The sequence below is a fragment of the Channa argus genome, chromosome 1 (genome assembly GCF_033026475.1).
Source record: "Channa argus isolate prfri chromosome 1, Channa argus male v1.0, whole genome shotgun sequence".
Taxonomy (NCBI): Eukaryota; Metazoa; Chordata; class Actinopteri; order Anabantiformes; family Channidae; genus Channa; species Channa argus.
The window spans coordinates 40,331,641-40,402,357 of NC_090197.1; the positions used below are offsets into that span (position 1 = coordinate 40,331,641).

At 39.2% G+C, this 70,717-nt stretch overlaps 5 protein-coding genes across 9 annotated transcripts in view; 1 reads left to right on the forward strand and 4 right to left on the reverse strand.

The window, feature by feature from the left end:
• Positions 1 to 2,669: 2,669 nt before the first annotated feature.
• On the reverse strand, positions 2,670 to 28,949 carry loxl4 (lysyl oxidase-like 4). Its single transcript, XM_067520214.1, has 15 exons — positions 28,796 to 28,949; positions 27,426 to 27,764; positions 26,476 to 26,777; positions 25,714 to 25,928; positions 18,553 to 18,591; positions 17,430 to 17,643; positions 17,164 to 17,341; positions 11,696 to 11,850; positions 11,411 to 11,578; positions 10,907 to 11,069; positions 10,568 to 10,811; positions 9,526 to 9,641; positions 9,069 to 9,205; positions 5,273 to 5,384; positions 2,670 to 5,177 (listed from the first exon to the last, which is right to left on the reverse strand). Exons 2-15 carry the CDS (start codon positions 27,742 to 27,744, stop codon positions 5,107 to 5,109), a joined length of 2,433 nt encoding a protein of 810 aa, XP_067376315.1. The 5' UTR covers positions 27,745 to 27,764; positions 28,796 to 28,949; the 3' UTR covers positions 2,670 to 5,106.
• A 2,788-nt stretch (positions 28,950 to 31,737) lies between these two features.
• Positions 31,738 to 41,552, reverse strand: zgc:123010 (uncharacterized protein LOC641500 homolog). Of its 2 annotated transcripts, none has more exons than XM_067520243.1 (16): positions 41,351 to 41,552; positions 38,638 to 38,720; positions 38,469 to 38,549; positions 38,312 to 38,368; positions 38,056 to 38,229; positions 37,431 to 37,544; positions 36,226 to 36,271; positions 35,943 to 36,033; positions 35,697 to 35,838; positions 35,443 to 35,547; positions 35,163 to 35,256; positions 35,021 to 35,054; positions 34,726 to 34,803; positions 34,447 to 34,549; positions 34,243 to 34,364; positions 31,738 to 34,096 (listed from the first exon to the last, which is right to left on the reverse strand). In XM_067520243.1, exons 1-16 carry the CDS (start codon positions 41,412 to 41,414, stop codon positions 33,961 to 33,963), a joined length of 1,524 nt encoding a protein of 507 aa, XP_067376344.1. In that variant the 5' UTR covers positions 41,415 to 41,552; the 3' UTR covers positions 31,738 to 33,960. The 2 variants fall into 2 exon arrangements, with proteins under 2 accessions (XP_067376344.1, XP_067376354.1); XM_067520253.1 differs by having other exon boundaries at positions 41,292 to 41,518.
• A 106-nt stretch (positions 41,553 to 41,658) lies between these two features.
• On the reverse strand, positions 41,659 to 48,288 carry pyroxd2 (pyridine nucleotide-disulphide oxidoreductase domain 2). The gene is made up of 16 exons (XM_067520230.1): positions 48,135 to 48,288; positions 47,765 to 47,784; positions 47,565 to 47,658; positions 47,208 to 47,281; positions 46,922 to 47,077; positions 46,540 to 46,693; positions 46,372 to 46,433; positions 46,190 to 46,287; positions 45,924 to 46,065; positions 45,675 to 45,809; positions 45,489 to 45,561; positions 44,474 to 44,627; positions 43,288 to 43,439; positions 43,001 to 43,107; positions 42,552 to 42,672; positions 41,659 to 42,326 (listed from the first exon to the last, which is right to left on the reverse strand). The coding sequence occupies exons 1-16, from the start codon at positions 48,256 to 48,258 to the stop codon at positions 42,256 to 42,258; spliced, it is 1,737 nt and encodes a 578-aa protein (XP_067376331.1). The 5' UTR covers positions 48,259 to 48,288; the 3' UTR covers positions 41,659 to 42,255.
• A 4,403-nt stretch (positions 48,289 to 52,691) lies between these two features.
• On the forward strand, positions 52,692 to 59,460 carry slc25a28 (solute carrier family 25 member 28). Of its 4 annotated transcripts, none has more exons than XR_010915490.1 (5): positions 52,692 to 53,282; positions 55,727 to 55,955; positions 56,603 to 56,659; positions 57,122 to 57,863; positions 57,919 to 59,460. XR_010915490.1 is itself a non-coding variant. In XM_067520284.1 (5 exons), the coding sequence occupies exons 2-5, from the start codon at positions 54,624 to 54,626 to the stop codon at positions 57,676 to 57,678; spliced, it is 909 nt and encodes a 302-aa protein (XP_067376385.1). In that variant the 5' UTR covers positions 53,146 to 53,282; positions 54,617 to 54,623; the 3' UTR covers positions 57,679 to 59,460. The 4 variants fall into 4 exon arrangements, 2 of the variants coding, with proteins under 2 accessions (XP_067376368.1, XP_067376385.1); XR_010915489.1 differs by having other exon boundaries at positions 57,122 to 57,812; XM_067520284.1 differs by adding an exon at positions 54,617 to 54,689 and having other exon boundaries at positions 53,146 to 53,282; positions 57,122 to 59,460.
• A 6,158-nt stretch (positions 59,461 to 65,618) lies between these two features.
• The window catches only part of nkx3.3 (NK3 homeobox 3), a 6,087-nt gene continuing 988 nt past the window's right edge, over positions 65,619 to 70,717 (reverse strand). Inside the window, exon 2 of the mRNA XM_067520298.1 lies at positions 65,619 to 70,717. This exon is cut by the window's right edge and continues 16 nt beyond it. Coding sequence (XP_067376399.1) covers positions 70,252 to 70,717 — 466 coding nt within the window. The 3' untranslated portion in view covers positions 65,619 to 70,251.

Sequence of the window (70,717 nt, forward strand, 5' to 3'; positions counted from 1 at the left end):
TGTACTCTCTCATAGGGGTGTTTTGCAGTAAATCTCGTAGTGGTGAGGGGAGGATCGGGGTGAGGAGTGGAGAGAGTGGGGCTTATGTACGTGCGCAGGCACATGTACACATAAAGAAACATTTACTTATACACAGTGCTCAAAGAATACAATGTAAGCACATAGAGAAGAATAAAAAATACCTAACAAAAGGCTTTGTACTGATTTGCATTCTCTTTGCTGCCGTAAGTCATTATATCTCACTGCCTATTCATTTACTCTCACTATGGGCCTGACATTGGAATTGGATCTGTCTCATAATGTGTTTTTCTCTGAACAGGATTAGACAATTATGCAAATGCATTCATTAGTCACAAAAGCATCTCCTTATCATTAAATATTAAGAATCCCAGGTGATGGCTCATATGTCTGGTGGTCTGCTTATGATCCATGAGTAAATAAAGGACAGCAGCAACAACATATGTAGACATACAACACAGTGAAAACAGGTAAATGAATTATGAGCGGATGACAATGCTAATGAGCATTATCATCACCTTCTTAGATTACATAGCAGCAGCTCATCCCCAAGAACAAGATAAGAAGCAAGTCATCACAAAGGCAGCACTAAACCCAACAGTTCCAAGCGTTGTTATTGTCAAAGCTGCCACATGGGTTTTAATGATTTCCTGGTCAGTAATTTGAAGTTTGACCAGAAAAATCCATTGCAATGTCTGTCTGCTTTATTAACCCTGGAGCACTGAAAAAGTCAGAAAAATATTATAGCAAAACCTGTTATGCAGTCCAGTTGTATGACAGGGTGGGTTGCTTGTAGCTTGTATGGACAGATCTGACATTCAGTGAGTGCACACAGTCTCCATTGTGGAGCTGTCTGTGTTCCCCATCAGGCCGGGGTGGGGTGGCGAGGGGGCCTCTCGAATAAAAACATGTGCAGCAAACAGGAAGTGGGCCTGTGAAGGTAAAACAAGACTGTGTGGCTTTGTGTTTATGAATAAGGGTTTCTCATATTTATTTAAATCCCTTTCTTTTCCATAAATTTAGTTTTTTTTACTATTCTGATTTACATTGATAAAAGGGTTACACTTTGGATCTAGGTCCACACATGTCCACAGTGGACAAGAATGAGCATTCACAGAGATGTAATCAAGTTCTGCTTTACAAAATCATCTTTTCCTAAAACAAGTTCTAGACACTACAATCTAGTGTGTAGCAATTTGATAAGATCATTTTAATCTTTCCAAGGCAGTGACTTGTTTCCAGAGAATAAATGAAACTGCACAAGTAGCAAATGGATTTATCTCTAACTTGTAATTGCACAATGTAACTTGTTTTAACATAAAAACCCAGTCCAAGGGCTGGTCAGGTTCATTTCAATAATCTGTTGTGTAGAGATTAATGAGAGACAGGTGCACGAGTTAATTCTTATTCAAACTGAACAGGACCATGGTTTTGCAGCTAACATGATGGAGCTTATTATATAGAATCATTTAAAAACATCATGTTAAGCTGCTCCCAAATCACATTTTACAGTCGGAGAGACTGAATTCAACAAAACCTTTTTTCACAGTTGCAAAAATAAACAATCATGACCTTATTGAGCATATTTTAGAGACACAGCCACCTGACATTTTCATGCAGACTGGGAAGTCTACAAATATACTAGTTGTTTTTATCAACTTAATTCAATGAGTTGAGTGAACTGTCAGAAATGCATAGATTTAACTAATCATTTTAAGGTGAGAAGCTCAATTATACTAAAACTCTTAAGTTTCTAAGTTCTGAGAATACATAGCTTGAATTTGAAAACATAAAAATAGAAAAATATGTAAACTTTATTCTAAATACTTTACAATACCATATAGTTTATATTTTATAATTATTAGCTGATTCCACAGACTTAACGCTGGAAACTAAGATTATCTATGAAGCCCATAAAACTGTTTACAGTGTTTTTCACTTGCATGTGTGTTTATAGCAACACAGTTTGCTGAAAATGTATAAAAGGATGCTGAATGTGTGCAAAAACACATCATGTACTCAGGTGCTCTGCTTTCAAGAATTCCTTTCCTGTTTGCCCAGCAGCTGTTTCATCTCAGCCAGTGACCACTTCACATTTTCTCTGTTTTCTTTCTGGGTGGACCTTGTCTGGTTTGATCAGGTGTGATCTGGTTTGTGATCTGGTCTGGTTTGATCAGCTGTGATCAAATCAGACATTGTTAACAATAAATTTCCTTTCCAGACATAGCTGTTTACTCCACCCATTTCAACCAGATTTGATATGCTTGAATTTAGTCATTAATTCCAGGACACTTCTGTATATTTTTGTTACAGGAATGGCAAGACAGTTCCTGAGTTCACATGAGAGGGAGTATTTGTCAAAGATTAAGTCACAGAAAATCTAACAGTCTGAAAGGGTTGTCTGTGGGCAGCCTAAGTCATTTTAGGGGAGCCATGTAAAACAAAGTCCCAGTAGTCCACTGGCTGATATCTAAAAACTAAGAACTGCGAGTACTTGATCGGATCTTCCTATAAAATAACAAAAATCAGAGCAGGTATGAGTTCCTAATGGAGAGACATTAAACAATATGAACCATTTTCTCATCAACAAATTTTCTGCAGCATCATGCATTTACTGTAAGAAGAAGGCAGGAAACAGAGGACATATTAATATAAGATGGAGTTTTATTGATTCACAGTGATGATGAATGGATGCATTGTGATTCATTCTTCAACCGAAATTTGCTTTTGACTGAGCCGGTGTTATTCTAACTTTCCTCAAGAAAACACTTGACAAATCTTATGACTTCCATTCCTTAATTTTTTTACCTGGAAAATAAACATGGGGTCTAAATTACTTTTTGTAAGTGTGCTAAGAAAAAAAAAGCTTCAGATCATTTGATGTTATCACATATGTATAAACCTAAATAACACATGTCACATGAAATCGTTATTTTCACTCTTTAGTTGAGGTCAAACTCCCTGAGAGCACAGCTTTCTATGAATATGAATGTATAAGCACCATGTAGTTCACACTATAAGCTTTAAAGAAAAAATTTGAGCATAACTGGCCATGGAAAACAGTATCCCAACCTACAGCATGGGTACAAATACAGTAATATGACAAGAGCAGTGAATATGAACCAATTTAAGTTATATAATGTCATGTAAATTTAAATAACACACAATACAGACTATAACCATATGTCAATAGCAACTGCAAAGTAGCACAAAGGAAAAGAAAAGCAGGCCAGTTCAACAGTTTTTAGTAATAGGGCTGAACATTTTTGGCCAAATTTACTCTAAAACGGTACAATTTATTTCCAAGCCTTCTATTGCGACTTAAAACCACGAAAGGCTAATAAGAAGGACGACAATCTGCCAAAGAAATTAAGTATACTGTATATGCGTGTCCTTTTAACATCATGTCCTGAAACCTGTGCTTTAGAAAACCATCTTAACCTGTTTTACCACAGAGACAATAAGCACATCAAACACATGTTGGTGTAACACAACAATCTTAACACAAGTTCCATGTAGGACAAAAAAAGAGGTTGCATCATTGCTTGGTGTTAAACTAAGAGATCACTTATTCAGCACCCTATAGCACATTTTAACAGGCGCAGCTTTAGTGAAAATAAGCCCAGTGTTTACTGTGTTGAAGCGTGAATTGAGTTTATTTTTTCTCACAGAAAAACATGTTGTTCTCATTCGGAGCTGAAAATGTCAGCTTGTGGTCGCTGTATGGCTGCCTAGAAAAAGGCATTTGAAGCAAAATCTGTATATCTGCATAAGTCCAAACATCCTTTCTGTGTTACTTTCTCATTTCTTTTCTCACTACACGCTCTCAGAAACTCTGAATCTTTCTTGTAATTTGTATAAGGCAGAAATCCAGATTTTTGCTTTCCTTACTTCCATAATTAACAATTCCATAGTTTTTTCTTTATAAAGCTCATGCTATAGTCGTAACTGTAACCTTAAGTCTAACCCAAACAGACATAATTAAAAGCCTTTTTATATTCACTGAAAACCCAGCCTGCCTGCCCACCACTATACTGCGGTTTCATCAGGCCAGTTTTCCCTTCCCATGGAAATGAAAAACTGCACAGTTACACATATTTTAATAAGTAAAGTAAAATGAATCAACAATTATTCATCTGCATAATGCGAACCTTCTAATACTATGTCATGTAACTACTGCATTACTGTGTTAATTAAAGTCTAGGTAACAAATGTTTCACTGCTGTGTAATTGTGAATTCCATGAATAAATAAAGCTATAACTTAAATAGTACACTGAAAATGAAAACACAAACCTCATATTTCATTTTCTGAAATGAAAACACAATTAAGTATTTTTAGATAAACACCCCAAAAAGATAAGGTGGTTAAAGAAAAACATGTGGCGGCAAAACTACAACACTGATGTTTAAAATATAAAGTGCTTGTTTCATAAAGACCACTTTCTTACACATCTTAGATGAAAAGCAAAACTTGACTACACTTTTATAAAACAACGATTTTACCTAAAGCACCTTATAAGCTGTAAGAGAAACCTACCAAAAATGTACTTTACAACACTGTTCACCTGAAGTGAGGTTAATATAAGAACATACAGTATTGTTAAAGAGCGCCAACTAAGAAATAATCTGAGATCACAACACTTGAACCAATAAGTAAAAGTATTTGAGAAAAAAAACCTACTGTGGATAGAAGTGCTGGTTTCCTCACTGTCTTTGTGACAAATTAGAAACATTACGGTCTTTCATTTTCAAACTATATTAACTTACTAGTAGTCCACAAAAACCATTATAGTTTGTATCAATATCCAACACCCTTCTTCCTTAAACAGAGTAAAAGAACATCACCTGTTCCACTCTTGTTGTCAATGCCTGTTCAAATTAGAAATAGAGTCTCTGTCATGATTGCTGCTGTTATGGGATGCTTTTATAAATATTTTATCCATGTCTGTCAAGGAGATAAGCAGGCACCACGTTGTTTGTTCCCTGTTGGTCCTAAGGTCCCAAGAGCCTGAGGGAATCAACCTCAGACCACCCTGAGTAGTCACTTGGCCTTACTTGAAGGCCTTTATACTGGGCCCTAGGGTGGGCTAAACAAAGTTGTTGGTTATTTGCCTCTGGTGCTCAAACAGGTCTTCAATCTCGGCACTGTATGCATCACCTATATGGGGGAAAAAAGAGCACGTCTATACAGTTGCAGAGGAGGGGAGAAATTAAGATGATGTGATAACGAGGAAAACAACTTTCTGTCCTCACCTGCATGACATCCATACATGAAAATTCTGTTGCCGTCATATTTACACCGACATCTCATGACATTGTTCATAAAGTCAGACTCTGCCATGTCCATTGAGGGGTTGACTTCCACCTACAAAAAACACACAGTCATGCATGAGTTGAGTTGGAAAGCCTGATTTAATGTCACAATACAGATTTTTATGACTTTGTGAATTATGACTAGGTGTGTGACAAACATTCATTGGTGAAGAGTGAGGATTTATCACTTTGTTGTTTTTAGTTTGATCTGATAAGACAAAAGACAAATAAGTTTCATCTTTCTACACGTTGAGAAAGCCAATTAAAAAAGCAGAAGCTAGATATAAAATTTTTAGAGGGCCTCTAATTATAGGCAACATTCATGGCTAGTCTATCCTTTTCTCATCTATAAAAAGCTGGAGATAAAAACAAATGATGTACACTTGGTGTCTACAACTACAGTAAGTAATTTAGCATATGACACATATAGTGGCCAAATACTTGCGTTTTCCATCCAAATCACAAAACGTACTATTGTAAAAAATTTTATAACTTGATTAAAAGCCTGTAAAAACAACACTTCATCCCAGACAAAATATGATAACTGGCTGTATAAGAAGTTCTGCAACTTTTTAGCTCAGATCGGTGGAATGTAGTTATACAGACAGGGGAGACATCTGCTCCTCACATTAGCATAGATATGCAATAATAACAACTTATTTAGCCTGAATTTTATATTTCTTGCAAAAGAGTAGTTACGCATAGACATACGTTTATATGCTTGAAATCAGTCCTATTCTGAATGCTGTCATACAGTGTGTTAATAGTCTGTCATTTTCAGAGTAGTTCGATAGCTGCTGATACAAGCATTCTCTAATCTGGTCTGGTGGTAATACTCAGAACCCATTTACTCTAATAGCTGCTCTGTAAACTGCTACACCCATTTTAAGTGCAGGTTACTAACAATGAGAAAGAAAGCAAAGTGCACTAAAAAAGTTGCAAATGTACAAAAACTGTCACTTAATTCTTCAAGGTAAATTACAGTCTTGGACCTGAGTATATGGGGCTTTTGCAGGGAGCTGGTTCAGTGGCAGAAAGTGTTGCTCACTGAGAATGTGGCAATAAAAATAAAAACAGGGCAGGAGGAATTCCTTGACGGTAAATTAGCCGTTTCTAATGGAATGGAGACTAGGTGTAGTTTGACTGAAGGGAAGTAATAGTTAATTTGGATAATTAGTGTGTTTCATTAGCACTGGGTGGTTCAAGGCTAGACCTGCTGATCTGTGTGTAAAGTCCAGGATCAGAAAGTCAGGCCTCATCTGAACTTTATTATATAAATAAAACATATAACAGAGACAGGGAGAGCTGCACTTAAAGCTGTTTGCACGTTCCTAGTTTGTATAGCCTTGGTAAATTACAAACTCCCTGCTTGGCTTACTTTGTGCTTTCCCGATCTCTTTATTTTTATTCTGCTAAATTTGGTTATGTCCTTTCATTGCATTTTTCTATAAATTACTGACCTTTTCACCTTTTCTTCTTCCAGACTTCCAGTTTATTTCTCTCATTCATCTCAACTCTATTTCTGACTTTTTTTTTTACTTCTATAATGTCTTGTACCAATGTAGCTCTTTATAATCACACCCTGGTGAACATGCCTAAAATACCTCCCGTTGGCACATGTGTTTATATGCTGTATGTGTGTCGCGTCTATTATGAGTGAATTAAATAAATCCATCTTCAACAGAGAGAAGTGTAATTACAAAGTCTGAGTGTGACCTCTCAGACAAACTGGGAAACAGCAATTATCAGACAGTAAGTTACACTGTAACTAGTTTTTTGAACTGGAAGGTAATTGGCGGCATGCTAAAATCTGAGGACTGCTGCATATCACGGTGAGATTAGAAGCCTGAACTGGAAATGGTGGATAATGTGAGATCTGATCTGTGAAATGTTTTCGTCTAGTAGCCACAGTGACTGGACTGACTGACCCCTTCAAAGTAATGACAGACAGAAGAGGCGATCACTGTGATGAGGGAAGTCTGGGGATTTTACTAAAATACATCCGAAGATTGAATCGTGTCAACTGGACTTCTTTTTCTTGGTTAGAACATTTCACTACTTATCCAAGCAGCTTCTTCAGTCTGAAAAAATATCTAGGGATCAAGATGTAACGATTACGACACTAACTCCCTAAAACCCTAAGATGGGGGTTGTTAGCTGTGGCCCTCTTGGTGGATGTGTGAAGTAGTCTAAACCTTCCTGGGGATGGGTGAAAGGGCAGCATGAAAAATAGGAAATAGTTGTGCCTGGTCCCAAGGTGTTGCTTCTACTGTGCTCAGCCATTTCTCGTACGTAAAGCTGTGAACACTGTTTGGTGCACTTTTTGTGTTTAGTTGTTTGGTCTTTCGGGTGGACAAGTCTTTGTCTCAGTGTGTTGGTAGATTTGAAGTGAACAGGTATGTGGTGTTTTTCTGAAGATGCTTTTGAGCTTCTCTGACACTAAAGCCGTATAAGGAATCAACAGGTTTTTCCTTTGATTTTGAGGCTCCTCTCTGTCCGTCATCCTTCTGTTGGATCTGGCCGACATCTTGTTTAAGGCCCACTTAGGATAACCGCAGGACTTGAGAGCTGTCCTCAGATGTCTACCCTCCTTCTTTTTGGCTTCAGAGGAGCATTGTGATGCAGGGTCCTGATGACTCCTAGTTTGTGTTGCAGTGGCTGGTGGGAGTTAAACCCTGGGTACTGGTTTGTGTGTGTGGGTTTCCTGTAGATTGCTATTTTTAGGATGCCACAAGTCCCAACGTTCACTGTGCAGTCCAGGAAGGCCCGTCTGTTGTCATTGGTGTCCTCCCTGGTGAACTTGATGTTGATATCTATGGCATTTATGTGGTCTGTGAAAACCTGTACCTCCTGGATCTTGATTTTTACCCAGGTGGCATCGAGATATTCGAACCGGTGGGTTGGTGCTGTCCCTGGGAAGGAGTAGAGTGCTTTCTCCTCCACTTCCTCCAGGTATAGGTTGTCAACAATAGGTGACAGTGGAGAACCCATTGCACAACTATGTTTCTGTCTGGAGAAGTCACGCTCTGGGGGAATGTGGTGTTCAACACAAGTCAAGGAGGGAGCAGATCTGATCTGTTACATCTTGGAGCCTCCGCCCGGTTCCAACCTACCATCTTAATAAGCATATTCAGGCCAAGGTGGAACAAAGGCCTACTCTGGAGGATATAACTGTGTTCCCTAGCCACTTTATTCAGACTGAAGAGTGAAACGTTTCCAACGAAGAAAAATAAGTCCAGCTGACACGTTCAATCTTCAGATAACCAAACCTGGATGACGGAGTATCTTCACCTACACACTAAAATAGATGGAAACTCCAAGCAGCAATGAGGAAGTGCATCTTGGGAACCTGGGATCCTCTCTGTTATTAACCAAATCTTGGGCCTTAAAGGAAGTTTAAAGTTTTATGAGCTGGTATTTAATTAAACGTGAATGCTGATACCAGTCCCATATAATAGATGTACTCTATTTAGGAATTTGCACCCAAAGCCTTTTAGTATTTGTTTTGGAACAGAGAGGATCAACTACCCTCGTTCTGTCCAAAGATTACAAGATCTACCTACCAGTATCTCTAAAGCTTACAAATGAGCATATTATATCCTGTTTATTTGTATCTTCTTTCTTTAACCTATAGTAAAGCATAAGTGTAAAAATATCACATTGTGGCTTTACATGGGTTTTGCATGTGTGCCTCCTTTTGTGAGATAAAACGGATATGCAAGAAAAGAATGCTGACCTGGAAGACGTAGTCTCCTGGCCGTACATCTGTCATGTCAATCCACTGGCAATCAATATCGTGGCGATAGGTATCCCAGCAGCCCACAGAAATTCCCTGATCGCCCATGTTGTAGCAGGAGAACCGCTTCTGGAGTCCTAACACAGATTCACACACCAACATTATCAATCACAACATCAAAGCTCATTAAATACTTGACACTCCCTGTTATTTTTAAGAGCCTTTTAGTTCTTGAATTGTGTTAGGCCACATATGAACGCTGATTTTTTTCATATGAGCTATTTCATCCATGATGTGACAAGTAAATGGGGAGTGAACAAACAACTACAGCAGCGATCTAATACATTAACCACAAAGTAAAAATCTAAATAGCTGTAGCTGAAATACTGATATTAATTTCCTGTCACTAATGGCAAAGAGTATTTTACTGGGACTCATAAATAGTAGTGAACATTACCATCGGGGCAGTACGTGTCCTCAAGACAGAAACTGGCCTTGTGTCCCTCTGCAACCTTTGTCCCATTCAGAGTCAGCAGGTCGTAATGGGTGAACACCTCGATACTGTGGTAGTGCCTTTGGGCGACAGAAGGGAAATTCCATATAAGAGTAGTCATGTGTATGTACTTTTATGAGTGTGTGTATTTATGCTAACTGAACACTGACTCCCTAGGGCTTGTAGCCCAATGACCTCACTCCTTGAACATGAGTGTGGGTGTTACCCTAACACCTCTCAAAGAAGCTTGTTATAGTGCCAGCTTGGTCGAGCTGTTTACTCAATCTGAGTGAATGGATTGCTTTGAAAAACACATTCATAGCTCTGAAGTGTTGTTGTAGCAAACTGAGGTGGACCTTGACTGTGCGTGGGCTACCGTGTCCTCTGTATTTCACCCGACCTGTGGTAAATGAATTGGTGCGACAGTTACTCAACAGATATGCTGCAGCTCCACTAATAAATCTGGAGAAATGACAAAACAGTTTTAGGCCACCCATAACTCACTGTGACACATCTCACATTAGCCAGAAAGTGCTCATCACGTAAAAACAAACTAAATTAGTGTGTAATGTGTTAAGAGTAGACCTAAAGACAATATGTCATCTATTTACACCTGAGGCAAAATGCTGCTGTGGCCCAGTGACAGACAAAGGCTCTTGTGCCTAAAACCTATGCTGAATGCAACCTGCAAACCCCTCTTCCAACCACGTACTGACACAGCATTTTTTTTTCAATACATTTTTTTTTTTTTGTCCTTTCGGCTTAGGATGGAGAAACTATGTCATTAATGCACATTCAAACAATTTTGACCTAGGCTCAGGCGTGCATCAGACAATTTATGACAGCCTCTAAAGCCAAAACACACCTGTATTCACAACATACCAAAACAAAGTTTTCACAAAAAACCCTTGCAGCCATATGGTAAGAATTTGTTGTTTTTTTTCCATTGCAGCAACATACACCTAAGCAATCTAACACCTCCATAAACAGTTCAAAAATGCTCTACCTGTGACACTGGTGCCATGTCCAGCTCTCTTTTGAAGCTTTTGGCCGGAAATCAGACCGACCCAGGTTCATAATGCGGGAAGAAAATCGCAAAAGCCGTCTTTGGCCATAAGGCCAGTTCATCCTGGCTGCAGATGAGGACAGACAATTCTCCTCATGGGCACAGGTCAAGAGATGGAGGGGTCGGTCTTCCAAGTAAGCTGTCTCCTGGACCAGCTGGGCATCCACAACAAGGTCAGGTGCCGCTAAAGCAGGTTAGATGTGAAAGGATATGTTGGATTTCAACAGGTTTAGAACAAGTGGAGACAATGTGGAGCTACACAAATCTGGTTTGACTTACTCTCTGAACAGGTGACCCCAGCGGCCTTATTTCCCCCTCCACGAGGACAGTGCACATGGTTGTTGCGTCGACACTTTTGAATTGAAAGCTCTGTGCCCACACAGTGTGTTCCACTTAGAATTACATCAGCTGCATTTGGGTCACTGGTCCAATACCAGGTCTCCTGTCAAAGAAAGTCAGTGTGACAGGACAGAAAGATCTTGTTATTATCATAGCTCATTGCCCACTACAAAGGCTGTAGGAGCTGTAATGATGGATTTGGCTTCATGTGTTCCTTTTTTTTTTCTTTGATCAATAATAACTCAAACACTGTTAGTATGATTTTGAGAAATTATGTTTATGACCACTTTAGTCTGACATTACACACTGATAATCAGGGCTTCAGGAGAGGTTGTGGCAATTTCAAAATTACCCATCTTTCTGGCACCACTGCAGTCAGAGTCCAAAATGACCCGTTTGCTTTCAACGTCTATATGTTGTGTTGGTCTGTGTCGGGGTCATTACCTGATGAGCATTGGCAGCAAAACCCAGGCCGAGTTGTCTGCATACCACCATGGCCTCATTGATGCCCCAGTTCTCACTACAAACAGAGCCCCAGCGTTTCCGTCCCCCAACCTCCATCAACACCTCCACGCGTCCTTCTGATGGAACTCTTCCACCAGAAAGCCTCACCTAAAAAAAGCAATATATTAAAGGGATTAAAGTGATGTTGTACCATGATTATTATCATTATTATTTATCATATTATTATGTTTATTAGTATGTATTGTTATGATATACTTTTCATACCGTCTCCTCTATGCCAGTCTTAGGGATGTTACAGCGCACTGAGGCATCCTGGCTGTGCTTAAATGTCCACGGTTGGACTTCCTCAAAGTAGCAGTCCAGGATTGAACGCTCTGTCCCCACACACCGGACATTGTTCATGTGAATAGGTCCTGTTCCTGAAGAGGTAGGGGGAGATGTAACATATTTAAAGACTATTCGGATAAGTTAAAAAAAAGCAGCAATACAGAACCAAGAGAAGCATGGGCATAACTTAAGGGCAATAATTCTTGTGTTTGAGACCACCCATCAGGTGTACTTTGCAGTACTTTATCACGCAAAGGCGCATACGCACATACAAGCGAGGCCCTGTATTCCTTTCACATGAGTGAGCTTTCTCAAACTTAGAGCGAAACAACAATGAGTTCAAATCTGTCAAGACAAAATGCTTCTGCAACCCAAACAGCAGCAACACCAACATCTACTTTGGGCATCTGTCACACCTCATTACCACCATTCAGTTGCCTCCGGGACAAAAATAAGAACATCACTGCGTGTAGCACCACCCTGGGTGATCACACAAGACCAATCTGTGTCAACAAAATAAAAAAAAATTTACTAGCATTCATTTGTTTGAAGACCACATTATTTCCAAACAACAAAAATCATGTTGAAAAAAAGGCCTAAGGTTTTCTAAAAAAAAAAACAAAAAAAAAAAACAGTTACTGCCAGTAAATGGCAGTATATGAAAATACAGAGCAAACTATGGCTTCAGTGTTTGCCTAAAACAAAAGGCACGAGCTTCTAACTTAAAAATCTGGTAGCATTGAAATAAACACAACCAAAACCACAAAAACCAGGGGAAAGAGAGAAAAACCAACAAAGAAGAGCAAAAAAGTAATGGCTAAAATGGGTTTTAGATCGCAGTAGCCTAACCCGACATCTCTCTGTATTGGTTTTAGTAGATTGAAGGCCTGCTTTCATGCTGGCCACCAAACGTGGGCTCATGCATATGAAAATTACTAATCTAAACCACCTCTGATAAACCGCTTCTACGTGGTAGAGTCCACAGACAAGATCTAAACTCCCCGTGTTTACGTTATCAAGACAAACATTTGGTTGTCTTCATATGTGACATTAGTATTTACAAGAAATAGATTGAGCTTGATTACAATATAATTAGAACTGGCAGGTGCCACCAATCATTTGGACAGAATATACAATTCACTTCAGCGGATGGAAATAGTGTAGAATCGGTCACATTTCCGATGAGAATAGTACAAATAGTATGTTTGTGGTTACAAGGGAAACTCTGCTCTTTTCCTTTCTGAAATTACACTGAGCCGAAGGCACATTAATGTGTTTTTTAACCTTTATTTTTAGTCAGGGTAGTTTCACTGAGAGGCTACCTTTCTTTTGCACGAACCACAGTGCTGTTCTGCTTTCCACTTGACCTAACCAGATTTAATACTGGTCCGGGGGGATGAACCAGCAACCCTCCAGTCACAAGCTCCCTTCCCTAAACATTACACTACAACTGCTATGTAATGTTTCTCTTTCCATGGAAGTTCTCCTTTTTTTTACCTCTAACAAAAGCCTTGTCATTAGGTAGATCTGGTACATGACCAAGTGCTAAATCATGCAACTTTGTACAAAGATGTTGCTGCTTGTGGGTTTTTGTTGCATCAAAGTCATGTTTCTTTTGTTCTCAGGATTTAAACATTGGTTACCAAGCCGACACAGGAAAGTGCATATGTGTAACAAATGTGATATGTGATATGTCAGAACCGCTGCCTGTCTACCAGTTTGCCATCTGAGTGTTTTTTTCTGATGTGATGGTCGAAATGTACCTTAGTGTGATGCATTGTGAGTTGAAGTGTGTTTTACGATCAGTCTTAATTTTTTATGGTTGTAAAGAGAAATAAACTGTATGACAAATTTGTTGAAATTTACATTTTAGACAATTCACTCTTTCAGCAGAACAACCTCACTAAGGGTTTGTTCTATTAAAGTGTCTAATTTAGGCTTTTTCCAACAACATATAGGCCTTTGTTTATGTGGCCTTCCAGCACATGGAAAATTATATGTCCCAGTGAAATGTCGAACATAGTACATGTTATAGTAAGGAAGCTGTGAGAGGACTTTGAAGTCCAATCATCCTACAAAAGCAGTGTATATGTAAGTATAAGTGTAATGTAAGCGGACAAAAAGGGAGAGTGCTGCACAATGTGTGTGGGCACACACATCTGTATGTGTTTGTAAGAGAAACCAGAGCATGTACAGTAAACATATTGACATAAGGCGTGTTAGGCCCCTGTTGTAATTACAAAAGAAAGTGATAGCTCTCTGAGCAAACCTGTATTTAAGTTCATGAAGTGGCTTCATATAGTATTCAGACCCCCTCATTGTTTGGAAAAATGTTCTGCTTAGCAATTTGTGTTGTTACGCTGGATCTACACACTAAAAAAAAAGTGAAAACAGTAAGCATATCTTCAAACTTCTCACAGCTGGATTGGTAAAGTTTATCCCATTCTTTACGGCAGATTCTCATAGGTTCCATCAGATTGGAACTGTCATCTCCATGTCTTGCCACAGATGTTACGTGGGATTTAGGTCTTGGCTTTGGCTGGACACTCAAGGACAGTCAGAGACACGAAGCCCCACCTTTGATGCACATCTTGGACCATGTTCATCAGGTCAATTGTAACCCCGTCTCTGATGTCAGACACTCAGACACCGCAGTTAGTTTCCTTAAAAAAACATCATAGTAATTGGCTGCATTCATCTTTCACTCAAGTGTGACCTGTCTCCTTATCCCTGTTGTTAAGAAGCCACACATAGTACTTGGAGTTTTGCCTAGACAGTTTACATTTGGGTCAACAGACTACAGAATTTTGGTCCCCATTTCGGTCCTTGAAATATTGTTTGGCAACGTGCTATGGCTTCTGTCTAACCACTCTGCCATAAATGTCTGATTGATAAATTGTTACTAGGATCTTTGACCTTCTGCCAGGTTCTCCCATCCCTGCAGAAGACATTTGAAGCTCTGTTAAGCAGACTGTCCAGTTCTTCTGCAACCTCTTGACCAATGTTCTAGTCTGGTTATTCACTCAAAGTAATTGAAGCAACTGTCCTCCTGGAAAAACACAAAATTTTAAAAAGTTTCATACACCACAGAGCCATATCCACAGAGCTCGTGGTATTTCTTTGGCTTGGTTACTGCCCTTACATGCAGTGTTGTTTGTGAAGCATAGTGTGTGGTGAGTCACCCTCATATTACTCACATTAATTAGTACAGTGATGATGGTAGTAAATAATAAAATGGTTTCTTGAAGTAGTGTATACGATTGCATAAACCCAAATCTCTTTATGCCAAAATTCTGCTAGGAAGGATAGTGCAGGGGTAAAAATCCAGAAATGAGAAATTATGGACTCACTGGTGGAATTTCTTTTAATACATCAACACTTTTTTGCACATCTCCTGAGAGTCTTAATTCACCTACTGAGGTTTGAGTGTCATATAAGACATGTTGCTTACTGGACCGAGATATCTGGAGAGGTGCATATCAGCTTGGTGTCATTTGGATGTAATGTAATTATGGTAATTATATTAACGATACACTTTTCAGATGGCTGCAGGGATTTAATGAGGGTGAATGAGAAGCTTTTCATACAATATAAAGCAACTGTGGGTGGCAGATGCTACAAGAGTCACTCATGCATATATAGAGAAATCCAGACTGCTTTACTGGCATTCATGTTTCAGCCCCTAACATTCGAATGTTCTTATGCCAATTTAAATGCCTCGAACCAGTGAAGCTAATTTGTGTTAAGTGTTTTGTTATTTCTTGTTGACAAAATTATAAAAATGGCAGCTGCGTGCTTTTGTGTCAGAAACATATGTTGGTATGAGACTTTTATTCTCAGTGCAACATTTAACACATATGTCACCAATAGAAAACAACTCGTTCTGCAGTGCCTCATTTAGATGCCTCATTTTCATCCAGTGTCCAGTACACTCCTCACTAGGCACCACAAGCAAAAGAAAAGCCACATTTTGTTACAGTATATAGGACATTTCATTTTAGGGAAAATTCAGTTTGCTTCACATTAAATCAAAGCAGAGCAAAAAAAGATCGCAGAACAGGTGGGATGGGTTAAATTTATACCCATCAAAAGTGCTCGCTACACCAGCAAAGCAAACTTCAAGGGAAGCACATTGCCAAATGACAGTTCTGGTCATTGCACTCACACAACCTTTGCAAAAAAAGGGTGTGTGTGAGGGAATGAATCACCAATTCAGAAATTATGGTATAGGAAACCTGCATTTCCAGGAGGGAGACAGGAATAATATTTGCCATTTGTCAAACCAGACTACAGCTGCAAAACCACATCTTAATGTTACGTATAATTTAATGAGAGATACTATTACACACACACACACAAAAAAAAAAAACCTCATAAGACATGCTATATGCTGGCCCTTTTACACTTGCACATACATAAATGTAGCTTTGTGGTAGGATCGAGCAAAGCTTTTTTTAGTTAGAAAATTAAAAGCTTTTTGGCTGCTTCTAACAATTATACACCTCTGCAAGAGACTGCTAGAACTATGATGACCATAAACTGGACCCACTGACCAAAGGTGGTGATTAAAGCCAGATGACAATGGGTGATATGTCTGGTGCAATACGAGTACCCTTAGAGGAGCCAACTAAACTAGATTAGATTTCTGCCAGAGTCATCAAAAATAAAGGTAACATAAATTATATCATCTGCAGAAGATGCAATTTTAGGGGTTTAAGGGTAAAAGAAGCTAACCCCACACACATAAAAATATCATATGTATGGTAGACTGAATAGCTAAACTAGCAGACTGTCATCCCACATTTCATCTCGATCAGCATGATTAGAGACTTCACCCAAAGCATGGGGAAGCCGTTCTCAAATTCAGTAAGGGTGGGGACACCACTGGTGCAGCTGGATACTGACTGAACCTTTGTGTCACCAAAGCTGGAAATTTGAAAAGACCACAGCACAGTGAGTGAATGAAAAGCTTGCATGAAGCTAGCACGATTTGTCTGTGGCTTTAGTAACCAAATACCGACGTAAACCACAACCTCTCATATTATCACATTTCTGTGTGCGAGTGTGAATGTGTGCACGTCTGCACAGTGTTTGGGCAGCTGGTATCTCTGGCAGGGAACTCACATAATCACAGTTGGGGGTACTGCAATCAACAGATTTGCAGCTTCATGAGGTAATATACAAAGACAGACAAACAAACATGCCGATACATTATCTGATCAGTGAGGGCAGATGGGTGCAGCGTCTGAGAGAAGCAAAAGGTAAGCAGAAGTCTTATCTGCCTTATCTGGAATGCCATGACGCACAATAAAAAAATTCCAACTTTCCAACAATAAAAATTTGTTTTTATTGTGGAGAGGCTTTTTTTAAGAATTTCCAGCCCATGTTGTGACTTTGTTTCTCACCTGCACCCATAAAGGCTCCCTGCAGGGCATCACTGGCAGTGCCAAAGCCCAGTTCTCTGCACACCACAGTCGCTGCTGTTCGGTCCCACATGTGGTCCACAATGGTCCCCCATTTGCCTTCTCGTAGTACCTCTACACGACCCTCACCCAACCGGGGGCCTGCTTTCAGACGCACAGGCTTTAATAGGATAGCAAAGGGAATGAAATTAGCATCTACTCATGTCCACTGTATGACTGTTCTTGTATACTCCTATTGTTAGTCTTACCACAGCTGGATAAGGAGCCTGGGGTCTTCCTGAAGAGATGCGAGAAAACTGGGGTCCTGGCACACATTTGACCACTGCATGTCTCCCGTTCTTACAAGGGGTGGGTGTACGGGGGAATGACAGCTGAGCATGGCACTCTGACAGGCTGTTCTCAGAGCCCAAACAGTGAACCTTTTCTACCCAGAATCCCTTCTTCTTTGCCATGATGCTCAATCTAGAAATATGAGAAAGTATGTATTTGGTAATATATTCTGAAAGCTTCGTTATAAATCTTGAGTACATTAGTATTAAATGTTTATGACTTAGTGGAGTGCACTGGAGTGCATTGTAAGGTGTTTCTAACATTTTAGCCACCTCATTAGTTTTAAACTCCAGTATTACTGCACTACCCACTTTGACCTCAATAACAAATACATAGTAGAATTATTACCTTTCTCACAGTCTCAACCTAAAAACTCAGAAATAATAACCTTGTAAAAGTGGAATTCATGGCAGAGCCACTATATTGGATTGCATTAAATTGCACAGGTGGTCATAATGTTATGCCTGATCGGTGTATGCATAAGGTACCCCTTTATGTCACCAAGTGACGCACAAGGTTTGGCTTTCTCTGATTGGTTAGAAGGGCAACACCCCCTTTAAAACCTTTAGAAACAAACATCTCTGTACTGCTGGCAGTGCTGTTCTGTAAGATTGTGTCACAGGACGTGTTGACAGCATCTCGCCAAAATAAGATAAGGTGTGGAGCATATCTCTACTAAAACAAATATTTAAAAACATTGCATACTGTTGATTTGATTTGATTTGCCAGCAATAAAAGTTATAGTCCAAGAAGAAACATTTTAAGAATGTTTATAAAGAATTTAACAAATATCCAGCTAATTTGCTTCATCTGGACTGTGTAGTTTTCTTCAGATCTGTGTCGAGTTTCAGATCATATCTTACTGACTACAGGTATGTTGGCAACACAAGCAAACAAACCTACATCTTTCAACACATTTTAATTTAAAGGTCGCTGAACTGAAGCTCAACTGAAAATCTTCAGGTCTACCAGTATCTCAGAAGTACTGTATAAAATGCCCATACAGTAGAGGGTTATATGGAGTAACCCGTATTTTATTACCTTGTTGAAGGATCTACAACTTTGGTATCCCATATTTTCCTGTAAAAAAACAGATGAATGTTAGTTCTGTCAGTTCTGTATATTTGCTGAAGTACCAGCACATATCAACATGTGAGGTGATGATCTCAGTAAAATCTCAGTAAAAACTGAGAAAAAGATTCTGTACATCTGCTGTTTGTTTTATTTGTAACCTAAAGTATAGTCACATATGAAGGATATCTGCCACAAACACATATACAATGACTTCCTTTTTACTACAACCCAAATTCCCAAAAAGTTGGGAAGGTGTTTAAAACTTAAATAAAAACAGAATGCAATGATTTGCAAATCTCATTAAATCATAATTTATTCACAAAAGAACATAAACAACATATCAGATGTTGAAACTGAACATTTGTACCATTTCATAGAAAATATTAGCTCATTGTGAGTTTGATGGCAGCAACACATCTCCAAAAAGTTGGAAGAGGGGCATCAAAAGACTGCAAAAGTAAATGCCCCAAACCAAAAACAAATGGGTATTTAACAACTAATTAGGTTAAGTGGTAAGCAAATTGCGAATGCATTAAAGATCCCACCATCTACAGTATATAATATCATCAAAAGATTTAGAGAATCAGGAGGTATCTCTGTGCCTAAAGGGCAAGGCCGAAGCTCAAACCTCATGAAAAAAGCGGGCATGATTCTCTAATGGACCTCACTGCATGGGCTAAGGAATACTTCCAGAAATCACTTTATACGAACACGGTCCGCCATGTAATCCACAAATGTCAGTTAAAGCAGTTTTGTGCAAAACTGCTTTAACTGCAAAAACGAAGAAGTCATATATGAACACGATCCAGCAATGCCACCGTGTTGTTTGGGCCAAAGCTTATTTAAAATGGTCTGAGGCAAAATGGAAAACGGTTCTGTGGTCAGATGAATCACAATTTTAAATTCTTTTTTGAAACTATGGACGCTGTGTTCTGTGGACTAAAGAGGGTTGTTTTCAGCGGACAGTTCAAAAGCCCGCATTTCTGATGATTTGGGGGTACATTAGTGACTACGGCGTGGGCAGCTTACACATTTGGAAAGGCACCATCAATGCTGAAAAGTACATAGCGGTTTGGGTGCTGAACTGGCCTGTCTGCAGTCCAACCAATAGAAGACATTTGGCGCATCATAAAATGAAAAATACAGCAACAAAGGCCCAGGACTGTTGAGCAACTAGAATCCTGCATCAGACAAGAATAGGCCAACATTCCTCTTCTAAAACTCCAGCAACTGGTCTCCTCACTTCCCAGATGTTTACAGACAGTTGTTAAAAAAAGAGGGGATGCTACACAATGGTGAACATCAACCTGTTTCAACTTTTTTGAGATGTGTTGCTGCCATATCATTCAAAATGAGCACATAATTTCCATGGAAAAGTGAAATTTCTCAGTTTCAACATCTAATATGTTGTTTATGTTCTACTGTGAATAAAATATGGGTTGATGAGATTTGCAAATCATTGCATTCTGTTTTTGTAGTTACGTTTAAATATCCTCCCAACTTTTTTGGAATTGGGGTTGTAGCTACTAACTAAAAGTAGTTACAGATCAGATGTTGACTTTGTCCACAAACTTAATCATGGAGCTTAAAATATAATGTCTGAATGTGTTTAACAAGCCGTGCATGTCTCTTTGTGGTTAGTGTAAAGTTTGGTACATTAATGGGGATGAATGGTATAGTTTAAGAAAGAATGCATTGTCAAATCTCTCTGTCAGCAAATGCATTTTCCATCTCTCTCTCGTTTTATACACTGTTGCCTATAAAATTAAAATATTTTTTTTTCAGACACATTCCTCTTTTATGGAAGGAATGGATCACTAAAGGTTTGAGAAGATATCCACTTTATCTATCAAAAATAAATCACATTGTCACAATAATTTCATGAGATGAGGTAAAAAATATTTTATTCCAACTTTATGGGCAACAGTGTAGATCCCATAGCATAGATTTCCATCTGGAATGTGGGCCGCATGCCTTTTAACATGTTTTGAGTAAGTGGTTAGTGTATCATATGTTCAAAAGCTATAAAGCAACATTTATATACCCACCAACACAAGGATAAGTGTGCAACATGCATTCACTGTTTATCTTGCATTACAAAAATAATATAAAATGTGAGGTTTTTACAGTGGTTGTTACAAAATAAAAAAGATTTATACATAACTACAGGATGTATAAAGGCGTTGAAACACAAAGATATTTCAAACTTTGTTGTTAACCTCCAAAGCCACATGCAGTCCAAAAAGATCATGACATTCAACATGATGTACACCACTCCGGGAATGCAGGGTTAGACCAAGCACAGCATACAAACAAAACAAAAACCCAGGCACTACGCTGCACTGCACGTCCATAAAAGGCCAGGGCCAAATAGAGATTTATGCACCAAATAGGTTGGCCGCCTTGCAAGAGCAGCGGAGAGGAAAGCCTTCTGTTCTCTTGGCAGACACATAGAGCAGACATGCCACACAGACCTTGCCAGGATATCCCCAAACCACTGCGAAGTTAACGCACCATCACCGACATTCATATCAATTACACCAAAACACTCACACACGCTACAGCCTGACTGGTATTTTAAAGGGCCCTTATCTGTCAAAACTGGTATAATGCTGATAAATAAATAGTGTCACACATGGTGATAGATAGGCAAATACATTTTCAATGCTAAATCATTTACCAGAATATGAGCCCTATTTATTTAGTCTTGCAATTGCACATTATAATTTAAAATGTACACAATGTGTGTGTGTGTGTGTGTGTGTGTGTGTGGGGGGGGGGGGTAATAAGGAAAATTGAATCAAACTTACTCCAATGCTGATTACCATGGCATTTCCCTTTAAACAAACTAACTGTCTAAATGAAATTTGTATGAAACCACAGACAGGTCAGTATGTGCCATTCCTACATGAATTTAGGACATTCCCATAAAGTAAAGCGTAAATCAACAAACAAAGAATGGTATACTCAAGACAAACATTGTTTTGATGTTATGAAGATAGCTTTATAAGGACACGGGCTGGAGATTGTAGATTTTCCAAAATCAGGTAAAGGCAACAATTCAGTCTGCCAGAAGATAACTCCTGCCAAAAAAATGGTCCCTGGCAGTATCTCAAATATTTCACTTGATAAGGCAGAAAAAAATTAAATCACATACAGTCACCAAAGCTGCATTAAGGACAGAAAAACTGCTGCAATATTGCAACTGACCCTATAGAGAATTAACACTTATTTTTTACAGTGTTTTGAATTACACTTGTAAAATATCCTAAATGTGTCTACCATGTGGCTTTTCAGTAACATGTCATCGGGGATACACACAGAGGACCAAGTACACACATTCACACATTTTCCCATGAGGCAAACATGTCTATGACTTGTTTGTGACCTTACCACAGGCCAATACCCATGTTTCCCTCTTCAGAAACCATCAGGACTACTACAGACTATAAATAATAACTCTACGTCTTTTACTGAATTATAAGAACTGTTTGCTAATGCTGAATTTCATTCAATGAAAAACAAAATGACCTTGTGATTATATGAAAATGTTTCCTTACATTTGGTGTCTCTCTTGGAAGCTAGAACTAATTCTATATAATTAGATGTAAGTAATATAGTATTTTCTCTACAAGCTGTGTGTGCTCTAAACAGATGTACTCGGTATTAGTTTGTTTTCCACGTTGCATAAACCAAACACTGAATCCTGCACTTGTTGAGGAGCCAAAATAACAGAGGCTAATGATAGGGAGTCCCACCCACCTGTTAAAAGACGAGTATTACACCACTGTTTAGGTTTTATCACCCTCACACTACTCATTGGCTTTATGCTTTATTTTTAGGTCTTCTAATTTAAGTGTTTTTTGTTTTATATTTAAAAATGCGTGAACATGTCTATTAAAAATCTGTTATACAGAAATGATGGTGCTAAGCAAATTTTTAAAACTAGATTTGCATTGCATTTGTTATTCATTTCAAGTTCTTCATGTAGAACATCTCAAGATCAAATATGTATGTCTTTACATTTGCACTACCAGAGATTGTGTGTGCCTCAAGAAGTGCTCGCTGGTCTTGGTGTATAAGAATCACTTGTAACACTTTAACACAACACAAAATTTTTGTTTAATCTGCGCCTTTTTAAAAATTTTGCGACTGTGAAAATTGTCATAAAGATGCTTAAACATCTTTGCAGGTCTAAGCTAAAGAGCCAACATAACAATTTCTTTACATGTAGAACAAGTTGAAGAAATATTCATTTTTGTGCTACCTTTGACTACCTAAAGGGTTCGCATGTCAAATAGTTGCTAAATACTTTTAAGGAGACCAGAGTGAGATGACAAAAATCACTATGCGTTGATTCAATTTCGAAAGCCGGCTTCCAGATTCTGCTCCAAACCACAGAAATAGCCTGTGGCATGCCCTCAAAAAATGAAAGTTGAGAAAATAAATTGAGGAGAAGGTCACTGAAGAAGATAACAGACAACAGACAGGAAAAGCAGACTCGGTCACACAAAATGTCATCCAAAATCCAGAAAATGATACCTTCATCATAAGAAAATTTCAGCTGAAACATAATTAAACATAAAATGCTGGTTGAGAGCTCAAAACTCTATGGTGACAGAGGAAGACAGACAGCTGCTGACACAGCGGGCCCTTCTGCAAGCTGCAGCTGTAATTGAACATATTTCACACGAGCAAGCGAAAACATGGCTCATCAGACTGCTATTCTTGTTCTTTCTCCATCTCCTCTTTCTCTTACCCTCTTCCTGCTTCTTCGCCAACTCTGTCTTACTCTCAGACACACACGGCTATAATTGGGGGTGTTTTTTCACTCTCAGCAGAAACCCCAGAGAGACTTGGGACTGACCAACCCATAATTACAGCATCTTCAGAGTCTCATCCAAGAGACACAGAGGACAGAAAGACATGGCATGGTCTAGGATTTCTAAGAATGGACTGAGAGATTTGAAGTAAGGAAACTAAGGGTAAGAAAGAGTGGATACATTTGGGCAAACCTTCCAATACTGTCCGAAGATTGTTTGACAACTAGCAAAGCAGTAAATGTTTTATGAAAACTTAACATCCAGTTGCCTAAAAACCCAATTATTTCTGTGACTCCGATTACAATTTGTAATTATCATGACAGTGGAAATGTTAGAGTGTAAACATTATAATTACCAAGTCCTTGCTGCAACTAAATTAACTGTTTATCGTGTATTTCCCTGGTTGTTACTGGTGAAATATATAAACATCCCAATTACAAGAACAGAGCTGAGTTCCCATCTCGATTTTACAAGTCAAACACTATAAAATAACTGGCGTATATCACCGGCTGCTTGAACCATTTTCAAGTCAAAAACACATACTGAGAGAGAACAAATGTGGAGATAGAAAATAGACACAGATTTGAAAATAAACACGTCATCATGGTTCAGACCAGTATAGTGCCTGAGGTTTCAGCAAAACATATATAGCCAGGACATGCAGACCAAGATGTATTGAGTCACAACCACTTCTGTGCAAGAGCCTTACAATTTACAGTCATCCAAATCTGCTCATCAAAATACTCACTCCACAATTACCTCTCACCCCCTGTTCCTTGCTTTAATATTAAATCTACACTGTGATAAAAATTCAAAGAGAGGCATGAAAGGCATCACACCTGCAATGCGGGCAAGCAGTGCTCTAATAAATGATCCTGTATAGACAGTGCACAGAGTCCGGCCAGGCTATTCCACAACAGCTCATTCTCAGGACCTTTTATTACAGAAAATATGATGCGTGATGATGCTCTCATCCAACAGTAGAATCCAGTTATTGCTTCACTGTCTTTCCAATAACACTGAGTTCAAGAGCGATTGCTTAATTCAAGGTCAGTGGAGAAACACTTCCAGTGAGTGAGTGTGCTCCAACAGGGGCATGCAACGCTGACAAAAAGTTAGAAATGTCTGTACAATAAATACGTTACCTCCTCAACAGTTACAGCCTGTCAGTAGCAAAAGGAATTCCACATTTACAATGCACAAGAGATGTTGTGGTCTGTAAAACCCAGGCCAAGAGAGGGAAGTAATAGCTAAAGTGTGATTCACCTGAAGCTGACAGATTTTTTGGAGGAAGAATCAACTAGGCCTTTTACCACAGGACAGAGGAGAGACAAACACAGCTCATTCTTGTAAAGGCAAAACAGTGACTCTCTGATCTGTGATTTAAAAACAGAGCTTTCTTCAAAACCACTTTGAATGTTTTTTTTTTTTTATTTTCAGCAAGTGGAGAAGAATTGTACATCTGTGTCGAGGTGGTTTACATGCTGGAGCTGGGTATCAAGCCTCAAAGTTTTTATAAAAAAAGGAACATATTGACCTTTTGGGAAATATGCTTACAGTTTTTTTTATATATATAGTTAGTTGGGGGGGTTGGATGGGAGATTCTTGTTTGCCCACAACATATGATTTGTCTTTTCTCATCATATTCAATGCTGGTGTAAAAAACTTTAAATGACACCAGTCCTACCAAACGCACATGCAATGTCAGCATGTCACACATGCTATTAGAATGGGATTAAATTGGAAGAGATGCATGGCTGCCTCAAGCATGCACAGACTGCCCTGCCAATAAGACCATCAGCTTCACAAAGACCTTCATCCCACTCCCCAATAGCTACCTCTGTCTCACATGTGGTATCGATGGGACAGTTAAAGTACAATCAGTACGGATATTACACTTCAGCTTGGGAATCTAAAAGTTAAAGTGGGGCTGTTTGTCTGAGAGCTGCAAGGTGAAGATAGCATCAGAAGGGGACATGGAGAGAGGGAGAGAGGCAATGAGGTGAGCAGAGGTGATTTGTCCAGAGAAAGGGCTAGAGAGGGGGCAGTAAAGAGGGGACAGGGATACCTTTATCATCATCTTGGGCCTGAGGATTGGGGGGGGGAGAAGAAGGAAACAGAAGAGGCCAACAAAAGGCTTTTACTCAAAGGGGTTCTAAACAGGCTGTGTTCTTATTCATTTAACAACAGGATGAGTGGCACAGCATCATGCTCTCTGGACTACACTCCACAGCCTGGTATTTTGTAATCTAATAACTGGGTTTCACAAAGGTAAATTGTGTTAGTACGAGACATTAATACTCACTTGTATGTTCTGACATTGTGCTGAGTGGCCTCTGGAAAGCCAAGCATCCCGCACACAACCCGGCTGCTGTTAAGACTCCAACCCCGGTCACAAACTTGCCTCCATCTCCCGGCATGCTTTACTTCTACCACACCCTCTGTGATCAGGCTTTTCCTCTTGGTAGCCATGAGGATAGGGCGAAGACGGACCTCCTCGATGCGCACCCTACTGTAACCCTAAAGGAGGAGGCATACTGCATCACATTTACTGCCACACGTCTTCCTAAGGATACAGAAGCACTTGAAATCCTCTTCTTAAACCCGTTACAATGTTCTCTATTTCAGCATATAGCCAGTAAGAGCTATGAATTCTGAGTTGCACCTGAAGGTTCTACAGGAAAATGTCAAGGTATCCACAGTGACCCTAAGGACACAGTTGTTCTGCCAAAGATTGGTTGAAGCACAAGTCTGGGCTTTGAAGTGCTGTAGGACCTGAAGCAAGCAGTTCATCTAAGGAAGCTGACCGCCATCTCTGAGTCAAAGCTGTCTATAAAGAAGAACAGCCTAAATTCCTTCTAAATCAATGTGTTACTAACTTGACAGGTGCCAAACCTGTATGTAGTTGTTGCTGCCAAAGGGGGTCACAGCAGTTACCAAGGGAGCAGGTTCACATACTGTTGCCAAACACAAATATTTAAAAATGTCCCCCTATAACCAATTCAAAAACTGCAGACATAGAAAAAAAGCTGACAAACAAGTGCCACTGTGAAGAAAACTGTTTTACCTGGTTGTGGTATGGTCTTTGGAACGTGGAGATCTCATATGGATGTCCATTTCCATAATAGCTGTATCCTGGTTGCCTGTGAGTAGCAATAATGCCCTGCCACTGAGGTGCAGGGCTGCCATGGTGCCTAGCAGCGGTGGTTGGGCCTCTACTGTCTGTCTGATCCAGGCGGCGCTCAGGTGTGCACACCACTCCCAAGTCTTCAGAGTGTTTACAATCATTCACTCCCCAGCCGTTGTGTTTGCAGTCCTTCAAGGACGTCTCTGAGCCTTCACAGCGCACATTGTCCATCCATATAGGGCCTTGGAAGATAAACAATTCATTCATTATTTACGGTGAATTTCATTGATTGTTCAATAGACAGATGGGGCAAAGCATCTGTAATGGCATGAATCTGTTCCTAAACACCTAACACCTGACTTTTACTGGCATGCTGATTTAAGGTTGCACCTTAGCTGTGTGTTTAGCAGCAGAAACACACTATTTTACAAGGTAGGGTACTGTAGATCGTGCCCCTCGAATCCACTCAACCATCTCTTTAATTTGGATTTAAAAGCTGCAGTAAAGAATGTCCATAAACCACAGCAAGTGTTGCACAACTCTGGCAAGAAAATGCTGTCGTTATTCTTAAACGTATTTGCTTCACCATCCTGCGAGGCAACCTCAACAAGGTGGAGACTCCAGTCCCACAACACTGTTTTGTTTTTTCATTTTATGGTGGTGCAGTGGTAATTTTGGATGTCATATGCTTAGTGTGCTGTGGGACATCTACAATAAAGGATCATTAATTCTATCATAAATCGGATAAACAAAGATAAATGCCTATTCATTTTAATTACGCAAGTCTTTTACTAACATTAATGATGCCTCTATTCCAGTTAAAATTAGTGAGCTTGGTTTTTGGGATATTTCTGACCACCTAACGTGGCTTGATTGGTTTGTCCGCTCACCCTCTCCCTCTCCATACTTTGCGCTATGCGCCCACGTTATTCCGTCCTGGAACCCCAGCTCTCGGCAAACCACATTGGCCAGTTTGATGTTCACGTCATCGTCGCAGACGGTTCCCCAGATGTTGTTGTGCAGAACCTCCACGCGTCCTTCGTGCGGTTCTCGCGCAAAGTTGCCCGCCAAACGCACCTTGACTGCAGGTGCGCGTGGCGCCCTGCGCTGAGAGGCGGTGGGCCGCCTGGGGTCGGCACGGGCGGGACAGGAGAGGTAGAGCAGCAGCAGCAGCAGCGGGAGGAAGCTCAAGCGGAGGATGCGGGTCATCGTGATGGTGAGTGGAGGATCTGCACATAAAGGTTAAAAAAACGTCTTGATTCAGCTTGTTCTGATCAATTAGACTATGATCCAGTTTATTTCATTATGACCAGTGGATATATAATAGTCAGTCAGAAGCTTTAGGCTAATTATTTTCCTGCAGGCCTTAAAATAATATCAATTTCAGAAAAACTGTGAGAATTACACTACCGTGAATAAATGGCCCACTCAGAAATCCTTGTATTTAAAGTCAAAAAGACAACCACAGTCTGTGGAGCCTGGTTATTAGATGAAACAAGGGTGACATCCTCTGGACAAAATAGTTTAGGTGCAAGAATTCTTCTCTGTTGCAAAAAGCCGCCTCTGGGATGCTCTTACTGTTAGCACTGGTGTGTAGAGACAGTGAGGTGGTAGCTTATCTGCTTACAGTCAGAACCACTAAACCTGTCACATACTCCCAAATGCATAAAATGAATATTTTTCAATCATGTCAAACATAGGCATATAATTAGAGACGCATTGCAATTGAGGTGAATAAACATCGCCCAGGGCTAACTAACCAGACAGAAACATGAGACAGGTTTTAATTGAAGGTTGACAAGTGTCACAGTCAAACAAGAAGGCAGTGGTGGAGACAGTCACTGAAACATTGTATAACTGCAGGCCACAGGACACAAAATACACAAAATCTGTTTTTCTACTGGGATTGTAAAATTATGATAGAACAAACCAACAGCCAGCAAACTGACTTTGCAGAGTAAATCTCAGTAAATCAAGTTGAGACGTATGTAACTTATACAAAAGCTCCCACTGTACATATGTAGTAACAGTTTAATTTGATGTGACAACAAATATTTCCTCTGATGTTCGAAAAAAGCCAAAAACAAAAATAGAATTCACTTTCAAAATTAAGAGATGTATATGTAATTTAAAAACCAAAAAATACTACTACTAACAAAAAACTACATGTACAATCAATCTGTCAAATGAAAATGATATAATACTCTATGTCAAGAAATACATTTAAAAGCACCAAAAAATAAGGTGAAAGTTGGCTCACCTGTCGGGCAGCAAGTGTTTGCAGTGGTGGACGTCACAGGCTAGGGGAGAGTGACTGAGTGAGGGAGTGTGTCTGCTAAATGCTCTCCTAAGTCAATCCTCCCTTCCTCCCTCCTTCTCCCTATATCCCTCCCTACTTCTCTCCCTCCCTCCTTCCTCCTGCGCTCTCTTTCCCACTAATTCTCTTTCCCTTATATAGATCTGTTTACCTGAAGTTAGATGCTAAAGTGTAGAGATGGTTTACAAGATTAAACCTATTAATGTAATCACACATATAATGAATGGATGGATGTTGATTTGAAATCTAAAAATATCAAAGTAATGGGTTTTCTCCACTGATGGACGATTTGTCATTTTAAATTATTCTGCGCTTCTTTCTTTGCTGACATTCATGTAATTGCAGATGAATACTACTAATAGCTTTGCTGAATGAGGTCTGAGATGAAACATGGAGCAGTATTTCCTCACAGATAAATGAATTGGATGGTGGATGGTCTTCAGCAAGCGGAAGACTCATCAGTTTGAAGACAGGATGTTTTAGTATCTTAACAGCAATGGCTCCATATATTTTGAAACCCATTTTCAATATGAAATCCAGTGTTATTCCTCTATATGGGACTCTAGCCATTTTCTTTAGTAGGCTGAAGATCCTTTTATACAACTATACACTGAGAGCAATACACAATCCGTGAAGTGAACGTGTGTAAATCTAACCAACAGGAAGGACTCTGGCTCTAGAATAGTTTGAAATATCAACTTCCTATGTGCCTTTAAGAAGCTCCCTATACCACAGGGTAGATATTTCCTTGTTGAGATGGCCACAAACCACCAACTCTAAAATAGGCTGAGCCTCACCGTAGCCATGGTGAATGTGTCTGATGAGAATATGCTGTACCACCTCTGCCAAGGAGAATGTTACTATAGTCTAACCTATCATCATGGTATAGAAAGGATAAAAACTCACCTCATCAGCGTACATCAAAAAAAAAAAAAATAGGTCCTGTTTATGGCTTTCCAGTCGGGGGTCACTTTAGTGCTGAGTCCTGATCCAATTTAGAATCCCTCCAGATGTCTACGTTTTTAAACTTGTTTATTTATTTTTGGAATTATTTCAGTAAGACGCGAGACTAATTTAGCTACAAGGAAAAGTGGGGCCTCAGGCTGTTGTGTTGATAAACTGTATTTTAGTTTTCAAGTAAACATCAGTGGGCACCTTTTCTGGCAGCAATGTTTATTTATTGACATGAAAAATTACAATCATGACAGGGGAGGTCGGAAGCGAAACATTGGCCACAACTGTAAAAACACTTAACTTCTAAGCAGATTTTTACCAGGGTGAAAAAAAAAATCACATTTAATATATAGTATCTGTACGTATTTGTGTGCACTCTTGTAAACTTTCAAGCTGTAATTTGCATGTTTGTGTGTGTGCCAGTGATGGTGGTCCCTCCCTACTGGTGAAGCCAAATGGGAAGAGCAGACCCCCTATTAGAGGTGGCCAAATCAGAGGGGCTTCCAAGTTCAACATGGAGAGGAAAGAGAAAGGTAAAAAAATAAAAGCAGCAGATTTAAAAGAAAAAAAAAAGGGGGTGGGGGGAAAGGTTAAAAGCTATCATTGCTGTGTATGACATCCATCCATTATGACTTGCAATGCACTATTGCATAACAGACTAATTAAACTAGACTAGACAGGTGTTCATTCCTGTGTGCCAATACTTAACAGCTCAGTGGGTGTGTGTGCTAGTGAGAGTGTGTTACAGGAGGGCTTGGAGGGCTCATGGGGCTAAGAGTGTCTGAGCAAAGCAGCTTTCTGTGGCTGAGCGGTCTCTTTCTCCAGCTCTTTAATTATGCAGACCGAGCCGGCTCTGCCCTTACCCACAATCTGTGGAGGCATGAACTAAATACATGCCCTCCAACAATAAACAACCCCTTTCAAATGGCAGCACCTCGTCATGCACACCCCTACTTGCATTTCTCCAGGTTTTTGTCATTCTTTTGTACTGGCTATAGAAGTGTGTACTGTAGGCACATGTTGTAAAACACGAACCGTGTCAGCAGTCACACGAACGTGAATCGGAAAACTTTAAATCCTTAGGAAACATTTATACCACCTAGAGTGAATAGATTTGGAGGCAGTTTTAGGTCTAGTCCACTAGATTATTATGGACCTTTCAGTGAGAAAAAAGTATAAAAAGGTTAATATGACAATAGACACGTAGATTTCCTGTTGTTTGCCATACTATGAGTTAAGCTGCGAAATACTGGAATTTTCATTGCTTGTATTGCATTAGACCCTTCCTCTTTTGTAAATGTGTACTTCTATTAATCCCCATACCTCCAGTTTGTAGTGCAGGTTTTTGGTTACAACTTCTACACTAACCCTCATGTGTAAAATCGGTAGATTACTTCTTTAATTTTGCAGAACCTTGTACTTTTACACCCGTGTATGTGCCTTCACAAGTGGCAGCAGGCCTCAGTTCTTATCCATTCAAGATGTCATCTGTGGTTTAATGGTTGCTTTTCCCACACATTTGCAGTACTGTTACTCATGTCTTTATATCCCACTAGTCTGAGTGGTTACAGATTCCCTAATGCCTCTTTCATGCTGGCCACACATCCTTGGGGTTACTCTACACCAAAAACACGCCAGACTAGTTGCTTTGATTTACTTCTTCAGCATTTTGAGCATCAGGAATGACTTGAGAAATGTCTTGAGATCCTGAAGTTTAAAAAAAAAAATTAAATTAAATAAATAAATTATATTCATTGAATAGGCTGGTTATGGTGGCGACATACTAGGTCAGTGAAAAAGTACAACACTGCCACCTTGTGGAACGCACAGCAACTATATACATAATTCATATTTGCCATATAAGGAGAATACCTGCATGGCAGAAAATGGTTTCCTCCAATTTGAACTATTACTCATGACTTAGAAACAAGTTTTATAAAGTGGTCAGATACTTTTATTAAATAGAAAAGATCCTGTTTTGCAGTGCGGCATGAAAATATATTAGGTTGATTAACAGAATTGCAGTGCTCTGGTTATTAAAGTGTACATAATGATTAAAATACATTTTCCAAAACAAATAAAAACCAAAAGGACAAAAAAAAAAAATAATAACAATAACAGAACAAGTTGTGTATGGGGACATGTTCATAAAATGAAATTAAAATATGCTATAATTCACAAGCGTTTTAGGAGCCGCAAAATTGAACACCTTGTGCAACCCGACTTAACAGCACCAACAAAAGAAGTTTGTTATATCATCAAGTGCGGTCTTAAGGCTTGCTGCCCAATTCCTTTTTCCACATGCTTTGGGCACATGACTGAAAGCAATGAAAGAAAAGCAGAAGTGCAGCATGTAACTGTATTTTTACCAGATAGTTCTCAATAATTCTCAACTACTAAATCAAAAGTAAACAGAAGCTTCCAAGGTTCGGTGTAAAAGGATATGTGGGAGAAAAAAAAAAAAGAGAGACTAAAAGGTATAAATAGGAAAATAAATAATCTCACTATGCTGTACATAGTTTGCTAATTAGTGTAGTGTGGACTTAAACCAGGTTTGATAGCTATAAAATTGTTGTCTAGTTGATGAGATGTGCCAAATGGTTTAAATGCAATGTCTATAGTGTTGTCATGTGTGAAAGAACTATGCTGTTTAAGTACAGAGCCATGAGATGAGGCATTCTTTGGTTCACTGCAATACTGAACTAAAGACCACAAGGTCAAAAACACTGCTTGTCAATGTTTAAAAATTCTGTCAGTGGATCACCTTCCACCTACAGCCATGGATGCATTTGTACATGACAGAACATACTTTTGTTTTGTTTTTTAAAAAGGCACTGTGCTGTAGTATGATCTAATTTATGAATGACATCAAATTGTTTGTCACAAAGATTAACAACCTACAACACAAATAGTAAGTATATGCATGTCTCAAAAACAAGATAATCAAATCACCACTTTTTTTTTTTTTTTTTTTTTTTTTTAAGCCTTGTGATGTTTACTATGCAAATATACCAAAGAACAATATGGCCTTTTCTAATGCTGAGATAAAAACTTTTGCATTGGGTTCAGAATTCATTGACTCAACTATGTCCTATACTCAACAGGGAGAAAAATTTGCAGGAATGAAGAGCTTAACTTGATAAATCATGCAACCCAATACAAAAGAAAATAAAAACAAATAAATAAAACAATACCTTTCTGGCACTGGTATGTGAACACAACACCCTTCATATTGTAGTTATTGAACAGGAATGCATATTTGTGGCACATTTGACTATTACATGTTTCACTCTTTACAAGAATTATTATCAAGGACAATTAGTCCTCCACAAGTTGACATGGCAACTCAGACATAAAGGCTGAACACTTAATCTTGTGACAGAGAGCAACCAATAACTAAATACATATGTAATAGGGAAATAACACATGTCCATTTACCCATATGTAATAGTCTTAAATGAGGCCACATTACACAGTATGAAGACAAGGGTCTGTAGAAAAACAAAACAAAATAAAAAGCATTTGTCTCGTCAGCTGGTAAGTCTTTGGTCTAATGGACATTGTGCTGCTATGGGCATAGGAACAGTGAGTGGGCCATAGCTTAACCTTAATAAGCTTAACTACAAGTAGAGTAATGGTTACTCCAATTAAAAATGGAGAGGAACAATGCTTTGTAATGGAATTTCAAATGAAGGAGGGCCCCAAAGATCACCTCTGAAGAACCATGGGCTCAACATTTTTACACACAGACACACACTACTGGGTCAAGGCAGTTTCACTTCCCTCTGTGTATTGTAGGCCTGTGAGGTTAACTTGTATTCCTTAAAGTAGGAATAAATCACCAAGTGCCATTAAGGGCTGCAAATATTATGGTTTTCATCCAAAACAAATGAAGAGATATTAATGATCCCTTCTGGTTAATGTTATACTATTGGGCAATATCATCCAGTGTAGTCTTTGGCTGTATTACAAACCTTCGTACTCTCAGTCCTTTGTGACCTGTGTGTGACTATCCCAGCTTCAGAGCCTGATTCTTGGTTTTGATCCTTTGAAAATTCTGGTCCATTCTGCCACGGTAAATATTCTAAGCCCAGAGTTCAGTCTGTACTGGGGCCTTTGGCCCAGTTTCTGCACAGTACAGATGTAAACTGAGTTCAAGGCTGCCAAGGCTTCCTGTCCTTGCCCTTCTGATCAGGAATGTGTTTGTAGCGACATTTGTCTCCAAAATGGCAACCGGTGGTTCTCCAGAAGTAACACTCATCTCCATTCACTGGGCCACGTCGTCGAGGCCTAGGCAGACCACACATAACAGGAAGAAGGAGAAAAAAAAAAAAGAGACAGAGGAAGCACATTAATTACAAAAGAAGAAAACTGAAGTTACATAATTTCAAAATTGTGACCCCGAGTTTCTACAAAGAGAGTAAAGTGCTTCTTACCCGGCACTTGCCCCAGCTTGCTGGGTGACAGGGAGACAAGCTTTAAGTGGATTCGGAAGGAACCTCTGAGTATGACGGTCAGGATAGCGCACCACTAGACGTGTGTTCTCAATACAATAACCCTGTGAAAGGGAGCGTATAAGCAACATCATAAACAAGTTTTTTTAAATACAGGTATAAACCTCAAAAAGAGAAAGCACTCACATTTAGTTTCTCCATGGCACGTGCTGCCATAATTGCATTCCTAAAGTTGACAAAGGCACAGAATCTGTCATGCAGCACACGGATACTCTCTATCTCACCGTACCTTCAATGCAAAGTAGAAAGGAAACAAACACCTTATGAAAATCTAATATTTTCACCAATCTGAACAAACAGAATGCTTTTGGCAGTGTAACTAAAAATAGAACATTGTGCTTATATAAATGGATTTCAACTCATAAATTAAAAAACATTTTACTGGACTGTACTGTAGGGTCATACATTTGAAAAAGATCACATAGGTGTTTCTCAGTTAGCTCAGTTGTCACATTTCCTACCCACAGAGATGCACAAGGGCTTCTGAAGGGAGAGAAAGAAATAAAATGACTGAAAGAAATAAATTCACAGCTCAGTTACATTATTTGTTGATACATTTTAAAAGAATGCCAATGGTGTGGCAACCTAAAAAGATAGATCAATAAATTAAAAGGTGCAGAAAATTAAAGTGATTTAGCCAAAGAGAAGCTACTCATTTTCCAGACCTCTAACTTTGACGGAAAAACAATTGGACACCTACCCTTGTAACACAACTGATGGATGTTGACAGCCAGCTGGAAAACAAAAAGAATTTCACTGTTTTAATATATAGGATAAAGGGTGTATTATTGTGAAACAAAATAAATCAAGGCACCGTTTATAAAATATACATGTAAACTTACCCTTGAGAGGTTCCCACAAAGATGCCTGAACAGCCTGCACTGTGGAAAATTTCTCCAGCAGTTGGACACTTTGCATTTCTTCAAAACCAAGCTCCTGAGGTAAGAAGAGTCAAAAAAATAAATAAATAAAAATAACAGTCAAGAAAATACAATCACATGAAATAAACAGTGAGTCAAGACGGCTAGTCGGAACAAATACTTCATCTCAAATGAAGAAATCAGCAAAAGCTCTGGTTATTTACAGTACATTCACAACCACCGAGCTTGTGGCCATATTTACCATTAACTGAAGCACTTTACAGTTAAAAAGGTCAGTCACAGCCTCCTCACAGTCTTTGTCCAGTTTCAGCACCTGCTCCATTGCCTTCTCTGCCTCGCTATACCGCTACAACACAAACACACACAGGGTCCCTTAAAATGTATAAGTAAAGGCCAACATTACCACAAAGACTTACACAACAAAAAATGCAGATATTCCTTTGATTACATGCTTACATGCTATGCTTCATCCCATGGCCACCAGCATGTACCTACCTTCAGGCCCATTAGAGCACGGCCCTTGCGGAAGTATCCTTTTGGCCAGTCTGGGGCCAGCTGAATGGAGCGTTCAGCATCTTCAAGAGCCTGAGGGTATTGCTCCAAGCAGTAATAACAATAGGAACGATTCCCAAAGAACCTAGTGAGTGTAATTTTAAAATATGCATTAGGATTGCATTACATGTGTCTTAATGTTTGCCAGTAACCTGTCATAAACTAGTCATGATATGATAGATAATTTACCTGTTATCCTTTGGATCACATTTAATGGCTTCTGTAAACATGCTGACTGCTTGTGTGTACTGTCCCTCTTGCACCAGCTTTATACCTTTTTCTGCAAAAAAGAAAAAAATTAATTAAAACCTTTGTAATTGATTGTCTGATGAGCCAGTAGGCTCAACTGTAGACATGCTTGTACAAATTATTGTGTAATTAATAATTTCCTTGAAGACTTTGTCACAATTTGGATGAATAATGTATTAAGAAGACTGGTTATGTAACTTGCTATGCAGAAATTGTTTCTTACCTGTCAGTGATGCACTTCTCTTTGTTATGGTGTCAGTTCCATTCGTCTATATGGAAATATATTTATCAGTTTATACTATACAAACATGGCTAAAAGTCTTGACAACCTTATAGTGAAAAAATAAAAGTAGAAATCTAAATGAACTGAAATTGAAAAGGACCTGGCATCCACTATTTTAGATTTCGTAGAACAGATGTTAGAGAGAATATGCAACATATTATTTTATATTTTGCAACAAAAGAACGACATGGGCCGAAATTTTGGCAACCCTAAACTAACGTTTTGACTCAATAATTTCAATCAAGCACATTCTGTTGCTCTTAATGAGACTTGTGCAGTTTTCAACTGGTTCACTCTAGCAGAGCAAACTGCCCCAGTTTTCTCAGATTGTATGGGTGCGGTCTCCCAATGTGAGTGTTTCAGCTCGTCAGTTTCCATAAATGTTCATCTGGATTAAGATTAAGATTCGCAGCAGACCACTGTAAAGCGGCCTAATGTTTTCTTCTCACCCATTCGTGATGCATGTTTAGGGTCAATATCCTGTTGAAGGAGCAATGATCTGAGAGACTGAGCTGTCTGATACTGGGGAGAATACCTTCATAATATTTTAATTTCATTCTGCCCAGCAAAGATTAAAAACACAAAGCAAGCCAAAACATAATGCCCAAGATGGAACTCCATATTTCACTGTAGGCATGGTGTTCTTTTCTTTGAAGGTTTTTTAAACTAATTTAATCTGTCCAAAGAACATACTCCCTGACACATTGACTTGTTAACTTCTAGCTTTCAAACTGTCCTTTTTAGTCAGGGTGTCGTTTTCCATTTTTGCAGCAGTGTCCAGGAAGGTTGGCTATAGTCCCATGAATCATACATTTTTAATAACATCATCATGGACATCCATGTGGTCACAGGAGCATCAAGATACTTTGAGATCCTTCACCTTGACCATACACAGAAATGTTTTCCTTCTTTATCTTCCCAAGATTCTTGTTGCACACTTTGTATAGTAGATGTAATTTTATTAAATTCAGTCTAAAGTCAGTAACCCATATGTCACATGTCTACGTGAAATAATTTTATCCACACAACCCTAGAAGGACACATACACTTTTTAGGCCTTTTGTGGTCTGGAGTTGAAACAAGTGAATAGTAATAGCAAGTACTCCTTCTCAACCAAACCAATTAACTTTACATTATTCATTTACCTCTCTCTTGGCCTCATTCTCCTTGTTTTCTTTGGACTTGCGACTTGATCCTTTGGGTTTGATATGGCTAGCAGCATTAGCAACAAAGGCACTGCTCACATCCCACTCTGGCTCCTGTTGGACATTAAAAAAATCATTGGTGTTCAGTCATAAGTTGTCAAGGTCTACGAACATAAAAGTGTTGATATCAAGCAAATTTTACATCAACTGATTAATTTACTTAAACCAGAGACATAGTACAGTAATGGTATTAGTACATTTTGATTGGGGTTAAAACCTAAACCTGTAATAAAAATGGAAGGAAAGTAGTGTGTCATCTAACTAAGAGTGAGTTCATGATGCTGTAACTTAAATTTAGATGAACAAATACACACACACACAAGTTAGACAATAGTTATGTGACTACCAAATAGGTTATTTGACTACCAGAGGATGTGGGGTAAAATTATTGTTAAATGGGCAACAATCTCAATTACCTTTTTTTCCCCACATTACCTTTTTGTTTACAAGACATTATATTTATCTATTTCTATTGTGTTGTAGGAATGGCTTTGTCAATGTTTCTTATAAATTTAAAAAGAAAAATTATACATGCATAAATTCTAGAATAATATATAGCGCTTACCTCTTCAGTGGATCTGGCTTGGCTCTTCTGATGCCCCTTGATTCCTGAAGGAGCCATTGCGGGAGTGTCAGCAAACTTGTGTGAGGGAGCAGATATTGCACCAACTTCTGCTTCTGATGCATTCTCCTCTAGTTCAGATTCAGCACCTCCATCCTCGTCTTCATCGTCATCGTCCTAATAAGTGAGATCATGTTAAGTATCCAGCTATTCACAGCAAAAGCAGGTCAAATATTATAAATAATAATGTGACTATTACCTGCTCACCGCTCTCATTTTGCACAACTTGCTCCTGCTTCTTACGTTTTCGTCGACGCTAAAACAGATAAATGCACAACATACCCTTTGTGAGACATGTCTTCTACAAAATACAAGAAATATAATGTTTTAAGGGGTGTAAGAATTTATGTCCTCACCTTCCTCTTGGCTCTGCGTCGCTCTGCCCTCTGTCGGACCCTCTCATCCTCATTCAGATCTTCCTCTCCATTTAATGCATGCTAAACCACACACAGTCAAAGATTAGACAGTGTACCTTCACCCTTGCAGCCCTGACTCTGCTCTGTCAGGCTGACACCCATTGTTTACCTGCGACGAATTGTCATCATCACTTTGGTCTGGCGTCGCAGCACCATAGTCCATCTGCTCCTCCTGCTGCTGGACAGGGGGGGCTGTTGGGAAATATACAGCACGTCAAATATAGTATCTACTATTGTTCTTTTTCCAAAATTTAGGAGCCAGATGTTTTCAATTAAAACCACTCTAAACAAACAAATTGCTAAGTATACAGTAGCTCTTGAATCATCAGTAGTGTTCCTGAATCACCATACAGGAAAAGCCAACACAGCAATTCATTGTTTATGTAGTGGAGCTAGGTAAGCATCAGTTGTAGTTCAGCACTGTAACATAACTTGACCAGTGCATCTTAAATTATTTTTGTACTGTGCCCACAGAAGGGTAGTGACTGTACAATATTGGCAGCCTGTGATATATGAAAAGGACATAAGCAGCATTTTATTTCATGTGATGAGACGTTTCACTTTACTTTTACAAACAAATATTTCACAAGCCATCAGGTATAAGGATAAGACATAAGCATTATGTATAATCTTTGTAGGTATCCAAACCTGACAACCGAAAGCAACATTGTCAAATGCCAAATAGAGAAGCTCGTCCTTCCTCTTTCACAATAAACTCTAACTACTATGAAGTTTTTGATAGCAAAATAGCTATACATCTAAGTGGCAATAAGCGGACACAGAAAAAATTATGTAATAATTCTAAAAAGAACAACAAAAGCTCAGCATAAGACAAAGCAAACAAAGGGAAATTGCTCAAGTAGATTGAGTCTAATTGTTTCTTTATGGTCTGAAGATAGATTTTTATACCCATTTCTCCATTTACACATTCCCAACATGCAAAAAACAGCTGCTACACTGTCGTTAAAGAACACCTTATCTTTTCGCAGAAACATTCCAGAAAAATTCCATAGAAAAACAACCACAGGATTTATGTGCGTGTGTGTGTGTGTCTGTGTGTGTTTGCGCGCGTGTGCACACATGTTTCTGTGTTGAGGGGCATAGATCAAACCAAACCAAAAGCCTGTGCCTGATTTATTTTCAATGGCTGCAGACAAACGACATGACAAAAAGAAACAAAACACTGGAACATGCAGGAACCTATGGTGTGTCACATTTCAATTTGTTCAAGAGGGATTTGCAGGGTAATTACATTTTTCATAATTGGCAAGAATGACTCATGACTCATTCATGGGAATTGTTACGACTCTCCTAATGCTCAATGTGGTTTTGGACTAGGACTACCAACTCCGTTTGTTCTGTACTATATTTCCTAATAAGAAAATTCTGACAAGCAGGCAATGGAGATCCTCCCTGTCTCTCTACAAGTAGCTGTATTCTCCTGACTGTTGGGATCTAGTCAACATGCAAGACAGTGCTGATAAATCCTCTAAATATACAAGTAAAATATCTAACCTTGTTACCGAAGCCATTTAACCATCCAGGTAATTAATTAATATCCATCAAACTGACTGGCCTTGGTGAAGAGATCACCATTCCACATTAAAAGCAGTTGATGTGTGAAAACCTACATAAATAGTGTAAAGTATTTCAGCTGTAAATGTCTGACAACAATAACAACAAGCACTGCTAAAGCACATCGCCATCCCATCCGTTGAATTACACATTTTGTTTCTCTTTACTGTAATAGAATTTTCTCCTACGATAAATGATCCAAGATCTGTGGACAAAGGCAACAAAAGAGTCTCTGTTTCTCCCTTTCAAGGAGACTGCCTAAGTTAGTGTGGAGTTGAAAGGTGAGCTCTTTCCCCAGGAATGCAAAATAACAGTGCATCATCATGAACTAGAGCTCCAACCAGGAAAGCAGTCTCAAGAAGCATTTTTCCATCCTTCAACACAGCACTAGAGAAGCAGACCCAGAGAGAACATCGCTTAAGTAACTACTACTGCATCCGGTGTTAGTGAGTTTCAGAGATTTAAAAAAAAAAAAAAAAGATTATAGACATACACACACACACACACAAAATGAAAATGAAGACAAATACCCAGGATGCTCGGTGGTGTGAGATACTCCGACTTCATTATTGTCAAACATTAATTTTCTAGAAGTGATTAAAAATGTTTTCTGGTACGCTTAAATGCCTCCGATGTGGTTTTAAACGTCAAATCAGTGAACAGCCTGTAGGCCTACTATTAGAAAACTGAAAACACACGGTGAATCAAGAGTAGGGGCCTAACATTGGGCATTTCACAATAACAAAAAGGACGCATAACTTCAAACTGATGGTTATAAAAATCTACAAATAGTAATAAGAATGTAATGGGGCTGGGGGCGTCTGCCACATATATATAGGAATTGTTATCATACCAACAGGCGCCAGGCAGTAAACCTCAAATCTCTTAGATGGGCTTTATAGGCCCATGCTTTACTATATAAGGCTTCCTTAAAATTATTACTTCCTTCATGAAGATGAAGTCTGTGATTGTGCTTTAAATGTTAAGCAACTCTATGGCACCGACTGCGCAAACTTGGAGGTAGTTCAAGCAAAGGGTGGAACTGGCTAGAGAGGAACTTTCATTGTTTGACCAAGAAGTCAATGTGAGCACCTTGACTTCGAAATACATCACATACAGGCCCCTAACAACGCCGACGTTTGGTAGGAGCTTGGGATTCATTAGAAGGTGAAATGTATCATTACTTACGGCATCACTTTAAGTTGAGGTTGAGTTTAGAAAGTTTGGAAAAGTGCAGCGATTCTTACCGCTCCCGAGTCCCAGCAGCCAACGTAGCGTTATATCTTTGGTGAATTTCATGAGCGCAACCATCCAGCATTATCGAGTCAAGTAACCCACAAAAAATATTCAAATGTTAGGTTAGCCAAAACGACTTTACAACAACAGCACAATCGAATCTGCGGGAATCTTTGGTGGTTTCGTCCACTTCCTGAGCGTCAAACCCCAACGCCAGGTCCACCCCGAGCAGCGTCTTAAAGGCGCAGGACACCGTTATCTGTTGTTGAATAGCTACATAAGAATGAACATAAACACGACAATAAAGAAACAATAGTAGTTAATGTAAGTAATTAGAATTTATTCATAAAAAAAAGTTTTTTAAAAGTTTGACTTTGCATAATTTTCATGATTACTCTAATGCCCATCCATCCATTGTCTGAACCCCCTATCCTGGGGGGGCATCTCCCGCCATCACTGGGCATGAAGTGGGGTTCACTCTGTACAGATGATTAAGCTAAAAGTTTAAGCTAATTTTCAATGCTAACTATCAATGATTATAAAAATTCATTTCTCGTATTGGTATCATTGATTTTTTGCCATTTCAGATGATTTGACATATCAGAATTATGAAAAGGATTGCACCAATGTTTCATATCAGGAGTGGTATCTAGCATACAATGTGAGTTTAAAGGCCTGTCCATGTCTCCTTCCTCCTGCATCAGCTGCACTATTAAATCAACCAATTACCCGCTTTTCTTTTCTTCTTTTAGCTCTATACCTACAAACACCATGAGTCTCCACTACATTGTGTTGCAATGTAGTGGAGACAGCGAATCAAATAGGGAGTTTAGAGATATATACCCCAAGCCAGTCAAATTCACACAAATCACTCAAAAAAGAGAGGCTGAACCGAGACCTAGTACTGTTGGATGTTTCAGCGACGTTTCAGGTCAGCCATGACAGTAAGGGCAGCATTCCAGCCAGGGGAACCCATCACACCGCCACCTAATACACATTAAATACAGAAAATAGACAGGTATCATACCATTTTGTTCTTTGTAGGAAAATCATAGATTCAGACACCCAACATCACGCAGTGATTTCATTTCTTTATCATGAGCAGTGAGCTTTTCTCTTCTAACACCAGACAACATAAAGATTGTAGTAAAATACACAGCAGCAACATTTTTAGTTCAATTATTATCCGAGGGTTGAGTTTTAAAAGCAAACCTGGATGACAGCCACTGCCACACAGATATAGCCCTTTAATTGGGGAGCGGTAGTTTGAGAGGAAGGGCAAAGGCCGTGCTAGGTAGAGCTGATCGAGTGACATTGATCCATGGAAGATATTCTGTAAAGATGAGAGAAAACATTTACTTTTCTTTGGTTTCCTGGGGAAAAAAACAAAGCTGTTTTTGACAAAGAAAAACTTTTTATTGACTAATTCAGTGAATTTTGAACTTTGAACTTTGATTCTGACTTATAGATTGTAGTAAAACTGTGCGTAAACATTAACTTCTAACAACAGGTCTCTCCGTGAGTGGATATTAAATTACAGAACACTATGGAGCACTCACGCTACTTCCTCATCTACTGAACAGTTGATTGTGTTAAGCAAATAAGCTGTGTATCAAAATTCAAATTGCTGCTCAGTTCCACAATGTGTGCAGTGTGTATACCCCTCCAGTAAGCCCAAAGATCCTCTCCAGGTCAGGCGGAGCCAGGATATCCCTTCCAACAACTGACTTTTTAAAGCCAGGGGCATATTGCTCTACCCAGTCAAATGCTAAAGAAGCAAACAAACATATGTTTTATCACTGCAACAGGCAAACATGTATTTAAAGAGTGTCATTAATTTAAACATCGTCTGTTCATTATAAGCACAGCATGCTTGAACTTGTGTTCCTGAGTATTAAATGCAAACTTGGAACTATAAGGATTCCTGAATAGTTTTGTAATTTCTAACCAGTGTCAGCAAAGGCCTCTCGGTCTTGGTCAGTCCACTCCCTGCCTTCTATGTGGTACGGGGTGAATTGGGTAAACAGTGACACCACATGGCAGCCAGAGGGAGCCAGAGTAGGATCTAACACAGAGGGGATGGTCATCTCCATCATGGGTCTACAAAAGTAGAGGACATGACGTGACAAGATGGTGGTAAGTGAAGGAAAACTGTTACTTATTGATAATTATCTGGTTAGATGTTACATGGTCAGAAATCTGCAAGCAGAGTAATATACATAAATTTACAGCTCCTGTAAAGAGAAGGGAAAAAAACATGTTCAGAAAAAATAATCCCACTCATTTATAGCTGTGTTATCGATGAGATAAGGATACTAAAAATAAATGTGTGGGAAGAATATCACACGGCATATGATTACGTTCTATAAAGGTACAAGGAAAAACATTTTTAAGTGCACTTACTACTAGTTTTAGTTAAGGATTAAAGATTAAGTTTTGTTTTCTCTTACTGGTATAAGTACCTTTGGAAGTTTCATGGTTAATCTCTAATCTACAGTTATCAAGCACCTAACACTTTGTCCTGTATTCTCTACAGTAAATGATAAGTGACAAACCGTTACGTATCATTATCATAAAGCCGTCCTGAAACATTATTTGAAATTTGTCTAGAACACACTATATTGCCAAAAGTATTCGCTCACCCATCCAAATAAATTAATTCAGGTGCACAAACCAAGGTCCATAAAGACATGGATGAGTGAGTTTGGTGTGGAAGAACTTGACTGGCCTGCACAGAGTCCTGACCTCAACCCGATAGAACACCTTTGGGATGAATTAGAACAAAGACTGCGAGCTCTGTGTATTATGTATTTCATAAACACACTCCTAAACCTCATGGAAAGCCTTCCCAGAAGAGTTGAAGCTGTTATAGCTGCAAAGGGTGGGCCGACATCATATTAAACCCTATAGATTAAGAATGGGATGTCACTAAAGTTCATATGGGTCTAAAGGCAGGTGAGTGAATACTTTTGGCAATATAGTGTATATATGTGTTGTATCTCTAGCATGTACAACCAGCTAACCACTGAGATTATTTAGTTACTAAATGTAAATCCTAATGCTAGATCCTAATGTAGGAATAAAGATCAAATGTTTTAATGCTCACTCATGCAAGAGTGTGAGCATTTATGTACCTTACTGAAGGATGTCCATTGATGGCCTCTTTGTATGCAGTCACCAATACCTCTACATTTTCACAGTTGAGGTGAATGGAGCACTGATGGTGGCGTCCAGGTTTATTATCTGGTGTGGGAGATGCTAGGAAGTTTGGTAGCCTGTCCACTGCCACTGCAAACACAGTAAAGAAAATGTTGTGTAATCAGTGTTTGCTCTGAGATTATGTGTAAATTTTATGTCAATTTATATTTTTGGTATGCAGAGAGTGTGCTTAACTTTATATTTCCAATAAATGTGATATGCAGCTAAGACTATTTAAATAAAATCCCACAAAACAGAGTTGACCATAATTAAGAAGCAATGCACTATAAGCTTAGAAGTAAAGAAATCCAGTGTCATAAGTCCCCTCAGCTCTGGCTCTACTGTTAATACCTAACAGGAGCTAGAGGAAGTTAAACAACTTTAAACAAGTTCTTCGTTGTTTGTGCTGTACACAGTTTTAAAAAACCACAATACTTGGAATTTTGTGTTGTCAGTATTAATAGCTTAGGCAGTGACCTATTATTGCACTGCAATAATATGCAGTTCTCAGTAAAGGAACATTAAGATCTGATCCTTCCTAATACCCTGCGTTTGTTTTCTTTGTCTTACCCCCTTACCACTTCATCTCAGTTTATAACGTGTGTGGCTAAACACAAATGCAAAAACGGACCAAGATTCTACATACAACAAAAGAATGTAGGGTGTTTGCCCTAACAAATGGCTTATAACAATTGCAAGCCCCCAGTTAGTAGGCTGAAAGGGAGCTTCTTGTAAAGCCTGGTTCTTTTGGGGGGCTTACTGTGACCCTAAACATCATGCTGTGATTCTGGGGTGGTTAACATTTTAGTATGCTGACAGTCAGCATCTTGGATAAAACAGATCAATTCTTCCTTTCTTATTGGCAGCCACAAAACAATACCTATCAGGTAAAACTACTTTGGCAAAAGATTCTGATTTGCAAGCCGAAGGAAAGAAAAAGAGCTAGCTTACCATTGATCTTGGTAACAGGTGAAGTGTAATCTATCTGATCTATGGCATTGATGAACTCCAGAGAAAGAGCAGCCTACAGTGCACACAGGAACCCCAAATACATCATATTGTTTCATGCCATGGTAACATATGATTTACTGTAATGATGTGATGAGTTATGATGATGATGATTTTTTTCTATATTACCTGTGGCACGAGATTCTTAAAAGTGACATGTGGGGTAGCATTTGATAAAACCACCTTGCTGTGGAGCTCTGTGCCATCCTTCAGCACCACTCCCTTAGCAGCGCCATCTGAACCAACAAGGACCTGTCCTACATCCTGCAAAGGATACACACTTTATATGCAGACAGGAATAGAATACTAGAATACAATTTCTAGTCACCCACAAAATAAACTGCATCAACTCAGTGTTATTAATTAAAACCACATTACCTTCTCAGTAAAAATGTCTACTCCATAGGAGCGAGCAGCACTAGCAATTGCCTGAGACACACCTCCCATTCCTCCTTCCACATAACCCCAAGCTCCCATCTCCTTCTCCAACTCTCCCATCACATGGTGTAAAAGCACATAACTTCAAGACAAGACAATAATATGAGCGTTTCATCAATCAGAAGCCAGTTTGTAATTCTAGTTGCATTTAAACATGTACAGTCCAGTGTTTGTGTGCTCTTAGGGTGCTTTAAAATTTGTCTTACCCACTACCAGGATTATTTGGACTGGTCATGGCTCCTATGACAGCATCAGTAGCCAGTGTTGCTTTTAGTGGCTCTGATTCAAACCACCTATTGAGGATCTACAGCACAAAGCATAAGTTAGTCATGATACAGTGATCAGAAAACAGCCATTAATGCCAATATTTGCATAATCAATAACCAACCTTCATTATTGGTGCGGTAACAATCTCATAGAAGTCTGGAATGTTTCTGCCCAGTTTCAGGCCTTTAAAGAAAAAAAAAAACATATCTTCCCTTAAATACTGCAAAACACATGGAAACATTTGTTATTCTGACATCCAAAATTTCAAAGCGGTCATCCACCAACCCACCACAGTTGACAATAGGCATCAGTGTCTTAGCTGCAGCAAGTCTCTTCCTCAGTGATCCCGTGGTAATAGCTGATGTGTCTACTGGAGGAGCATCCAAGAGAGGGTGAATAGCTCCAGCTAGTTTTTCGAGATGTGCAACAAAATCTGGGAAAGCCTGGTGACATGCCAAAGAATGAATGATTATTTTGCTAAGCATGAATATGCAGGATTTGCTTTAGTAAACAGAATAAAATTGTACTGGTGGAGAAATAAAGTTCAAGAGAGACAGTGAAGGACTGTTTTACCCCTTACTATTGTGACACGAGCTTAAATGGTTATGCAGTGTGAAATGCAGGGACATGCACGGTCTAGTCAAAAACAGTTATCATAATTCTTAAATGACCTTAGCATCCTTCTTTGAGAACTTGCTGATCTCCATCTGGTTTATGGCCAGATCTGAGCCCAGTGTGAGAGATCTTGGTGGAGCACCTCGCACTCCCTCCTCTAACATGGGTGTGAAAGCATGGGGATCCCTCATATATACCTTTAGCCCATGTTTCTGAATACAAATGGACAAAGATAAAAAAGAAAATAAAAAATTCAAGAGAAGCAAACAAGGCACTCTAGCTAAATTAAGAAATCTGTAGCACTATTGATGTTTTTTGTAGATTAGTAAAGGCTGCGCTTACCTTGAGCTCCAGGTCTTTATATATGTGAGGTCGTAGCAAACTGAGCAAATAGGAACACCTGGAGAAGTGAAAACCTGCATACAAGCTTATTATTATTCTCAGAAGAATTAAATTGTACAAAACTGCAGAGTATAAACATGTAGACACTTATGAATTACACTTGTGATTCACTAGTGTTCATTCAACCTTGCAGATCTAGCACACTTGTAGTAAACTAAATTAAACCTATTCCACTATTAAGGGGTCAGTCAGTAAAATTACACTAAAATATTTTGTTGTATCTTGTTACATTTGCGTGAACTGACACTTTATAACCTGGGTGGAAATATAATCTTATCCAGCCAAAGCCCATCCTACCAGGGAAGATCTCCTCGGAAACAGCTGCTCCTCCCAGCACATGCCTGCGCTCCAACACTGCAGTCCTCAGTCCTCCCTTCTGAAGATAGGCAGCCTACAAACGCACACACACACACACAGAGACAAACTATTTATCTTGTTGCCGAATCACTGAATGTATTACAACAGAGGGAAGGTGTTAAAGAAATGCATCAACTCACGGCCACCAGTCCGTTGTGTCCTGCAATTAAATGTAAAACATGTCATACAGTTTTCTTAAAAAATGATCATTTGTCATAGAAACGTCCTGAATTTAGAAAGCGTGTGTATTTGTTCGACTTGTTGCGCAAGCTCAGTCCTACTCGGTCATTCCTACAGTCAAGTCCGGTGAGTCCAACGTTAAACTATGATCTTGCAAACAACAATTATTTGCGAGAAACACAGCTTACTTCTCTCAAATGGTTTAAAGCATATTAAGAAATGGGAGTTGCATTCTTCGTTTTAATTAAAGAAAAACTTAGCTGAGGCGGTGCATAAACACTGATTTACTGTAGCTTGCTGCACGTTTTTCCAACGCTCTACAGGTCTCACCTCCTCCGATGACCAGCGCGTCATACTGGGGTTTTAAAGCGGTATGAGTGGACGTGGATCGGATCACAGTCCCCACAAGAGTCGCAGCCCTCCTTCCTCGATCAGTCCACACCGCTGCAGCCATGACAGGAGCTCGGTGCAGGCAGGGGCGGACCTAGATTTTATACTTTTTATTACTTAATTGGGGTGGTCAGTCGGGTCCATAGGCTCAAAGTAGGGCTGCACATTTGGAAAATCTTTTAAAAGATTTTAAAATTTTGATATATAAATTATTTGAAATGATACATTATTTATTAATATGCTAATTGTGTTGATGTGTTAATGAAGTGTTTATTCACTGTCAGATATATCAAATATTAACTTATACCCTTTTTAACTCCAAATAGTCATAAACAAAGGATAATAGACAGTTGGGGAGAGGTACGAATCCATCCTTTGTAGGAACAAGCTACTTGATTGCTACTGCTGCAAAATTCTATAGCAAGAAAATATATAAAACCAACATACGCTCATTGACCATTTTATTAGGTACACCTGTACAATCTAATACAGCACTGCCATGAATTCTACTTTTACAATGTTATAATTTATTGTAAAAGTAGAATTCATGGTGGAGCTGCTGTATTGGATTGTATTAGATTGCACAGGTGTATCTAATAAAGTGGCCAGTGAGTTTAAATGTACATAATAATAAAATTATATATTTTTTTAAATATAGTGATTTATTTCAGCTTCAGATTTGGTCAGTTCTCTTTGTGCTCAAAGTTCTTCAACAGGTACCTACCATCTTGCTATCTGACATGTGGTGGAATCAGATATTTGGTTTGGCCCTGCCCCTGGGTGCTGTATAACAGATCAGTCTTCCCACTGCTTTACCTATATAGACAAATATAGTTCATCTGGGTTTAAGATCCAGGAATGCACTCGTCTTAACTTGGGGGTGGAAAAAATTAGGTTTGTAATTTAATATAGTCTAGATATTAGTTAAGTGTTGCCAAATTGTTGGATAGGGGCTTGGTAGAGTGCACACCTACTGACCATAGGGTCGGAGGTTCCCGCCCCGCTCCTCCCAACCACATGTCAAAGTGTCCCTGGGCAAGTCACTGAACCCCCAACACCCTATTTCCCAATCCCCAGCTGTGAAGCGCTGCTTCCAAGCCCGGTAGAAATAGGGGAGGCTTGCGTCATGAAGGGTACCGGTGTAATAACTGTGCCAAATCAGACAAATGATCCTCTTTCCCGACACTGAATGTACAGGATCTATATATCGATATATAGGAGCTACTGTAGCACAAACTGTTGAAACCAGAAAACACTGTGTATTGCAGCTTGCTGCATATTAGATGTATGATAGCTGGAGACTGGTCAGTGCCCATGCTGAGCCCTGTCAATCTTCAAAAATTCTTGGAAAGAGTTTACGGTGTTGCCTTGACCTCTAATTTGCCTAGATTTCCATTTGATTGAGTATATGTATGAGCCAGAAAAACAAATAACCAGCCTAGCAGCTTACATCTTGATGTCAGCTAGATGCACTTTCCGAGGTCTGGAATCCAAACCATAATGGTTCAGAGCTGTTTTGGCGGCACAATAAGAATGCACTAGGCAAGCAGTTTTATTGTGGTTGATGGCACTTACTACCTCAGAGCTTGTCTTTATGCAGATGTCCATTTGGTGGCACAATTGTTTCAGTAAAACCAGCCTCTCTACCCTGTGTGTGACGGCTTCATGCAAACAGCTTATATGACTTACCATTCTGTAGTTGCATCACTAATATGTCTGTAATGCCAGACAAAACTTGTTGATTCTATTCACATTATATTTTAAACACACAAATATTGATCAATGGTATCTGCATAAGATAACAGTGCATTTATGAATGAATACCTCAATTAATTTGCAAATTATGTTATACACGCTTTTTTTATCTTGGGACCCTGGACTACAAACAAGCCTATAAAAAAGTTCTTAATGGTGTATAAATGTCTTCTTTATAACAGAATATTCACAAAGTAAAATATAGGTGAAAAATATATAATAACTATCACAAATTACATTTCAAGACATCTTCTCTTAGCTGAGGTTTGAAACGAGTAATCTCACAGTGAGGATTCACCTTAAGAGTTTTAAGTTGAGCTCTTAACACAAAAGAGTTCCTTAGTGCAGCTGTTGAAAATGTCATATTGGCCTATTGGTTTACTTAACATGCATTAATAAGGTAAGAGGCTATAGATCATGGGCCTATAAGCAGCAGTCTAGATAATAATACAGCCTCAGAATAGGACTGTCTTCTGGAAGGGAGGGTGGTAATTGGTACAAAAACAACCAAACACAGCAGAACCTAAGCAAATTATCATCCCATAATGTGGATTTTTGACTATGTTTTGCTTAGACAGTGTAAAACAATTCCTAATCCTTATATAGATTGTGCACTCTCTTAGTAGAGGGAATGAAATGAGGTGTTACAGTGATCTAGAGTTTCCCGCTAGACCTACTATGCCTCTCCCTCTGTGTATTAGGATAGCATTAGTTTCAGGGAAGAGAAATGATGCTCATACGCTGTCTGCATGGTTTTCCTTTAAGAAACGTCTGCAGACAACAGTCAATCAACCATAACTAGATCAGAAGCAGGAGATTTTGTTCTTGTAAGCAGAAATTAACACTTGATTCCCCTTTGTCGGCAGAAATTCAACACTACAGCCTTTAAAGGCTCTCCCAGGCAATAAAGGAGAAAATTCAATTATGTTATAACGGGGCCGCTCCAAAACACAATTATCTAATTTTCTAGAAAAATGGGAATCTTTGACGGCAGGCAGAGAGGTCCACTGGTGAAGATGTTAGCCCTCTCAACATTTCTAATTATTGATAAATACATACCAATCTCATAGTCTATAAAAGGTGTTGATTGAAGAGTTAGTTGTCAAGTTCTTTAGTCATACACAATGTACACAGTGAAGACACTTGAGTGAGTATGAGTAATCTTAGAGAAAATGAAGCTAATTTAGATAATGAAGGAAAACAAAAATAGCTTAATGGCAGATTTTGTCATATAACAGTAAAGGTAACTGATTTCGAGAGCAGTAGTCTGGGTGTGGACAGTTTTCCATGCCTACCCATACATCGGAAGCTTCAAACCATTCAGATATGGGAACACATTTGTGGTATATGTTGTCAACATATATGTAATGTAAATATTTGTTGAACAATTTTACCAAGATTTCTGAAAATGTTATCTTGAAATAAAAAATGTACCTTGAAATAGGTAAATGAAATAGGTGCATTGCAGGTGCCCATAAAAGAAGAGGAAATAATATATAAATAATAATAAAATAATATGGGTCTGTGATCACAGAACGTCAAAAAACACTTGAGATACATTAATTCCAATTTGGGTTTATAGATTCCTTTATGTGAACTCAGAAAGTAACATATAAACATATGTAACAGTTGGTAAAAGCATAACACTAAAAATAAAGCCCTTGCAGGCTTAGAATGTAAACATATAAAACCAAGTTGCTACTTACAAGCTAATAAATGCATAAATACATAAATGCAGAAACGACACGTGACAATGAAACCGAGAAATGTTACGACCACTCTTCATCCACAGAACACACAAAACCCACAGGCAAACAATATCTTTGAAGATTGCATTTGAGTGGAAGGTATCAAGTACAGTTAAGTAGAAATTAAGTAGAAATTATAAATCTGTGTTTGCAATCATGAATCAGGGTGAATAGTGGGACAGCCTACAGCCATCACTCAGCTCTGCGTTCCTGTTTACAGCCTTTTGTTGCACATGCGCAGCTGGAGAAGGCCGAAATCTGTGATCTGTGACAGAAATCTACCTGTGAAAATCCGGTTTTCCTTATTCCCTACACTGATTTCGTAAAGCAGCTCTACCGTTTACATGACAGAAAGCAATCAGCAATCAGCTTTCCCCTGGTTACTTAAGTCAATGTAAATGTAAATTTCTCAGCTTCTCAGTAATATGATTTTTGGCATATCCCCTGCGCCAGAGTCGCCTTGTAGAAGCTACTATTGGTTAGCTCCCAACAGACCCAGTGAACATTAGGTCCATTAGCAACAGAGAAGAAGTAGAGCACAATCCATGAAAGCAGCAGAGGCAATCCCGCTTTACTTTGTTGTGATTAACATCCACCTCATTAGCATAACATACAGAATACATAAGTAAATAAATAAAAATAGGAAAGTAAAAATACATAAATGTAAAAGTATTGCAATGCACATATACATTAATTAGACATCTTTATGTATGCACTTAATTATTTATCTATTTTCTAAGCTTTTATTTATTTATTTATTTATTACTACATTTGTTTTTATATATTCATGTATTTATTTCTAAATAAGTAATTGAACACCTCTATACCATTGCTCCACAACTGTATCTTATGATAACTTTCACAGACGCACAGTTTATCATATAGAAATCCCAACCAGAGCGCTCCATGACAGTTTAAAGTCTTCGCCAAAAATACGACCACGATTGACGTGTTTATTAACCAATGGCGTTAGTGGGACTCGGCTACAGGAACCAATCAAAATCGATTTCCTCATAGAGGCCCTGCGCTCGAGCTTGCTGTGTATTTGTCAACCTCGGCCTCCCTTGCTTGGCTTCTGGTTGGGAAGGATAGAGTCGGTGTGGGAATGGTGTAAAAGGGAAGCAACTGTTAAACCGAAACTACTCTAGGAGAATGTAAAACTTCAGAACTGACGTTCTGAAACTACCTGCAGTACCCCTTGTCCGTGTGCCTCAAGACTCAACATTGTACCGGGTTTCTCATGGAAGCAGATGGATTTGGCAGGAGGCGGCGGATGACAGCGGAGACTGCGAGCAATGATCCCGGGGTTGCTGGTGCCTCTGCCGGGACAGAAGTTCGATGGCTGGGCGGCAGATTCTGGGGAGTTTCGGAAAGTATCCTGGGAAGGCTGACACCCCGGATCGGAGGCGAGACAGAACTACAGACTGTTGATATTGTTTGTACTGCACAAGATGCAGAAACAGGTGACTCTGAACCAGACTATGAGGGTTTGCCCCAGGGAGCTTCCATTAGCACCCACATGTTGGCTGGAGCCGTGGCTGGGATCATGGAGCACTGCCTTATGTTCCCCATCGACTGTGTCAAGGTAGCATAGCTCAGTGGCTAACTCCCAACTTCTTATGAATGATGGGTTCTTTCATTGCCCAGACCTCCTTGTGTTTTGTGGATATTGTTGCTGTAGCCAGCAACGTGTTAATTAGCTTAGCTTGCTTGCTAGCTAACCTAAACACGCTGCCGAGCTAACGGCTGTGAGGACAAGGTCAGTCGACTCACATAGCGTTGTACACGCTAGCGTTAAATTGTTAGCATGCTATTATAGGTTAAGCGGGACTAAAGTTGGCTACAGGCTAATTATTACGCTCACCTTGAACAGGGTCAAACAGGAGCATGCACACAAGCATCTGTAAGGAGACTAACGGTAACCGAGTTGACGCAGGTAACAAGTGATAAACGACAACGACATTAACCGTGCTTCAGCACGTAAGAGTCCAAAGTTTACAAACCGGGGATCAAATGAATGTTGTTTTTAGTAACTTATGCTATGTTTGCCATAATTACCTGACATTGATTGATTGCATTGTACTTTCATAATTTCCTCGGTACCATGTTCCTCCTTTCTTTCATACAGTGTGGTAGTTTCTTTGAATAACAGGCCTCTTGCGTCACATAACATGAAAACTTTAAAAAAAAGCCTTGATCACAAGAAAAGGGACTTTTGCAATGTCACTGTGCCAATTCATATCATGACATCTTTTCAGTTTTCTAATTATATTCATTTATTAATGTCAGTATGTATAGGTAGGCATGGCCCGTTGTCCCCAAGAGGTCAGCTACTTGGGCCCTTGCAGTAATCATCGAAGTACAAAAGGCAGCGGACCAGAGAGGGAGTCCAAGCATAAGCTTAGTATAGTCAGCTGTTCACGACAAGCCAAAAATCTGGTCATATGCTCATGTTTCCAACCTCTCTTCCAACTGTAGTCCAACTCTGTGGCAGCCCTGAACAGGACAAGACCAATGTTTACAGAGCTTTTATTGTCAATGGCGGGTCTGTTACACTGTTAATGGATTCCAGCACCCTGCCAAACGGGCCACAGGAGATTTAGAACATTGTGACTCAGCAAAATGAAGTCTACCTCACATACACAAACAGAGAGATAAACATTGCAAAGAAATTAAACATTTAAACATTTTTTTCTTATTGTATACAGTAAAGGCTGTGGTATTTAGAGATTTTGACCCTCCACCAAACAAAAGCTTTTATTCCGATACGTGTCTCAAGTGTTAATTGTCTCACTTAAGAAACGTTTGTGTAATTAAAGTTTGGGATAGACTGTCATTTGCTATAAATGTATCCTTAATCCCAGCAATTACCTGTAGATTTAAAATGTGTTGCATTTGTTGGTTTGCTTAAATGTACAGAGCATGAATGAATAGAATGGACTCCCCTGTCACTGAAAGAAACCTGAAGGTCTTCTGTTTCCTCCAAACAAAGGTGGACATTGTTTACTGGATCCACACATGTCACTGTTTTTCTCGATTTTAATTTTATTATAAACATCAGATCCTTAGTTGTGAAGGGCTATATACATGTATACATAGACATGAACAAATAAGGACTAGAGCAGACTAAGCAGAGGACTAGAGTTTTTGTACTATGCATAAAGCAAGTTGGTTTTATTTGATATACTATACTTGCTCCCCGTGGGGAAATCGTTGTAGTAGGCACATTTACAGGACTACTACTGAGAAGTTTAGCTTGTTTTCCAGCTATACTTCAACATGTGGGAAAGAGAAACCTGTGGTTTATGGATAACTGCTGTACCAAAGGAGCTACAGCCATCCCCTCATATTCATTTCGGATTCAAATACTTGTTGCACTTTTTACCACTGTCAGCCACTTGGCTCAGACCCTACTTTTCACAGCTGTAGCTTAGAGTAACTTGAGGTTGTATTATATTTTTTAGTGCATGACATGAACACACAGTAAGGGGTAAATTTGTTCATTCAGCTGTGAGTTTGGTATTCTGGGATTGATTATGTGGCTGCTTTTTCCACAGAGACGAACACTTCAGCCAGCCCATTCCTAGGAACCCCTCTTTACATACCCAATAGCAGGTGCCTGCACCTCTGATCTTCTGCACTTGTCCTTTAAATAATGTTTATCTATCATTTATATCAGTGTACATGGGCGGAAAGAGAGAGAGAAAGGTGTGCTAGAGGGTCAGTTGGAAAAAGGGCTCGCAGGAAGTCAGTTTGTGTGACCTTGGAGCTTGTAACTCCATACTTCCTTCAATTCAGTTGTGCACGTACACCAGCACCCACCGCACGTTTACCACTCGTTTCCCTTTATTTTACCTCTTATTACCACTGTAGTTTAGTCACGACCCTTTTCATTGCCACCCTGCTATTATCCTTAACAAGCAGACATACAGCAAGACTTACATTATGTATTCTTTTTTTTTTTTTTCTTTCAGAAAAAACATATCAAAAGATATTCATATCACTGGTGGTTTGCACATTTTTTTCCAGACACGAATGCAGAGCCTCCAGCCTGATCCTGCAGCCCGCTACAAGAATGTGATGGATGCTCTTCGGCGAATTGTGGCCACGGAGGGATTCTGGCGACCAATGAGAGGGCTCAATGCAACAGCAGTTGGGGCAGGACCTGCTCATGCCCTTTATTTTGCCTGCTATGAGAAACTGAAAAAGACTCTAAGTGATGTCATTCATCCAGGGGCAAACAGTCATTTGGCTAATGGTACCATAATACATGCATACATAAACACTTAGGGAGAAAAAATAAGTTGATATGTAAGACTTGACCAACATTATGATCCTGCTTACTCAGCTTCAGCCATGTATAGAGCATATATGGCCTGGCCACACATTAAACCTTGCTGAAAAGCAATCAAATCAGAGCCTTTTCTTACAATAGCCATTGTGCAAGAAAAGGCCGGGGTCTATTGTTTATCTGTAACTCGTTTTTAGTTTCAATTTGGACATCTTGCCCAGAATGCCAACCATTTCCTTATCTCTTGTTCTCCGTGCTCTCTCTTCCTTTTTTCCAGTTTAGTGGGAGGTTGGGTAAGTTCTTTCTCCCATCTCATCTGCTCTGTCCTCAGTTGGTTCTGTGTTTCAAACCATATGAGTTTGGATAAGGTCCCTCAGTGCAACATTGAAGTTCTTGTCCACTAGGTGTCTCTGTTTGCTAAGGTTTGCCCTTCAGAATTCAGTCACTTCTGCAGCTTTAAGACGTTAAGCAGTGAAGTTTAGGGTTTTTACTTTGCAAATGAAATGCTGTTGCCTTCTTTTTCTGTGCATCTTTAATCCGGTCTCCTGATTTTCTTCTCATATTCTTCAATGTTACAACAAAGCGCAGTAATTTCTAAGTTGTGTGTGTTTCAGGTGCAGCTGGGTGTGTGGCAACACTTCTCCACGATGCAGCCATGAACCCAGCTGAGGGTAAGGGTGACATTTCACAGCACAGTGCCAATTGCATTTGACTACAGAATTAGGGATGATATTTAGGCATTTTCTTTCTCAAAACAAAGTTTGCTGTACCCAAGTTTCAGTGAAACAATTTATAGGTGCAGCCCCTGTGCTAAGTATTTTCACATGTAGGCCTCTGCACTTCTTCACATGTTGGTTTTCTGCAGCTGTTTGTAGTCCACCTGCCTAAACATGTCAGTAGAAGGACACTGGTCAGAGTCATTGTGTGCAGCTGTTAGATGCTGTGCAGCTGTCTGACAAAATGCTGTTAGAATATCACACTACAGCTTTCTATGCTTATTGACAATACATTTATTTTGCAGCTTTACTGTAGATAATGCTTCACTGATTTTCCTTGTTTCTCACATTTGCACTGCCAATCCTGGATACATGTGGGATTGTCCACCGTGAATGCATCTACCCATCTGTCCCTAGTTGTGAAGCAGCGCATGCAGATGTATAATTCGCCCTACCGTGGTGTGTTGGACTGTGTACGTGCCGTGTGGACGAAAGAGGGTCCTGCTGCGTTCTACCGAAGTTACACCACCCAGCTCACCATGAACGTGCCCTTCCAGGCGCTGCACTTTATGACCTATGAATACCTTCAGGAGCTGCTCAACCCTCACAGACAGTACAATCCCTCATCCCACATGTTGTCTGGAGCTTTGGCTGGAGCCATCGCAGCTGCAACCACTACACCTCTGGACGTCTGCAAGACCCTACTCAACACCCAAGAGTCTCAAGCCCTTAGCTCCTTGTCTTCTGGCAAAAGCCAAGGAGCCCACAGACACATCTCGGGCCTGGCCTATGCCTTCCGGACAGTTTACAGGCTGGGCAGTCTGCAGGGCTTTTTCAAGGGAGTCCAGGCAAGGGTCATCTACCAGATGCCCTCTACTGCAATTAGCTGGTCTGTCTATGAGTTCTTCAAATATGGACTCACCAAGCACCAGAACAACAAGAGGAGAACACAGCACATGGAGATTGAGATGTAGGTCTCTCTGTGGTTTAATCTCCACTAATATTCATCTGCTCTCAAAAAATTAATTGAATACGTACATAGATTCTGAGAAAAAGCCACCTCAGTTATCTCTTTTAGACATAGCAGATAAGAAAAACAGTGCGAGTTGTTATGTTTCTGTTGCAATGTTTGTGTGAAAAACATAACATCTGTTGCAATGTTTGTGTGAAAAACATAACCTCAACTATATCTTGCCTTACAAGATATAGTTGAGGTTATGTTTTTCACTTCCAGGTAAAATATTTACATAGTATTATAGAACAAATTAATTGGGAGATTTGTCTAACCCATTCTAGTGACCCTATATTTGTGCTATCTAAACGTCAAGAATGAACAAGCGTTACAGGAAAGGTAGTCAACAGGGGGCAGTAGTGTTACTTTTTTAGTTGCCATGTAATTTCATAAGCCTGGTGTCCTAGGGCCAGATTTTTCTTTCTACCCATGCAGAGCTTTGCAAATAAGTCATAAATGTGTCCTTATCCCTTGAGTCACACCATTTTCTCCATTTATTCAAAAAATATTTAAAATGCAAATTGACCCTAGCTGAGAACTTTTATGTATTGACCTAATGTGTGGACATGGATCAGTACACAGTTCTTTGTCAGAAACTCATTGGATTACTGCCAAAATGGCAGCTTAACAGAAAAGGCCATTTTAGTATTAGTAGTACAGTAGTGCCATCTAAATAATTTTTATATTATAACACATATTTTGCTCATGGGCAGTTTAAAAAAATAAATATGATTTATATGTTTTACATTTTTCAGTTCTGACAGTTCTGTATAATTTAGTTCAGAAACCTGTCAAGGTATGCAAACTACATTTAATTTATTTTTAATCATTTGGATTCCTTGAATGGTATGTTATTTTTTTGCAAATATATTACTGTATATTTTGCCTATGATTGGCTGTCCCCTACATGCGTTTAATCAATCCTTGGATCAACCAAACACTCACCATTAATGCCTTGTGTACCTGTGTGGCAAAACAGGCCAGGCCAGCATTAACTGTAGCTTTAAGCCTGGTTTCAGCATGCCGGTTACTGGTTTCCAATACCTGTGCTCAGTAGCAGAGCTGTTCTATGACGTCTGGGCCCAAATTAATTAAAACATTTCAAGGAGTTTGGTATGCCACATTAAGTAGACTACACATAAATGAAAGTGGTCATTGTTACTGATTGATGTCCCTTTTCAACACTGAATAGCACTTGTTGAATAAAGACTGGGTAGAGCATCTACTCACTGCTCATAAATGATGGGAGACTTCCTTTGATGTGTTTAAATCTTTTTGAAATGCTATCTATATGAAATATGATAGAAAGTTCTTTAATAGTCCCATTTTAATCTTGGTCTGTATAAAAACATTGTAACTCTTATTTTTCTTGGTGAATTGAATTTAAGTAAAGGGATGGATGAAAGAGTCTATGCCAAAAGCTTTATCTGTGCTGCCAGAACTCTATGATATGTTTCCTTTATGTCTGTGTGTTTGGGAATTTATTTTTAGTTTGACGCAGGTATAGTTGTTTAGTCTTGAACACAGGTGCAAATTTCAACTTTGACCCTAAAGTCTGAAAACAGAATTTTAACATGTGGACACAGCCTGCGTACAAACGGCAAGGAGAGTGAAGCTTTGGAATTCAGCAAATGATGCGTGATAAAGTAAACTTTGTTAGCCATAGCGAGCAACCATAGTGCTGAAGTTGGTGTGGAACTGTATCTCACATTACTTTTATATTAATGCTTGAAAATGAAACAAATATTTTTTGAGCCTAATGTCAAAGTCTAACCAAAGTGTGAAGCAAAGTTGAAAGCAGTTTCACTCAACACAAAGCTTTTTCTTGTCATTAGTCTGTCATTATCTGGAGCTATAGGGGTTTATACCTTTAGGAGTATCAGGGCCATACCTCTGTTGGGATAAGGAGATCTCTAGCAACGCTTGGTTCATAAATCTAATTTATGATCCACACAAAGAAAGTTTAAAAAAAATAATCATTTCTGCAAAAGCATTTATGGATTGTATAAGTTATTACCCTCTATCAGCATTCACAGTAGTATATTTTAACTTAGGAAACTGAAAAAAATCAAATTTTAGTAATTCTTTCATTAGTCCTACAATGCACAATAAAAATTATCCAGAAGATTGAAAATGCAGGAACAGTCCTCATTTATGATCAGTAAGCACGACAAGTCCCACATCTCTGTTCACATCTTTGCACTGGCATCATGTCAAAATCTTTGACCCTTACGGAGTAGTTTGCTGAACTGCCCCTTCTAAGTCTATAACCCCTTTTGTCCACAGCACTCCACCAATGAACTACACCTGGTGTTCCCTATACCACATGGCAAAAGATCCTAAGCAAAGTTCTTCATCTCCGAGATCCCATGATGGTGGCACAAGCTACTTAATTCTGCACAATCAGCAGCTTCACTGCCAAAATCCAAAAAGCTGTTTTAATCGAAACTGTTCCACAACTATCTATACACTTAAGAAATGCATGTAGCCTGTACAGTATTTGGTGATTACATCTGACAAAACTGAAACATTTTATCTCGTGGCATATTGCTTTCAGTGTCATATACCTGATGTAGCTATTTTGCTTGCATTGGAGCTTAGAAGTCACTTTGAATAGAAGCCAAATGACTAAATGTAATATTTTGCCCATTGGTGTGTATCAATCAGCAACAGATTTAGGGCTTGTTACGATCACGGTGAGGAGTGGGGGAGTGGTGACAGCTCCTCCACTACAGCCTCACATATACAGTACATTATACACACCCACCCACTCTCTCTCACACTCACACACACGCACTTGTCAGACTGACACCTGTTCAAACAGAGAGTGTTAATGAACCGTCTCTGTTGCTGTCTCTTGTGCTACTTGTGCTCGTGTGTATGCAGCATGTGTAGCCTGACATATGTGTTTGGCTGGTGTGTGTGTGTTTCTGTACGCATACTGCTGAGACCCCTAGAGCTTGCCTACTGTGTATCTGGCTCCTGAGAGGGTAACCAACAGGCTTAAGGTGAATTGGAAAGTTATGGATTGAAATGGCATATGTTTATAAATACTGTGATAAAAGTACTGAGGGACATCTAAGTCAGTCTGCCTGTCCGTGTGGGAGAAATCTCAGCAGACTGAGAGGAATAAACTATTTAGTCTGGTCATTTGCCCATTTTTTTCCCAGTTGTTTGTGCAAGTGTGTGTGTGTGTGTGTGTGAGAGAGAGAGAAAGAGAGAGAGAAGAGAGTAAAAGAACATGCATGCTTGGTACAACATCTTCAAATTTAAGGAATATAGAGGGAAGCAGGGTCATGGAGGAAATACTCAGACATATCGCAGTAACTTGAGTAGCAGCTTCCTGTCAGAAATCTGTGGATACAGCACTGATGCTGTGAGTAAACTGGACAAAATGTTCCATGTGGAAGAGGCTTTCTGGCTGACTTGGCAATTGTTACAGTTGCTGTCCTTAGTTCTGTGAAATCCATTTGGCTGATATAATTAGATATAATAAACAGAATTAATTATTTCTGCTTTCCATTTAAGCTTGCCAAATCCAGACCGCTGATATTGTGCAACTTGACTTATAATTGTCTTTGGATCTGAGCCATCATTAATGTTATTAGTTGCACTGTGCTTTTCTTGCTATTACAAGTCAAAATGTCTCCTGTATTTTGTTTCAATACAGTTTTGATTCCCAAGGTAAACACACGCTGTCATTATAAACAGAAACCCTCTTATATCTAAACTAAAATGAACTGATACCAGAACATGGATCAGATACATGCTATACAATGAAAAAAAGAAAACCAGGCGAGTCTGTCCATCCTGTACTTTTAGTATAATAATGCCAGAGATAAGCTACTTTACATATTTTAAATGAAATAAAAACCTGCCATTACCTTATGTCTTTTAATAGCAGCTTGCCATGTGATAATATTGCCTCCCATTAAAATCCCGATCAATGGATTTATCACAGCAATTTCACTCTTTAATCATTTAATCTAAGAAATGTACATTTGACACTTTTACCTAACTGCAGACCTGAGATATGATGGTATTGCCTTCAGAGTGGAACACCTTATTCTGTTATTATGTCATAATTACCCAGTGGGCGATTGAGCATGTGTGTAAGTGGTCAGTTACTCAACGACTGCTGCCCTCTAACCAAAACTGGAACCCCTTCTCTTATGAATGGAAGATTATCACTATTTCAGAGCCACGTTGCATGGTAATATTTGGACAGAACACACACACTGCACCTATTGTTTGTGCTGGAACAGACCCCCATTTATTTATTTGTGAAGACAGGCAGAAACACACATGCGTACACACCCATGTTTTGGAAACTCAATTCTCCAGTCAAAGCCCCTTACAGCAAACACCTGTGGGACAGTGTATTGCAAACACACACACTTGCTCACAAATACACACTCCAAGGGTACTTAGGAATGTGAATGCCTCAAGCACTCGGATCCTCTACAACAACTCTCCCTCTGTTCCTCTGCCTTCTCTCCCTCTCTACAGATTTATGGTTCTTTTGTTGTGTCTCTTGTAAGACCCCTCTACGTATAATAAGCCAAATCATGACTGGACCGCTCAGCATGAATTACAGAGTGATACAAGATTACGCTATAATGTCTACTTTATTCCATCCTTGCCAGCAGCTAATGGATGAGGTGTGATTACAGGCTCTTCGTCGCACTCACTGGGATACACACAGACACCTACAGGTTGTGATCTCACGCTCCTCTGTGGTGCTGCTGGATAAAGGAGCTGTTGTTATAATCCCTTTGGCTGCTACAGCGTCTCCCACTCTGAGCAGATAGAGCCCGTTTGAGGGGAGGATAGGAGAGAAGCCACAAGAAGAGAAGTGACTAGAGTTTAGGAAAAGGTTTTAGTCTGAGTACATCAAACAAGTCTTTGGTGGAAGCTTTATGGAAGCAAAAGAACATATGATAAACATCTATGATAAATGTAATTTGTTGCAATTTTGTTCTTTACTGGACTTCTGTAAAATTTGATCACGTACAACATTTTTCAGGCTGGATAACCATGGACTAGGATACTGTCTCTGATTTTCCTTAGAATTCATTTCCACAGTTAACCAAAAGCGCTAGTGCTAAAGTGCTAACGGACTCATTCAATCTGATATAAATCATATTTCTGTGGAAAGTAACCTTATGGGGCTTTGTGTTAAAAGTTGGGCTGTGGGCATCTGGTTTCCCCAAATTATTGTAGTTTGGTTATGCCTTATCAAACATAATTATTGTGAAGAATTTAAGCTATAACTGGACTTTATAACTTAGACACATGCAAAGTCAGCTTTTACTATTCTTTTGTTTTGATGTCTTGGGAAATTAGGACCCTCGAGGATCTAAATCTGCGTCATTAAAGTGTTAAGTGATCAAGTGAGTCCAAATCATAAACATAGGTGTTACTTTATTTAAGTATGTGTACATGAAAAGTTTTTATTTTAGAATGAATCAGAAATGCCTGCTAATGCTAACCCAACCAAGACTAGTCATTTGATCTGATGTTATTAGTATAATATTTTGAAATATGAGTTGTATTGTATTGTTTCCGTGAATATGATATTAATATACCAATTTTACATTATTATTAGATATTACTTTGAAGGTGCATGTGTTATGTCAGAGATGTTGACAATAATTCATTAAGCCTTCTGACAAACCGCATTTTACTCAGAGGATATATAAGTTTTGTTAATTGTTGGACACATTTTAACTGCTGACGAGCTGGTGAAGCAAGATCCTGGCAGATGTCGTTTTCCTTTCTCCCTTTATTCTCTACTCATGGCCATATTTTAGATTTTGTCAATTGGTGTGTCCATTTCCAAAGGCAAAAGAACGCTGATTCCTTACTAGATTTTATGATATGTTTAATCATCACTAACTCTGACATCACTCCAAAGAAGAAAGCATTAGTGTGAAATATTAAGCATAGCAAAATGTGAATTCCAGATGAAGGCCAATTGACATCTTACTGCACCAGTTGGGGCTTGAATGTCTTCTACAGTGCTGTGCTGTGGAAAATTAGGATGCGGGGGAGATAGCTTCTGTCATCACTTACCAGAACATGCTGGGGAGAAGAAATTCTTCCTACCAGCATCAAAGATACAACATGATCACCAACACACACGTGTATACACACACATCTATTGGCACATGGTGGTTCTTCTGTGGGAGAAAGTTACAACAAAAGGTAAAACAGCTGGTTTAAGCATTTTTATGTGATGGCAGAGAATGCATTACAACATGGAGATATTGTTTGTGGCTGTTGCGTGCATGTGGTGTTGAAACATGATCCATCTCACTTCTGATGCAATAAAAGAATATCATGCAAGACTTGAAGTGAAAAGTGTTTTTGGTAAAATGCCTTTGCTAATGGGCCAGAATAAGGAGAAGGGCAGAGCGGATGAATCATAGTCCTACAGCAGTGAATCAGGTATTTTCATTTTGCATGAATGAGAATAGCTAAACCTAAATACAGTTAATAGTTACAGAGTAAAGTTTAGAGACTAAACTTTAGACTGTGTGGGTAAAAAGAGGGAACACATTTCAGCTGATCTTGCCTAAGGAGGAATCCCCAATTGAAAACTGCCATGCTACTTCCAAGATCAAAGCATAAAGCATACACAGATATGCATACACACACTAACAGACGTACACTTTTTATGCTTTGGGCCTTTGGGGGTGAACCATTAGCTGGGTCTGATAAACTGCTGCATTGTTACAGACGATTGCAGGTGTTCAGCACTTTCTCTCTTCTGCAATTTCATCTGTCTCATCTGTTGTGACAAAAGGTAATCGAGGTCACAAAATCTCTTTTCAGACACTTTAGAGAGCCACTACTGCAACTTAAGCCCCACGCTGTCTCAGCGCACATACAGCATTTGTGGAAGATCTAGACAAACTCATAGCAGGGCAGTGGTGTGGACAAGACTCCTTGCTTGTAGGAGTGTGTGTGTGGTGCAGAAACACAGGTGCAGTCAGGGACACTGAGGAAGAAACTGGCCTCCTGCCCTTAGAACTTGATCTTGAAAAGAAATCTGTCTTTCTTTCCTGTCAAATAAGCTTAACTGCTATGCCTTCAAGCTATAGTCAGCACAAACTGGTCTGACAAAAGACAATATTTAACTGTTGCAAGCATTCGTACCAATTAAAAGGTTTTAATTATTCACTTGTCTGTTATAACAGCCATGATTTACAGTGAAGCCATATATCAATGTTGATACGTTATTAAAAGTGCTTTACTGTAATGCACCTCATTTTCCAGCACAAAAATGTTAATTTATTTATCAACACATTCAAATGTATGTGTCTCTGGCAGACAGCTTAAGAAACTATATGCCCAATTTACACTGTGTCTTATGATTCTTGCATGTATGCATCTCTAGACTTTCAGAGATACAGTTTTGGTTCAAGGTTAGGACATACTTTGTGTTCCGAGTATCCGTCTTAGACCTAACTCTTGTTCAGTTAGTCTGAAAAAAGACAAAATTAAGTCTACAAGACAAAATATTGTGCTCAAAAGTGCATCAGGTGAAAGATGTGTTGGAAAGGAAACTCCAAGCAAGGGTAAATCTAAACTGCAAGTGAGAAAGCGGACAGGAAAGAGCGGCTTTAATTGACACCTGGCCTCTGAGAAGTTTAAGATTATTAGGACATTTCCTGTTTCACACAGCAGTGATGGGAGTCTCCTTGACTGGAGCTTTAAACCATGAAGAACATGAGGAGGAGGGAGGTTTGAGAGGCCATAAGTGGGGCCTGAGTAGTTTCTTTATCAGGCCACTGATAGGAGGCGTCTCACTGTGTGTCAGAGCTGCTCAATGCGCTCCTTGTCTGTGTTTATCACCACTAATTAAACATTTGAATTCTTCCAACTGACTCTGGAGGAGTGTGTGTCTGTCTGAGCATGTGTGTGGGAGACATGAGAGCAGAGAGGAGTCAGAGGAAGGAAATGCTGCAGCTTGGATGTCTTCCTATCCATCTATGGACAGATGAGCTCAAAGAGTGCTCACCCTTCAAAAACAGATTTGTTTTTGATTTTATTTCTGCAGATGCACATTCATTTGATTCCTTTTTCCTGTATTTGTATGTCATATTTTACTCATAATTGTTATATGTTTAGTTTAAATTCAGTACTTTTTGTGCTTGTAAGTAATTATAGTTTGAAAAGCAGTGTAAAAAACATTGTAAACTGACAAAGACCATATGACGTGTTTGGCAAGAGATGGCATGGTGTCTTTTTCATTGTACTTTCCTCTCCCCTGTGAGCATTACCTTTGTGCTTTCCTTAATCTGCCTCCAAATACACTCAACCTCTCATCCCTGCCTCAGCTCCTAATGGACAAACACAGATAAACACACACAGCGTGTAGACTAGACTTTCTAAAAAATGAGCCTGCTCCTTATAAGCTCTGGGTGGGCTCATCTTTCTATCCTTTCTAATCCTTGTCATGACCCCTGCTCCTGCATTTACAAACACAGATCTGGGATCATTGCATTTCTTTACATGCAGTGGGCCACAGTTACTGCAGAGTTCTATACTCTCCTCAGCCTTTCATCAGATGATCAAATTTTTTTATTAGATGTGTTTGAATTCAATCCTGCAGCTTGATCACGCAACAAAATTACCAACATATCATACAAAACAATGTGGGCTGATTACACAGGATCATTTCAATTGACTGCAAAGGTGTAATGTCTAATTCCTTTTTTAAAACCGGGGGGTTTGCGAGTGTTGATGCGGCTGCTGCATGATGGATATGTCTTCCCCTGGGGGACTTGAAGCCTTATAGTTTTACTGTAAATGTTTACATTCCGACATGCACTGATGCTATCTGCTAATAGTTTCTGGAACAGGCCTGAAGAGTCCTCTGGGTGGGATTATTTGCAGTATGAGTGCATGTTTGTGTGTGTGTGTGTGTGCGCGTGTGTGTGTGTGACAGAGAGACAGACAGACAGAGATCAGGTCAAAGGGAAACAGATCTGTCTTTAAACAGAGGTATTAACAATGACCTCTCTCCTTCCTGAGTCCTGCCCTGTGTCTGCTGAGGGGCAACACATTAATAGCGACAAAACACAAACTACTGCTCCATTATTATCCCAGAGCAAAACACTTTCTTGCTGTCTTGCTGTTGTTATTGATGGGGAAGCCTCACCCAGTCTTGTTTTCACATGAGCTTAAACTCTATTCATATGATTAAGTCTTAGTTCCAGCAGCCGTTATGTGAAGATGAAAATTGTTTAAATCAAAAAGGCCCTTGAGAAAATAATTCTGGTGACAAAAAGTGCATCGGAAATGCATTTGTAATTGCTTTTCATGATCCCTGTGAGAATTGTCCATCAATAGATCTGTATCATATAAGTGCAGCCAAGCATGGATTAGGTGAGGACCGTCATTCCTGTCTTGCTAACTGTACCTCAGCCCCACCCTCAACACATTCCTCCCAGCTGACAAATCTGCAGCAACATAAAAGGCAACAGGAAATTACTTGTTTCCACTGGCATTAATAAGTGCTATTTAAATCTGCCAATTATGTTATTTTGATGCTGATGATTGTTCAGTAAGGTAGACAAACATGTTCTTCTGCACTACTGTCTGTCTCCTTTCACGCTCGCCCTGCTTCATGAATCTATTCATAAAGAAGCACATAAATAAAGCCCAACTCAAAATGTTTACATACTTGAGCATTATTTAAACATAGACTACAGTGATGCTTACTTCTGGCCAGGGCACATTCCCCGCCAGAAACGGAGTTAAGAACTGACATGGCCATAACCTGAAAGTCATTTGTCTGGTAATCAAGCAATGGACCGAGAATATTAGGTTATATATTTAATATGTTGTCCCTTCTGCCAGCGATGTGTTTGAGACTGATCCAGTGATAAATGAAGCATGGTGATGGATCACAGTTGCTGATTGTAAAGAAACAAGCTGTGTCCATAATTGGTCCTTGAGTGATTTTTACTATGTAGAATGTACTTGTAATATTTAATGTCAGTTCATCCTATAGTTGCTGAGGTCTTTCAGTATGGACCAACAGACTAACATTGCCATCAAAAAAATCAGAATGGTCAGAAGTCGTTCGGTCAGAAGTTAAACAAACACCTATTTGGCTTGATGAAAATACAAAACCAAATGCTGAAGATATTTTAGAAATTATCAAACCTGCACATTGTGAATAACTTGGACTAGCATGTGCAGTTAAGCACAGTTTAAGCACAAAGAAGGGTGATTAGCTTGTCCTCCAACCTGCTTGATATCAATTTCATCCTTTTTCGTGTCTTTCATTGCTCTCTATGAAAAATGTATATTTAATGTGACATTGCAGTCTGGGCGGAGAAACATGTGTTATCTAGTCACGGCAGACAGCAATTACAAGAGCAACAATTCACCAGCACAATGTGAATAATCAGAGCTCATAGAAAGTAGCATACCTTGAAGCCACAATGCAATTCCATTACCTTTTCCTTTGCAGGTCTTAGTCATCTAAAAGTCTTCAATAGCAAATACACCCTGTGTAAATAAAACATAATTAGACTTAATGATGCCTCTGTGACCCAAAATTGTGCAGCCAAGAGGAGATGTGTTATTCCTACCTGTAGCATACAATGCCAACCACTTAGAGCAGCTTCAAGTGGTGTTTTGATATAAGAGATAAATGAGGTTTGGGTTGCTGCCAGGGTATGGCACAAGGTGATGCTATCTGCCGAAGCAGCTTGTTGTAGGAGAAGGGAAGTAGAAGTATTTTAGATCACATTTCTTAGATGTTGCAGCCTCTTTAATGCTGTTAAATTGTAAAATCCAAATGTTTTCCGCTTTGATATAGTCTGGACACTACTTGCTTTTATGTCAGAGCGATGTTGCACAAACATGATATAGACAGTTTTTAGATTTCAAGCCACATAGTAAATTCTCTTATCTCTTTGTCCGCAGTACTTAAGGCCAACAGGGGGACTGTGTGTTCTGCCTCCCCAGCAGCCTGCGGGCTCCATTTATCTCTATTCTGGCAGTTGTTGCCAACTGACAGTAGAATCAGTTAAGAACTAGTCACCTCGTTTAAGAATTGTGTTTTTTATTTTCCTATGGAGTGTGACCATTTTGTGTGTTCTTTGGGGATGAGGGTGTAGTCTTTTCAGTAAGCATGATTAATGTGTGCTGTCTTGTGCAGCTTGGCTAGATGGTGCAACATCTCCACGGTCTATTGGCCATCTCTGACTCATGCAGCACACAGTAGAGAGTAGGCCTACACAGGACTCTACACATTTACACAGCACACCTTTTTAAAAACAACACTAAAATACTAACCTTGTCAATGTCATTTGACTGAGTCAAGAAAAGTTTTGTGTAATAATCCGTTTGTCTGCATATCTTTGCATTGAATGACACTTTCTAGATACACTTTTTAAAAAACCTACATCAAGTTATTTTCATGCAATTTGTGACCAGGCTTCTTGATTTGTTATTTCAAAAAGGAATCGGGAATTTGAAATGCATACACAGGCACACTCTCCATAATAATGAACCATAAAGCTCAAATGAAAAACTTTTTCGTGCTGGTGTTACGTTGAGTTTCATAATCAATAAAGAAGTCCCATAAATAAAATAAATGCCTACTAAAAATGTCAAAGCTTCTGTAATGTTTCTTGCAAGTTAAGATAAGCTACTTTCTCTCCTTGGCTTTGTATAAATTCAGGATTCCTGTCTGCTCTGTCTTATAGCTTAAAGTGGACAGTTATTGGCAGTGGCTGCAAGTCACCTGATGTAAAATATCTAGAAAATGATAACTTTAATTTAATTGTGCCAATGAACACAATTTTAAAAAATATATTTTTTTTTTCTTTTTGCTGCTATTGGTAACAATATCTACAAAATGTGTGTGGGAGGGGGACAAATCTTAAATTTCACATTTATTAATCATGCAAGAAAATGCTGATATAGTAACTGGGGCTTGTGAAAATAGAAAAATTTAAAAAAAAAAACTACCCCCCGCCAGCAAGTACAGTCCCTTAGCACTTTCGTCTCAAATATTAGGTTACATGAATACAATATGAGACATCAATGAGAAAAATACTACCAAGCAAATCAGAAAAACAAACTTGGACAGCATTAAGCTTTTCAATCATTTTTCTCTAGTACATTTTGTAGACACGCCAATCAACTCAGCGCAGCTTCACAATTTACCCTCACCGCAGGGTAACATTTATTACTGTTATATGAATAGCTTATTTATTTTCCCCTTGATTATAACAAAAATAGGACCATTTCTAAACTTCTCTGCTTTGCAGACCTTTAAGCCCAAATAACAATCTAAAAAGAGAAAAAGGGTAAAGGTAACACTGACTGACTGACTGCTAAATTGGAAATCTGTGATGTTCAAAAGAAAAAAAAACTGTTGTTCAATCCATTTACAAAGTATAGAGAAATGAGTCCGTAAAAGGATTATCCGTAAAAAGACGTCCCTTGAGGTGATGAAAACTAGAAAATATTTTAAAGTCATTGATTCTCCAAAGCTGAAACAGCTTTAGAGCATCCAGGGCTGACAGTAATAATGCAAGTATGGCTGGCACTGGTAGGCTTGGTACAGTGGCACAGTCACTGGGATGTGTATTCCATTCGTGTAATAGTTTTGATTGTCCTTCACCAGCACTTTGACTGCGACTTTCTTTGGAGAGCTACACGCCAACAGCTCGGTCGCGATCTGACGGCGTTTGGTTTTATATCTCCGGTTCTGGAACCAGATTTTAACCTGGGTCTCTGTGAGCTTCAGTGCTCCAGCCAGATCGGCCCGTTCAGGACCTGAAAGATATCGTTGCGCGCTGAAGCGGCGCTCCAGCTCGTAGACCTGTGCGTGTGAGAAGGCCGCCCTGGAGCGCTTCTTCGTACCGGGCCTGGACTGCAGGGTGTCGAATGAACAGCTTAGCGTCTCTCGGTCGTGCTGATATCCTTCTTCCTCCTCCCCATCTACCTCATTTTTTTTCTGCACCACA

What these genes read in the sequence shown, in the direction of transcription:
- loxl4 (XM_067520214.1), bottom strand. Translation starts at nt 27,744, where the DNA reads ATGACCCGCATCCTCCGCTTGAGCTTCCTCCCGCTGCTGCTGCTGCTG. An exon ending in AAAGTATGGAGAGGGAGAGG is followed by an intron (nt 26,778 to 27,425) that starts GTGAGCGGACAA and finishes TTATCTTCCAAG; the next exon opens with GCCCTATATGGATGGACAAT. An exon ending in CACAATGTCAGAACATACAA is followed by an intron (nt 18,592 to 25,713) that starts GTGAGTATTAAT and finishes GTTTTTTTACAG; the next exon opens with GAAAATATGGGATACCAAAG.
- zgc:123010 (XM_067520243.1), bottom strand. Translation starts at nt 41,414, where the DNA reads ATGGTTGCGCTCATGAAATTCACCAAAGATATAACGCTACGTTGGCTG. An exon ending in GAGAAGTGCATCACTGACAG is followed by an intron (nt 36,034 to 36,225) that starts GTAAGAAACAAT and finishes TCTTTTTTGCAG; the next exon opens with AAAAAGGTATAAAGCTGGTG. An exon ending in CTATGTGATCTTTTTCAAAT is followed by an intron (nt 34,550 to 34,725) that starts GTATGACCCTAC and finishes TTTGCATTGAAG; the next exon opens with GTACGGTGAGATAGAGAGTA.
- pyroxd2 (XM_067520230.1), bottom strand. Translation starts at nt 48,258, where the DNA reads ATGGCTGCAGCGGTGTGGACTGATCGAGGAAGGAGGGCTGCGACTCTT. An exon ending in ATAAAGACCTGGAGCTCAAG is followed by an intron (nt 47,078 to 47,207) that starts GTAAGCGCAGCC and finishes ATTTGTATTCAG; the next exon opens with AAACATGGGCTAAAGGTATA. An exon ending in TAGACATTTTTACTGAGAAG is followed by an intron (nt 45,810 to 45,923) that starts GTAATGTGGTTT and finishes TATCCTTTGCAG; the next exon opens with GATGTAGGACAGGTCCTTGT.
- slc25a28 (XM_067520267.1), top strand. Translation starts at nt 52,938, where the DNA reads ATGGAAGCAGATGGATTTGGCAGGAGGCGGCGGATGACAGCGGAGACT. An exon ending in TCCCCATCGACTGTGTCAAG is followed by an intron (nt 53,283 to 55,726) that starts GTAGCATAGCTC and finishes ATTTTTTTCCAG; the next exon opens with ACACGAATGCAGAGCCTCCA. An exon ending in AGCCATGAACCCAGCTGAGG is followed by an intron (nt 56,660 to 57,121) that starts GTAAGGGTGACA and finishes ATCTGTCCCTAG; the next exon opens with TTGTGAAGCAGCGCATGCAG.